Source organism: Mirounga angustirostris, unplaced genomic scaffold (genome assembly GCF_029215605.1).
Source record: "Mirounga angustirostris isolate CCGP_5_RB_7025 unplaced genomic scaffold, mMirAng1.0.hap1 SCAF_3, whole genome shotgun sequence".
NCBI lineage: Eukaryota > Metazoa > Chordata > Mammalia > Carnivora > Phocidae > Mirounga > Mirounga angustirostris.
In genome coordinates, this window is record NW_026991711.1 from 121,688,233 (window position 1) to 121,760,321 (window position 72,089).

At 37.0% G+C, this 72,089-nt stretch overlaps 1 pseudogene; it reads right to left on the minus strand.

Moving 5' to 3' along the window:
• Window positions 1-18,490: 18,490 nt before the first annotated feature.
• On the minus strand, window positions 18,491-53,675 carry LOC123839124 (proteasome subunit alpha type-2-like; annotated as a pseudogene).
• Window positions 53,676-72,089: the final 18,414 nt, after the last annotated feature.

The window sequence follows — 72,089 nt, forward strand, 5'->3', positions numbered from 1 at the left end:
AAATAAAATAAAGTTAAATGAATAGAGTTTAGAAAAGAAGAAATAAGACCACTTCTCTTGGTTGAGAACATGATTATCTATGTAGAAATCTCAGGGAATAAAAAAATAAATTCATTGAACTAATATGTAATTTTAGCAAGTTTAGAGAAGGATGGAACATCAACATTAAAAAAATGAAAACTTACACTCACACAAAAACTTGCACCTGAATATGTACAGCAACTCTATTACTATTACCTCCAAACTAGTAAAAGAGTTCCAGTGTCTTCAGTGGCTGAATGAAAAACAAACTAGGGTACAGCCATACAAGGAATACTATTCAGCACTAAAAAAGACCAAAGCATAGTTGCACACAATATGGGTGAATCACAAAGACAGTGTGCTGAGTGAAAGAAGCCGGTCTCAAAAGGTTACAAGCTGTATGATTTTATTTGTATGACATTCTGTTAAAGGTAAAACCATGAAGATGGAGAACACATCTGTTATTGCCAGGGTTAGAGGAGGAAGAAGTGTTTGATAACAAATAGGCAACACAAAGGGGTTTTTAGAACAATGGAACCATTTTCTATCCTGAGTATTATGGTGATTACACAAATCTATATATGTGAGGAAAGTCACAGAACTGTACACCAAAGGAATAAAACAGAAATGTATGTATGTAAATTTTCAAGCAATTTTTAAAAACAAAACAGAAATGTATGTATGTAAAATTTCAAGCAATTTTTAAAAACAAAACATACATGTAACCTATGACCCAACAATTCTACTCATAGGTATTCTCAAGATAACTGAAAACAGATGTTTATAAAAGGTTGGTACTTAACTGCCTTATTCATGGTCACCAGAAATGAAACATCCCAAACACTCTACAATAGAATGAATAAATAAACTGTGGTGTTTTTACAAAATGAAATATTACTCAGAAATAAGAAGGACCAACATAAATGAATCACAAGAACATTATTTTGAGTAAAAAGAGACAGATGCAAAACAGAACTTATGCTTAATATATGATTTCATTTATAAGAAGTCCAGAAATAAGGAAAGAAAAAAGCTGTGTGTGTGTGTGTGTATGTGTGTGGTGTATGATATTAGAAATCAAAACATTGATAGCCTATGGACATGGTTGAGGAGGAGTCTGGAATTAAATTTAAAAGAACATAGTGGAACTTCACTAAGTGATAGATATATTTTATGTCTTGTTATAATCATAATGTGGGGGTATATAATTGTCAAAACTCATCAAATGGAATATTGAAGTATACTTCAATTTAAAATAAAATAAAACTAAAGTAAAAAAATCTATACAAAGTTTGAAATTAAACTGGGGGTTCTATAATTGCTTCATTCCCACAATGACCACAGACATAAAATGGAGCATATGTGGGAGAATGTGGATTAAAAAGTCAGCATTAGGCATGATTTCCTTGACAAGTTAATCATTCCCTAAATGTAGTTTATTAAAATAAAATTAACCTTAATTATTTTCAACATCTTACACAACTAGGAGCTGAATTATTAGATGAAGGAGATCTAATAGTACCTTCTAAATTGTATCTCAGACAAAGTCACTATATTGGCTCTAAAAGGGCAATCCCATATGGATTCTAAACAAAATATTTCCTTTTCTTTTTTTCTCTCTCTCCTAAACTTAACAGTATAAAAAGCTTACATCCTTAGGCATACGATTTTAATTTCCTTTATATTAACCACGCTTTCCAAGGTACTTCCAATTCCTTGGGTCATAAAGGAAATGAAAAGTATTTGAAAATAATCAATCTTTGTAATGTCAGTGCCTCCAGTAAATGGGCACCTGCCTGACTAGTACCACCAAACTGTTCCCCTTCCAATAGTTTTAACTCGCCAACACACCATTGTTGTGTCAGTGGAGTGAATACAGACCTTAGCAATCCAAGTAATCACACGGTCTCAATACCGCTTCCCTTACCTATCAGAAATCCCTCCTACCTGTGGAAAGTTCTGGTGAGAGAAATATGTGTGGAAAAGAAAAGTCAGAGAAGAACCAAGATAAGAGTTAAAGGAAAAAAAAAAAAACTAATTTCACAAATAAATATGACATACCTCTTTGGGAAAAAAAAAAAAAGTAGTTAAAAAGTAGCAGCCCATGTGCCATGACTTCCCCATTCTGCATTTAAGGCAGTTCTCACCAATGCTTCCTTCTTTTGTTCTGGCTGAGCCTGGAGAGAACCTTAGAATTATCCACATCTCATAATGTCAGGAAAACACTACCAACTGGTCAAAATTAGTATGCAAGGAAAAATCTATTTGTTATTCCTTGCAAGTTTTATGTTAGCTTTATAAGAAGTATTTCTGAAAATCATTTATTGAGGAGAATTCTGGAAGAGTTGGGGCTCACATATCTGGGCTACATCAGAAATGATTTCTTTCTACAAAGACCAGGCCAGATTCATATAAAACCTAAGAGTTCTGCCATGAAAGGAATTCCCAATATGTTCCTTATGATAGTGAAACCACTCCTCATCTTCCACCCCAAAACCACATCAAATATCTTACCTCCCCTTCTCCAGGATTTCCAACCGCATATTATTCCAGTCAGTACAATAAATAATGTGGTCTCTAAAACTCCAAAATGTGAGCATTAATGAATCTGTTAATTTAAAAGCAAACTTCTATTCACACACATTGCTCCCAGTTGCCCATGGAGATATTCTCACTATCATTAATGAAAGCCTTATATGTAATCAAAGAACAATGAGCATCCTTAGGTCTGAAGAGCTTAAAATAAAAACTCTGTTTCCATTAAGTCAACATTTAAAATGATAAGACTCTTATTCCAGTTCTACAAATAAAATATCCACAAGGACTTGTGTGTTTAGGTGTCTTAGGAAAATTCAAATTGATGTTATTTGTAAATGTTTAAAGACTCACATGTTAAGAAATCATAAAAGATATCAACTGGATACAGTGTGAGAAAGCAAAGGTTCAATGAAAGATGCACAAATTATAGTTTTAGTTTCCAAACTACCTCAAATCCATCATGCAGTGTTTCCATCTCAAATATACCAAGAAATTAAAGATTATTTGACTTGCTGCAATTAAACAAAAGCACAGCCATTATGGAGACATTGCTTTTCATGCACGTAGTCTGGTTTTAAAGATGTGTTTATTTTGTTTTGTTTTTAAAGCAAAGGCATTATCTGCTCCAATTGCCCAGCAAGGAGGTTTTATAAATTTCTCTCAAGTTTCCATAGAAATGCATTGATTAGAGCATAATTTCTGTTAATATTTTCTTCTTCTTCAGACTCCTCTGCTCGCTTAAACTAACAGTGCACCTGCCCCTTGCAGTTGTTTTCATCTTTTGTTCGGCTCAGTAGGTTACCTAACTGGTGGATTTTATTGAGTTAAATCAAGCTGTCACTTCATCTGCCTGAAGGATGACTCAAATACTACACATAATAATAAAAGAAAAGTAGGATAAAATAATCTTGTCAAGCCAGAAAAACTGATTGCTTGAAGTTGTAGCCTTCAATCAATACACTAATTCCACAATTTATACCTTTTTCAATTGAAGAGGAAAGAAATCCTGATATGGTATTTCTTGGCTCACTGACCAACTTTGACCTTCTATCTATGTGAATGTAGGATTAACAAGGGCTTCTGCTTAGTGAAATCATCTATGAAAATAAGAAAACAAATGTGGGCATTTGCGGCTCCGAGTAACTATTAATTTCAGAAATGCAAGGAGCACACAGTATTTATTCAGTATGACTACAAAAAGGAGATTTTATTTAGCTTGAGGTAGATGGTCTTTCCTATTAGAAATAATTTGAAGCTAGAGTTTGTGGCACAAAACACTATAGAATTTGGCATGGTGTAATCCCCCAAAGATTTTTTCTTCCTATTTGATCTATTCACTAATAGCTTATACAAAAGAATAGGTAACTAAGCAATATAACCACGCTTTCTTTCAAATTGCGTACTTATTTGGCTTCTTAGAAAACCTGTTAGCTATGGTAAAATAGAGGGACACCCTTCTATTGAGCTAGAGCTATGATTTCTTGTAGGGTTTAATGAACTATTTTTTTCCACCGGTTACTATTTTTTTTTAAATAATCTATCATTTTCAAAAGCTTAGGTTTGTTTGTAAATTGTGATTAATTTGCATACCTTTTAAAATCAATAAAAACACTTCATTTCAAAATTCTGGACTCTCTTTGGCTGTCAGGTTTCTGCCTTCCTTTCATAATTCCTTCCCTGCAGGCACCAACCAGAAAATAAAATTCTTTGTTTAGCAAGCCTTTTATATTGCACTAGGCCACCTGCTTACCTTGAATTGTGGCATGCAATTAAACAAGGTCCCCAAAACTAGAACTTTTTCTCCTAGCCCATATCTTAAATGTGTGTGTGAGTGTGTGTCTATGTATGTCTTGTATACTACAAAAGCAACCTATAAATTGGGTCACTAAAATGTCGGTCAAAAGCATTTTCAGTTACAAAAACTAAAATGTATTTGTCCAAATACATTTGGTTTTAAATTAGTCATCCTCTTACATTATCAAGCCATAATATTTTCATTAATATGAGAGCTATAACTTATATACATATAATATGCATATTACATATATATAAACTTTATATGCATATAAGTTTCTGGAATAAACTCCTTTAAACCCTGGCTGTCGTGGAAACACAAGACTATCTTTGTCCTTCTGATATGCTTAATCACATCTTGCTGCCAACTTCAGCTTCTTAAGCCCAGATTTAAACTCTTGAAAGAACTGCATGTGACCATTCTGTCATGTAAACCATCTGAATGGTCTAAGTCCATTGAATGAAGTAGAACACAGATCTCCAAATGCTGCTAGCCCTGAAGAGCAGTAAATTACAGTTTGAGATGGGTGAACAAAAAACTGGGGTTGTTTTCTTCACAGCAAACATGAAAATACTTGCCTGACCCAGAGTAAATCCCTCAAACCACACCATTGCTTCCTAATTCTGTGCCATTTGATTTCAGGAAGAAGAAGGAAAAAGAAAACAAAGGGGAAAAAAATTAAATTCTAAGTGCTTATCCTCTCTATAGCCACCCAGACACACACACACACACACACACACACACACTACTCCGTCTTACCTCCAGTAAGGATTAAGCCAAATTATCTCTTCAAAACGCTTACATTTACACTTACAGAAACATATGTTCATTTCTAAATGGTGAAGAAGCACATTCAAACCAGTAGCAAAATTATCTAGCAAGTAAATTTCAGGATGCAATTAAAGGTCACCAATGACTTCCTGTTTGCACAGTCCAATGGACTTGACTCACTCTATTTTCTATGGTATTTCATTCAGTTGACTAATCTTTTCTTCATGAAAATATTTTCTCTCTTTTTAAAACTCTCTTTTATGCTCTCCCACCTTTTCTGGGTTTTTTTATTCCCTCTTTATTCCCTTCTTACTTTCCCCTACTTTGAACATTTCACAAGGTTTGACCCAGGGACCTATTTTTATATTAATATATATTCTCCTCCCTTTGAGGATCCATTTATTCTAAAGGTTTCCATCTTCTGACTCAACTGTGGACAGCAGTCCGTCTAGGGTTCAAGCTTTGGTTCCTAAGAGTCATGGAGAGGTCAGGAATTAAGCACAGGGTCAGCCAAGCAGACAGTCTGGAACCAAGTAAAGTACAGAAGTCAGCAGTCAAAGGCCAATTGGAAGATCAAGGCTGAGTGAAAAGAAAAGAAAGGGATCATGCCTCAGTCAGATGTCAAGCTAGTAGTGTGGGCTTTAAACCAGGACAAGTACGAGAGTTGCATAGTCTCACATACCAAACACCTCAAAGGGGGAAATCCTGCCTTCTCCACTCTCTATGCCATGCAGAAACCAATGACTGGCTTTCCCAGAGAATCAACACCCAGAATCTGAATATCCTTGCTATTGTCTTTAAGTCATCTGAAACAATGAAAAGACCCCAAGAATTTTCTACTCTATACGAATATCTCCCAGATGTCTATCTCTTATCTGTCTCATATTTTCAAAAGCCAGCTATCCCTAGAGGTTCTGCTGTCACATCAATTTGACAAAAGCTAATCATCTCTTCACTTGAGTTCTCTATTCATTTATTTATTTAACAAAATACCAAGTAACTACATTGTAATAAGCAGTATTCTGGGAAAAAGCAGAGAAGAAAAGTGACAAAAATCTCCCTTGTGTAGCTTGCTTCCTAGGGGTTGGGGAAAACAGATGATAAACTAAATAAATGGGGAAATAATACAGTTTGTTCCATTAGAATATGATGCATAAACAAGACAGTTGGATATGTTATCAAGATAGATACATCAGTGAAATAGAATAGAGATTCTAGAAATAGATCCACTCATAAACAGACAACTAATTGCTTACAAAGATGAGAAAGTAATTTATTGGAAAGATAATTGTGTTTTCAACAAATGGAACTTGAATAATTAATATTCGTATGCCAAAACAAGAAACTTCAATCTGTACTTCATGCCATGCATAAAAGTTAACTTAAAAAGGATTGTGGAACCTAAATGTAAGCATTAAAACTATAAAATTTCTGAAAGAATATATAGGAAAAAATCTTTATGACTTTGACTTAGGCAAAGACTTCTTAAACACCTAAGGTAGGACTCTTAAAAGAGAAATAGATAAATTGGATCGTCAAAATTTAACACTTCTGCTTTTCAAAAAATACTGTTAAAATAATGAAAATACAAGCCACAACTTGGATATAATATTTGCAAATGATATATCTGATAAAAAATACTTTTATTTAAAATAGTTTTTTAAAAACTCTCAAAACTCAATAATAAGAAAATAACCCAATAAAAAAACAGGCAAAAGATTTTAAAGACACTTCACCAAAGATATAGGGGTGATAAATAAGCACATGAAAAGATGTTATTAGTTATTAGTCATCAGTAAAATGCCAATTAAAATCACACTGATATACTACCACACACATATTAGAATGACTGAAATCAAATGACTGACCACACCAAATGTTAGTGAGAATGTGGAGGAACTGGACTGGAACTCTCATACGCTGCTGGTGGACAGGTAAATTAGTAAAACAATTTGGAAAACAGGTTAGAGGTTTTTCAAAGAGTAAAATAGCCATCTATCATATGCCTGGATATTTACCCAAAAGAAACGGACAACTATGTCAATACAAAGACTTGCACAAGTATCTTCACAGCAGCTCTTGTATCAGTACCAAAAATTGGAAACAACTCAAATGTCCATCAATGGATAATGGAAAAACCATGGTATAGTCATGTAAGAGATTAGTACTCAACAACAAAAAGGACTAGGCAATTGATACACAGAACAACATGGACGAATCTCAGTTATACTGGATAAAAGAATTAGGACAAAAATAGACTATATACCATATCATTCCATATATAAAATTCTAGAAAATTCAAACAAGCTATAGTGACAGCAGATCAGTGGATGCCAGGAAAATGGGAGTGGAAGATGGAAGGGCAGAAAGGATGGAATACAAGAAGGAGCAAAAAGAAACTTTAGGGGTAATGAATGTCTTATCTGGATTGTAGTGATTGTTTCATGGGTGTACACATATGTCAAAAGTTATCAAATTGGACACTTTAAATACATACAGATTCCATATAAATTATAATACCTATACATATCAAGAACACAAAGCTGCCCTAGACCTCAAATCAGTACTGATGCTAGAAATAAATATGATAAGAGAACTGGAGAACAATTAAAACATATTATTTATGTAAAATGAAAGAAAAGTGACATGATATTACTGATTTTTTAAATGACTTTTGAGAATAAAGAACAGAGAGAAGGAATATAAGTAAACATTTAATTCAGGTTAATGCAATAATCTAAGCATAATATAATTGTTGCTTGCATTGTAGATGTGTGGATATATTTTGGAGATAGAGTCAATAGAGTTTGCTCAAGGATTAGATATGTGATCTAAAAGAGAAAGAAAGGACTCAAGAATAACTCCAACATTTTTGGCCTTATCAACTGAAAGAATTGATAAGCTTGTCAAGTGAGTATAAATAGTAAGTCCAAACACTGAGCACTAGGACACTTACATCAACAGTCTGAAAAGAAGAGGAGAACAAGCAAGGGAGACTGAGGAGGACTTGTAAGAAGGGTAGGAGGAAAATCAGGAGAGAATGGGTTCCTGGAAGAAAAATGAAAAACGTGTTTTAAGAAAGAAATAACAAGAAAGGGGTGGCAAGTAATAGGAAAATAAGGAAAGGTGAGGACTAAGAATTGGCCAACCTGCATACGCAAGCAGCACTTACAGTTCTACCAGGTTGGAATGCACGGAGGCACTCAGTATGATCCATCTTAAACCTGTATTTAGCACTTCCATGTCAGACACTGTGCCATGTCCTGGAGAATACAAAAAGTATATAGCAGCAAAAGTCCTAGAAACTGGGTATTTGAGCTTTCGATGAGTGGGAAAAGAAAAGGGTAAAGAGCAAAGACAAAGAACAATACAAAACTGCCCTAGATCTCAAGTTGTTCAAAAATGCTTAAAAATAATAAAGAAAAGAGAAAGACTCAAATGCAGGGTCCAAATCCAAGAAGTAAAAGCACACACACACAAATTGGCAGATTCAGAGAAAGCACATTTCTTAGAACTGGGGAACATGACAGGGATGTCCTGGAAAGGGAGGCAGAATCCTGCTCACTCATTCACTCATAAAATACTTGCTAAGTACATGGTAAACCAGGTGCTGTGAACTAGGGACACAAATATATAGTGGCTGGGTTCTGTCATACCATATCCACGTACTAGCTGACCTATATTTTCTTCTTTTGTTCTTCAAAATAACTCACTTTAAAATAATAGATTTTTTAAAACTTTTTGTCATTGACATAAATTAAAACCATTAACACTTGCTGTTATATAAACTACAAATTCAAATACCACATACCAGAAAATAATTTCCTCAGTTGAAAGCATAGAACTATTTATGACCAGTCATTAATTAGAGACTATTAACCATGATGCCACTTATTTTGGCACAATATGAGATAGTCTCTGCCAATAAAATTATTTTCTCTTTTACTCAGTATCAAGAAATCCCAAATCCTGTGGGTATATGGAAGAAAAGGCCAAAAGATACTTACCTTCCTTCCATGAAATGTGAACCGCTGGGGTGCCTGGGTGGCTCGGTCGGTTAAGTGTCTGCCTTCGGCTCAGGTCATGATCCCAGGGTTCCTGGGATGGAGCCCCATGTTGGGCTCCCTGCTCAGCAGGGAGTCTGCTCCTGCCTCTCCCCACACCCCCTGCCACCCCGCTCATGCTTTCATGCTCTCTCTCTCCCTTAAACAAATACATTTTTAAAAACCTTAAAAAAAGGAAATGTGAAATGTTGAGAATTAATTTCTAACCAAATTGGCATTGCTCAATAGATTGAAAAGCTATCTAAAGTGACCTCCAGATTTTATTCTTCTTTGAAAACAATTTATATTTTAGAACTGCCGACAATGTGATGGGAAAGGGCTTCTTATCCATTCACAGCTGTCATTTCATTTGAAAAAAATATTACAATGAGCTTTTGTCAATTCTTTCAAAATATTTCCAGTGAGTATTCCAGATGGCTATATAGTCAGGATGTTAAGATGATCAAAAAGTTTCAACCTTTGTTGTCTGGCTGAATGGAAAAATAAGGTTTAGGGCCCCATTTCCATTTTGATGCATAATGTCTAAACACAGTAATAAAAATGTCTATCATTTATTTGCTGCTAACTATGTATCAGGCACTATTCTTATTTTAATTTAAGAAAAATAAAGGCTTTGTGACTTTTCAAAATTAAAAGGCACTAAAGAGGCATAATACCTACCTGTAATGTGTGATCAATGTCCTTCTTTGAAGGAGATTATTGCAACATTTGCCACAATTTGAATAAGGTCTGCTGATTAGATAATGGCATTATATCATTGTAAAATACTAAAAATGTGTGTGAATCCACATTTGGATTCTTAGGTAAAGGATTGGAACTTTCCTTGCTGTAGCTGTTGGACCAACATTTGATTGATTGATTTATAACCTTTATTTTTAAAAGGACCATGTTAGTTATCTATTGCTATAAAACAAATTACCTTAAAACTTGGTATCTTAAGACAAGAAACATTTTAAATCTCAGAGTTTCTCAGGGCTAGGAATTAAGGAGCAGCTGAGCTGATGGTTCCGCCTTGCAGCCCTTCATTTTCTAGTGGTCAACATAATGGCTGGGGCTGTGATTTGGGACTTGGGCTGGAGAATCGTTCTCCAAGGTAGTTCATTCACATGAGTTGATAAGTTGGTTCTGGTTGATGGTGGGAGATACAGTCACTCACCAGGAGGGCCTCTCCATAGGACTACTCGATCGCCCCGAGTTTGCTGCCCTCCTCCAAAGTGAATGATCCAAGATGGAAAGAAACTCTATCCTTTCAATGACCTAACCTCAGAAGTCACTTGGCATCCCTTCCACTACAATTTATTCATTAGAAGCAAGTCCCTAAATCCAGCCTTTTTCAATTGAGCAAGAGGCACATGACATTTTATGCAGAGACCCATTAAACAGATTAACTTGACTGGAAACTAATTACTTCACAAATGGGCTCCATCTTTTGAAGTGGGGGGTGCTGGTCAAGGAATCAGTGAACATACTTTAAAATCACCACATTTTCTATTTAGCTTCTAAGCTGAAATACTCTATTTGAACAATCAAAAAATCTTGATACTAAGTATAGTTCCATTCCTCAAAGAATTTATATATAACTCAAATGGCTCTAAGCATACTTATTTGGATTATGGACAAAATGACAAATCTTATGGAAGATGCATAAGAAGGTGTTTGCAGGAATCTAAATATAAAGTGACCAGGATTTTCAGATGGTTTGGGGATGAAAATGAAGCAGAAAAAAATCCTTGCAAAATGCTCTGCACAAAATCACCAAACCTCACTGGCTTTTGAGGTTTTTCCAGCCCAACCCCATCTTTGTATAATTCTTCTAATCATTCCACCACCACATATCACATTTTACAGTTGAATTTTAATTATGTAAATAATTATTTTGTTGTGTATCAATTAGCCTTTGCTGTTGACTTAGTGACTTAAAACAAAAACAATTTATTATTTCTCATGTTTCCGTGGGGGTCTTGGCAATTCTGATCTAGGGTGGTTAAGCCAAGGGCTGGGTGGTCAACCTTGGCTTCACTCAAATGTCTGGGGCTGTGGCCATGATGGCTGAAATGGCTGAGCCTCTCTCTGCATGATGTTTGAATGGAGAGAATGAAGTGCTTGAGCTGCTCTCTCTCTCTCTCTCTGGTCTCTCTCCTAGAATAGCCCATGCTTCTTCACTTGGAGTTCTTGGGGTTCCCAGCAGGGAGAAAGAGTAAGGCCCTAGAATAGGGTTCTCCAGAGAAACTGAATCAATAGGATATATAGAGATACACATATAAGAGGATTTTTGTTATAGGAATTGACTTACGTGGTTACAGAGGTGGAGAAATCCCACAGTGTGCCATCTGCAAAATGGAGAACCATTTTGTTCTCAAAATGTATAGCTCAGTTCGCCTCTGAAGGCCTGAGAACCAAGAACAGGAGAGGATGGCTGTCTTTGCTCAGGAAGACAGCTCAGGAAGAGAGAGAGTGAATTTGCCCACCCTCTTCTTTTTTGTTCAGGTAAGGCCATCAAGGGTTTGGATGATGCCCACCCACATTGAAGAATGCCATGTCTTTCACCAGTTCAAGTGCTAATCTCTTCTGGAAACATCCTCACAGACACACCCAGAAATAAGGTTTAACAAGTTCAGTGGACATCCTTAGCCCAATCAAGTGACACGCAAAACAACCAACCATCGCAGGTCCCAACATACAAAGACTTTTCAAGCCTCTGCTTGAGTTACATTTACTAATGTTCCTTTGGCCAAAGCAAGTTACAAGGGCAAGTCCAGATTCAACTGGTGAAGAAATAAAGTTCACTGGTTGAGAGGATTCAAGGTCATGTCATAAAGCCATCTCCATACAGGAACGGGAGGAGTTTTTAATTATCCACTATAAATTGTTTCTGGCTTAGCGATTGTTGGAATTTTCTGGTTTTCTATTGAACATTTTCCTTACTAAATTTTAGCACTCTGGAGTTGAGAGAATACTACCAGCAATCAACAATGTGCCTGAAACACAACAATGAATGGGCATTCGGGAAATGTTCCCTGACTTGATAACTCACATAATTTTGCTCTGAGTTTTCTATGAGGATGCAAATGTATCCTTTTCTAATAGCACCCTTTAATATATATCTCTTCTAGGGGCACCTGGGTGGCTCAGTCAGGTAAGCATCTGACTCTTGGTTTTGGTTCAGGTCATGAGCTTAGGGTTGTGAGATTGAGCCCTGTGTTGGGCTCCATGCTCATTGGGGAGTCTGAGATTTTCTCTCTCCCTCTCCCTCTACCCCTCCCCTCTCAAATAAATAAATAAAATATTAAATATTAGATATATATATTTAATTCTATATAACAAATACATTTAATACCTATATCTTCTATATCATACACCAAGTGGACAGGTGAGCTAGCAATGGATTTACTTGGTTATTTTCCATCAAGTGATCCATACTTCTTGGCTTCAATTACCTACTTGAATTAATCAGCCCACAAGTTTCCTACCTTTGAGGATTTAATGAATAACGTGTACGTCCATTTTTCACTTTCCTGATGATGTGGTAATACTGGCAAGAACATAGGCACACTAGCTATTTAAATGCTTTGTAGCTCATTAAGGAGATTGTACTGAGTTCCATTTAAGATTTTAATTATGTTATTTTTCCTTTTTGCTTCCAGCTTGTTTTGGCGAATAAAATTACCCACAGCTGCTTCAGATTGGTCATTCCTGCTGGGAGGAAAACCATATGGAATACTTAGAGCAGGTGCTTGGTACTTGACCAGCTTCTTCCATTTAAACAAGCTTGAACTGTGGCACCTGACATTGGGGCACCAGTCTACAGATGTGTTTGCAAGAATTGGAAAATTGCCTCTCTTACATTACAAGAACTGGTGGACGATGGTAAAAAAAACTTTTGCTTCCATATAAGAATTTTCAGTCAACATGAGACCACAGTGCAGTAAATTTGGAAACACTGATAGTATTTAAACTGGCAACTGAGTATGGGGAGAAAACAACTCTGGGGTCCCTTGGCCCTCACATCACCGTAACGTTGGGCACATTATTCTGTCAACCAAAGGGCAAGGACAGAATTGTTATTGTCCAAGAAAGCCTGCAGCAATGGATTTTTACACCCTTGAAAGAAGCACTTGGAAGAACTGGAGATTATCCAGAGAAAGGTATTTAGGAAAAAAAAAAAAAAAAAAAGAATGCTGGGGGTTTTCCGAGGAGTTACGGCTTCTTAACCTAGAGGGGAAAATAAGTCTGAGAGGTTTCTACATGAATAAATTGAAATTATTTAAAAAAAAAAAAAAAGGTGTTAAGCAGCTCTTTTCTGACTTTATGGAGCACTGCCCTAAAAATAATAACAATAATAATAATCTTGACAGGCAACAGTAAATGTATCAGTGAAATGTAATACGAAAAATCTTGACTCTAATTATTGTTAATCAGTGAGCAGTACCAAATCCACTTAGAAAGCCTCAAAGAATAAAACAAAACAGAACAAAACAGAAAACAAATTTTTTATAGCCTATAATTCTGCCTCAAGGACAGTGGCTGGACTCTATTTCTTCATTTACTAATCAAAATAATAGGTTGTGGAGCCTCTACCATGTGTCAGACGCTGTGCCTGTGAGCATAGAAGGAAGGCGAGGTCTCATTCCTCAGGCTTCTCCCTAGAGCACGGACATCTTGCACACCTCAGGTCTGTGCTCTGCACCCGAGGATCTCTAATCTCCTTCTGGGTCAAACGTTTCTCTGACTTCTTGGCTAGAATACAATTTCAGGCATACGTGCATTAATGTTCAAGTGACAAGGAGGCAGTGAATGAGGAGGCAAGGCATGGGCGTGTGAGTATGTTCGAGGGCAATAGATGGTCTTTATTTTCTTCTCCTTGAAATACTAGTGAACCAGAATAGACTACCTTCTTATCTTTGGCTGCTTATTTCAATTAATTTAAAACCCTGAGCTTTGGAGATCAAAACTGCTGATTTCTTGCCGAGGGAGATCATTTGGCTTCTAACTCTAGACAGCAGACCCATAGGTATTGCTGGTCACTAGCAAGAGCGAGAGAGAATTAATGAACTCGGGCACAGCCATAATCTTTCATTTGGCCCAAATTTCATAGGCAGAAATACAGCCCAAAATATGAGAATGTTGATAGCAGACCATTAGGATTACATGAATCTATGAATCCAAAAACACATCATGCTTTCTGTTAAATGAGTAGAACCCCCCCTTTTTCAATCCATGCACACCAAAGAAGCACTCATATCAAGTTACAAACTCAGAGATACTTCAATAATTTTTCTGAGGCTTTTGATAAGGAGCCAAATTTTAGCAAACTTTTTTTGATTTATCCAAAATTCTAACATGATTAATATATTATTATAGAATATAGTATAAAATGTCAGTGAAAATATTTTCAAGAGGTGGAAGCTTATCCTTTCAAGAACACTGAAATGTGGACATACTGAAAACATTTTCTTCAGGAATATCAATACCTTTCTTCAAGATATTATGTAAGAAAATATATCTCTGACTTTCACATGAAGACAGATAATTTTATTTTAATTCAACTAACATTGATCAGATGTTTACCAGGTGACTATAGGAAATCAGTGGGTCAGTGTTATATGAATGTAAAGATGAGTATAAGTCATATAGTCTTTACCCTCAGGCAGCTGACATCTAACAGAGGAGCTAAAAAAATTTCCAGTTCTGTGATACACTATACAAATTGGAGTACAATATAAATGGTATATCATGACTACTGCAGATGACTAAAACTGGCTTAAGGAAAAAAAAAATGTGGGCGAGAAATGAATATATTGCTTCACAAAAGGCAAATTCTTCAAGCGTTAGGAAGTCCACACCCAGCTGGGTTCAGGCATTCAAATCATGTTGACAGAAATCCGTCTTTTGGTTATATCTTGGCCCAGGATTGGCTTCATTCTCAGGCAGGCTCCCCTGTGTGGTGGCAAAATCACCCTCCAAGTTCCATACTTTTTTCTGCCAGATCGTCAAACCCAGAGCTAAGCAAGTCTTTTCCCTAATAGTTCTTGCAGTAAACCTGGTGTCATTAATTTATTCAGTCACCTAGCAAATATTAAACACATAGTAAGTATTAGGCAGTGTTCCAGACTTAGAGGATACAGTAACTATAAACAAAATAGACAAAGCACCTGCCCTCATGGAGCTCATATTCTGGGAGGGGAAACATATATTAGACAAATACAGAAATAAATCTGTAAAATTTTTCATGATGAGGGCTATTAAAAAAAATTAAAGCAGGGTAAAGGATCGAAAGTGACTCACCTGCCCAGCTTGTGTGGCCTGTCCATCCCTGAAGCTTTAGCAGAACTGTTTGGGCAAGCCTAGAATCCATCACTGTCTCTGTACCAAACAGAGTACCCTTGGTACCCCCCAAATCATCCAGGAGAAAAATATGGAATAAATAGCTCCCCCAAGAGAAACTCCCGATGTTGTTACGAGAGGGAGGCCTAGCTTCTCAACTGACAAAACGAACCAAACCTCACTGGGTTATAAGAAGTATCAAGTGTAAACCCTTCTCAGGAGCATGTGGCCTGGGGATAATAAAAGTTATGTGCTCCAGGTTTGAATGCGCATGTGAAATGGGCCTTGAAAGATGGTTAGGATTTAGATAAAGATCAGGGAGGAAGATAGAGTGATAGGAAAGGGACAACAAGCAGAAGAGTTTGGTGTTTGCAGGAGTGTGTCTACAGGGAAAATGAACACAAGATTGTAAATAAAGATGTGGCTGCATTTGGACAGGCCTTGAAATGTTCATCTGGTAGGCAGAGAGGAAACATTAAGGGGTTTGCGAGGAGAATAACATTACTGAGATCTGCTTCAAACTTACAACAGTGCCCAGGACTGATTGGAAGGGAGAGCGAGAGGAAGGAAAGATAGCCTGGAAACCTGTTGTAAAGGTCCAGGTGAGTGTCTAGGTGAGAGTCGGAATTACGATGCGGGATTAGGGAGAATGGGGCATATGTGTTTTTGAGGTCTCAAGCCCAGGTCATTGAGAAAATGGTGCTTCTATTCCCCATGGAATGCACATGAAAAGCAGGAATGAGGACTGAATAGTACAGAGGCGTTGACAGAGAATCAGCAACATAGTATATTGAGTTAGAGGTTCTGCCAGAACCAAGTTACAGTGTCTGAATGACAGCGAAAAATGCAATTCAGGGCTTAGGGAGAGGTTGGAGCTGGTGACTTAGATTTAATAATTACCTGAAGAAAAATGATTGTTAGAGCCATCAGAATGAGATAAAAAAAATCCCAGCTGGCTTCTTCTTAGGCTCCTTTGCAGTCCCTCAGCTCACCTTTAGAGTAAGCTCTAAAGGTGAAAATGTCCCAGCTCTCAGTCTTTGTAACTCTTCTCACATCTGACCACTCTGGTGACTTGATTCAAGTTGTACAGTTTTAAATGTAATCGAGCTCAGACCACTCTCCTGAATACCAGAATAGAATATCCAACTACCTACTCAACACCTCCCCTTGGGCATCAAATAGGTCTTTTGAACTTCTCTCCAAAACCAGGCTCTTCATTTTCCCTCAACCCTCCTCATCTCAACAAATGGCAACTCCATTTTTCCAGTTATTGCAACCAAAGATTTTGGAGTCGTTCTTCACTCTTCTTGCTCTAATATAGCATATATAACCCGTCATCAAATTCTATCACCTATATGCTACAGCCGACTCGGGCAATTTCATATAAATGGAATTATACCAGGTGTGGTCTATTGTGTTTGGTTTCTTTCGCCTAGAGTCATGTTTTCAGAGTTTATCCACATGGTAGCACGTGTCCGTACTTGGTTCCATTTTGTGACTGAACAATACTTCGTTGTTCTGGTATACTGCATTTGCTTTATCCATGTATTCGTTGATGGACATCTGTGTTACTTCCACCTTTTAGCTATTGTGTGTAATGCTGCTATGAACATTCCTGTACAGTTTTGTTTGAACACCTGTTTTCAATTCTTTGAGGTATACACCAAGGCATGGAGTTGCTAGATCAAGTGGTAATTCTACGTTTAACTTTTTGAGGAATGGTCAAACTGCTCTCCACTGTAGCTGCACAATTTTTTAGATTCCCACAAACAATATACAAAGATTATCAATTTCTTCACATCCTGCCAACACTTACTTTGCTTTTTTTTTCTTTTTATAACTATTCTAGTGGGTGTGAGGTGGTGTCTCATTGTGATTTTTATTTCCATTTCCCTAATGAATAATGACACTGAGCATCTTTAGATATAGTTGTTGGCAATCTGTATATCTTCTTTGGAAAAGTGTTTGTGTAAGTCTTTTACCCATTTTTTAACTCTGATGTTCATCTTTTTTGTTGTTGTTGTTAAATGGTAAGAATTTTTTATATATTCTACGTATTAGACTCTTATCAGATATATGATTTGCAAATATTTCTCCAATTCTTCAGATTATCTTTTCACTATTTTGATAATGTCCTCTGATGCATGAAAATTTTCAGCTTTGATGAAATCCAATTTATCTACTTTTCTCTTGTTGCTTGGGCTTCTGGTGTCATATATAAGAATTCTTTGCCCAATCTGAGGTTATAAAAATTTATTCCTATGTCTTCTACTAAGAGTTTTACAGTTTTAACTCTCACATTTTAGTTCTTTGATCCATTTTGAGTTAATTTTTTTACAATGTCAGATAGGAGTAATCATAGTATATCCTGTAATTTACTTGGTTTACTCTGTTTATTTCCCGTATCTCCCACTGGAATCTAAGCTTCACCAGGGCAGGAAAGTGTCTTGTTCACTACTCTAACTCTCTTGCTAGCCTGACCAATAGTGACTTGCACATAGTAGAGGCACATTATTTGTGAAATGAATAAATTAAGTGGCCAAAGAATGGTCCAAAGGGAAGACAGCTAAGATGATCTTATATCAGTGTATTACCATGTAAAAGATTATCCCTAATGGAAAAAGTTCAATACATTTTACCACAGTTCTACTACAATGTGCTATAAACACAATAGCTCATTTGATCTTTGTTCTATAATAAGCTAAGTCACTTGAGATTTTTTTCAAGTTACTTTTTCCTTATAATTTGGAAAAGAGAAAAGAAAAAAGAAAACCTCATACAACATCTGGAGTTCACTTTTATTTATATATATTTTTTATTTAACAGTTAATTATGATTTATAAGTGTCATTTTAAAAACATCAGTCCATCAAACTATGCAGAAAAAAGTGGCAAGAAGTCTGCAAAACAAAATGTATTTTAAACATGTTTAAGTAGAGGGATTATCTGAAATCCCGGATTTTTCAGTCCCTTCGTTATTATGCTATGACAATCAAGTAATGCTTAACTTCAGTGGAAGTAAGCCTCCTGGATCTGGCTTCATTGCAGTCTCCAACCTCTGTGTTGTCTTCTGTCATTTGCCCTTAAAAAATTTTCCTTTAGGGTTAATCTGGCTGTATGAATAACATCTTCAAGTTCCAGGTCTTCATTATATCTTTTCTCCAGGAAAGTCTTCCCATTGACATGATTCTTTCCCATTGCTGTGGCTTTCCAGGCAACGTGAGCTCCAGGTAGATCTGACTAAAATAAATATGGCCACCCCTCATTCCAACCACAAATTACTAAAGAGACTCCAAGTGGATGAACACTACCTGAGTGTATTCTTACATCACGTAAGCTACTCTCTGTACAAGTTGAGCCGTGGGGATGGGGTCTTGGTAAATGAGATAGTATTGCTGAGCTAGTTTTTGAGCTCCGTGCACGAGCACTCTGTAATCTGGGTCAACGCCACTATACACCAAACCTATATGCTTGGTAATTGGTTCCACGTTGTGTACACTTGGCTCATCTTACAGAATGGATTTCTGTTTCTTCTCAGTTGCTAATACCACATCATTTGCAGCTTTAATTCCCACTGAAGGGTCTCCTCCAGCTACACCAGCCAAAACATATTCAATCTGGACAAGTCTACCAGATGGGCTGAATGTACTCAGCGAAAAGCCGAAACTGTGCTCTGCCTTCTTTACCTGGAGTGCCCTGGAGTTTGCTTTTAAAGAGACTCGTATCAAATTGCATCTTGATCACCTTGTATCTTCAAGTGCCCTAGAGGGATCCACTGGCCAATAACTAGATGAAAATTTGATGTTCAGAGTCATAAAGAACAAATATATAATTTTGGAATTTCACTCACTGTAATTTGTTCATTTGCTGAGAATGTGTCAGATACTGTGGTAGGTGCTGATGGGAAAACAGAATTCAAGCAATCCTCAATCTCTGTCACAGAGTTCACCATAGGGAAGACAAACACACACATTATTAAGCTATGCCCTTAATATTAGAAAGAATGAAAATATACAGTCCATTACTAAAAGCACTACTATTAGACAATCAAGCATGAAAAGTGTCCAAGAGCTGGTGCAGAATATAGATGTATGCCTGCCATTCCCTCTCAGTGACAGTGTGTTTCCTGTGGACATTGAGGATCACTTCCCTCTCTGAGCATTCCTCTCCTTGTCCTCTGAAATCTCCTTGTATTTTATTCCCTCTGAGCTCCACCAAGGTTGAGTCTTCCTCCACTATGCTTTGGCCCATGTAGTCTATCTACCAGTGACCTGAGGGAAAGGGAACAGACTAACAGATTCCGATGAAGGACATGAAGGAAAATTGTCCTTCCTCGTCTAGCTTCCATGAAAATAATTTATAATACATATCAAGCCCTTTCCTGCTGAGATTGGTTGTCCCCATTACATAACTTGTCTGTTATTATGCTACAACAATATCTTTCTCTTTTGTCTGCATTACCAAGCTAAACAGAGAATGAACAAATAACTTGATTTTCCTAGTTATATATGGCCCAGGACCTCAGAAATGGATGGGTATGTGCCCTTTCCCCAAAAAGTGAGGAGAGAGTATCAGAAAACCCCATTTTTCATAATAATATCAACTTTTTGGTACTACTAGTGTCAACTCTAATAAACGACAAATCAAGCTGAAGTTATTTAGCCCAAACCAGGGTTAACAATCTGCTAGCCCTAGTGCAGAGAGCCCTATTGGTTCATTTCAGTCTATGGTGGGTCTAATTGGTTGGTAATAAGAAATAATAGTTGATAAACATTTAAAATACTGCTTGTGGCTCACCTTAAAAACACAATTTTTGGAGGAGATTTCTCCAAAGAATTAACAGGAAAGAAGAGATGAAACCAAACCTTACTAGAATAAACCAAATTTTATTGCTAGAAATTTAAATTGAGTTCATTGCAGATACTCATAAAAGATCTCATTTGCCCCATTTTCTATGGAAAACCCTAAAGCAATTTTGTTGGCACTAGGTAACTAACCCACTGAGGCTATGAAAATCTATCTAGGCCTCTACTTTCTTTACACAGTGGAGAAATTTAATGCATTTGGAAAACAAAACGGACTCCAACTCTCAGTAATAAAACTAATCCCTCTTTAACTGTTGAAAGCACTATCTATTCAAAATCAAAATGAACCTTAAAAGTTGATCAATAACGCATAAAAAGCCCCAAGTACATAAATTAACTGAACATCCATCATGGAAATCATTTGTTAAAGTGAAGAAAACAAAAGCTGCCCACAGATTTTAATAAAACTAGATTACTTCCACCTATAAAGAACCTGGTTTTCCTCTGAACTCAAAATCACTTCATTAAAATTTTGTTAGATATTGTGTATTATATTTAGCAACATATGTATATATGGAGGTGGAAGGGAGAAAAAAAGAAACTATTTTTATTGTGAGAGGGATCCAGAGGGAAAAAAGTAATAAAACACTCCATCTTATCAAATAGTATTAATTTCATCTCCTCTGGTTCAGAATCACCCATTTCTGGTAATTATGAAAACAAATCAAAGTTCAACTTCCTTTCAAGGCATCTTTTCCTTCCCAAGATGGTATCTGGGTATGAAGAGAAGCTGGCCACACCTCATGGCATTGTAAAAGGGACTTTGTGCTCTACTTCCCTTTTGGTGTTTCATCCCACTAGCCTGTAAGGAGCAAACAGCCTCTGTCCTCACTGGCTTGTCCTGAAGTGGCTGTAGTTTAATTTACCTGTTCTGTTCCCTCCTAAGGGAAAGGAACTGTAATTTCTCCCAGGAAACTTGTCCACCCACCTGCTCTCCAAGATCCCCTTCTTTTCTCATTGGTGTTACAAATCTCCTGTGTTCTGGCCATGATCCCCATTAAATCCCCAACATTAATATCTTCCTTCTGCATTCCTCAACTGGAGATATGTGGAATTTTTCAAATCCTTTCTATCACATGTGAAAGAAGGAGTTGCATGAGAATTATTTTTGGTCCCTCTTTACCTAAATATCCTATGCAGCCATTTCTGTTCTGGGATGAGCAGGTAGTCAAAGACACCATATTCAGAATTACAGCTGAGCAATGTACAACTCCAGAGGCACAATTGAGATAGACTATAATTTGACTAATATCCCCTAAATTTGTGTTATGTTCACAGGTACATGGTGACCTATAGTGACAGTCTTCTTCCCAGAGTTCCCAAGAGGAAAGGAGGCACAGAACCCCATAGTTTCTATCTCAATTATATATTGTCTTCATTTCCTCCTTCTTTCTATAACTAGGACCAAGGCCAAAGAGAGCCTTTGAGCTGCCTGGGTAATCTCTCTTTCCCCCAGTTCTTTAAGGTTTCTGTGTTTTCATACCACCAGAACAAAAAGAGTTTTCCCCTCCTGCTTGGATAAGAACTTTTGTTACATGTCTTATAATCTCCATACACTATCCTTTATAAGACTATAAGATCTCCAAGCTTTGCTCATTTGATATACATATAAAACTATATTTATAGTTATATATAGACAAACTTCTGAGACTTTGAACCCCATTTTGTTTCTCAACAAAGTTTGTTTTTTTAATATTCTTGTTTCCTTAATTTAAAATCACTTTTAAAACTTAAGCATGAATAACTACTTTCTTTGTTTTCTCTGAATAGTCCACAGTTTCCAAAGATAGTGGAATCACAAGACAAAATGATCGATGGGATATAAAAAATTTAAAAGTAAATATTTTTTAATATTTATTATATTGGACTTTAAACTTCTTAAGGATAGTGTTTATGATGATTTTGTTTTGGTATTAACCTGAGTATATATATTAACTAGATCTTGGATTAGTGTTTAAGTGAATTAAAGAAACACGTTCTTTCTTTTTTTTTAAACATTTCTGGAAGAATTTTTATTTATTTATTTATTTTATTTTATTATGTTATGTTAATCACCATATATTACATCATTAGTTTTTGATGTAGTGTTCCATGATTCATTGTTTGCGAATAACACCCAGTGCTCCATTCAGTATGTGCCCTCTTCAAGACCCATCACCAGGCTAACACATCCCCCCACGCCCCTCCCCTCTAGAACCCTCAGTTTGTTTCTCAGAGTCCATAGTCTCTCATGGTTCGTCTCCCCCTCCAATTTCCCCCCCTTCATTTTTCCATTCCTGCTATCTTCTTCTTCTTTTTTTTTTAACACATAATGTATTATTTGTTTCAGAGGTACAGGTCTGTGATTCAACAGTCTTATACAATTCTTTCTTAACCTAGTCCAGACTCTGATCTTAATAAAGACTCAACACAGAAAGAAGTTGCTCCTCAGCTCAATGCTGTGGAATCTTAGTATGTACACCTATAGGAGAAGGATTTGGATGGGAAAGGCTAGAAAGAGAAATTCCATGTGAAATCCAAAAGGACAGAAGATACTCCAGTACCCAGGACTTGCTGATATGGGGAGAACAAATAAAATTGAACATACCTTAAGAAACAACTACTTGTTCTTCCTCTGATCTTGCTAGATCTCTAAGTAGACCAAGATTTTGTAGGAGAAGCACTATATTTGAGACATGGCTAACAGGGGTTCCCTTTTCTTTTCATCAAACACACAAAGCTTTGACTGTTTTAGGAAGTTTGCGCTAGCGTTTGCATAGCTCATTGTTATTTATCCTACAGGCTTTCTCTAAAATGTCACCTTCTCCCAAATCCTTCTCTAACCACCTGACATATTATAATCTCTACCCTCCTGCACCCAAATCTCATTATTCTGTCACATCACCTATTTTAATTCTTTTTTACATGTACTAGTTTTTCATGTCCTTGTTATTTGTTTGCTGTCTTTCAAACTCCTCAACCCCTACACACATCATTTACTAGCATGTGATGTAGCTAATTTAATGTCTATGCTAGTCATTTTACCCTGTAGAATGGGACAATAATAGTACCTATCTCAAAGTGTTGTTTAGAAGGCTTTAATGAGATAATACATGTAGTACAACTACACATAGTAATTTGACACATAGTAAACTTGAAAAACAACTATTGTTACATAAAAGAATGAACAGATGAATAAGCAAAATATCACTAGAACAACAAACTATATGTTCTAAAACTATATGAATTAAATATTGTGTAAAATCTTTACATCTCAAGCCAATTTCTCTCTTTTATAATATCCCAGCTTAGATTCTAGTCTACACAAAATGGCAAAGAAGACAAAATTGTAAATTAGTTCTTTTTCTGCAATTAAACAGGATCTTCCTCCTCAAACCACAGGGCTTGAGACCCTATCCTTTACCCATGCCCTCTTCAGTGACCATACCTTCCCTGGCTTCAAATGTTAATGGTTCTGTTAATGGCCATATATGTTATCCTCACAGGGCTTTCTAGGAATAATGAGCTAATGATAAGGCACCCCACTTGATGGGAATTACAGTGCTTATTTCAAGAGACGCTGTGATGAAGGAAGTTTTGTAAGTCCAGAGGGCAATTCGGCTGCCCCTCAACTATAGCACATAGGTTCCTGCTCATAAAGTCAGTCCAGACTAAACTGTGAAAACAATTCATGAAAAACTGAAAGGTAGTGCCTTATCTAAAATTCAATACAAACCTTGTAATATCATCTTAATTCTGTATACGAAGTACTCCAAAATCATATAGATTTTGACCTGAGATCACTTAGAAAATGATTAAGAAGTGCAATAGGTTACCCAGTTTGGCACAGTTTAGTAAAACACAATGGCTTGTTGAAGAGAAATACTGCATATTTGTAATAGTAGATCAAGAAGGAATTATGAAAAATCATTTACAAAACAGATTTATAACCCTGAGTCTCTTCAATCATACCAAGATCACAGAGACTTCACTGTCGTTCTAAAGTCTAGAATTTAGAAATTCTGGTAAAATAGTGCTTAGAATTGTGATGGAGGAACATTTTCTTTTGCTAGAAACAATAGAATATAAATATAAACAGTAATTTCTTCTTTCAGTAGTAGTTACCAAAGGACAGAGCAAAGTTTCCAAACTAAAGTAGAACATATAAAAGACTTCATTCACAATTTACATTAAATTTAAGTTAATTTATTCTAGGTCCCAAAACTTTCAGATGCCATCTTTTACTTAACTCATTAAGTCACATTAAGAGTCTAGAATAAAATGCTGCTTAATGTTATTGATGAGATCTTATATCTGAACATTATTTTAGCTGATCTACTGAAACTCATCAAAGCAATCATTTTTCTTCTCTTTCCATTCTCATTCAATAATGTGATTTTATTCCTGACATTAAAAATAATGTCCTCTAGGGGCAGTGGAATTCAGTGTGATGTGAGCAATCAGCATATGCCCCCGGATGAAGAGGCAACTATATGGGGAAAATGAGCCCGTTTTGTTCAACCCTAGCTTTGACTCTCAGTTGCCTTCAAAACCATAGTCCAGGTTAAATTAAAAACAGGGAAGTCTATGCTGGTTCTTTTCTTAGGAACCAAAATAAAAATATAATGTATTGATCACATTTCTCAACTAAAAAAAAATGAATATATTCCAAAATATTTTGGAAGACCTGGATCTTTAGTAATGCTCTATAGTTTGGGGCACAGCAGTAGGATATAGCTGTTCAGAAAACTTCAGTCATTTAGTAGATACGATTTCAGAGCTTCTGAAATCTTCCATTCTCTATAATCATTCTCCTAATTTTTTGACTTCTTCATCTACACTACTTGCAATATCATCTATTGTTCCTGTCACCCCCAAGATCCATTTCCTCTGCAAATGTACCTTTATGTTTCCTAGAGAGTCATATTCCTTCACACTCAGTTCTTGTGGTTCAGTTTATACTAATCCTCTTCTGAATCCAAGCATTAGACATAGGACTCAAGACAGAGCACCACATCCCATTGACAACACAAATTGAATTGGGAAAGGACATGTGATCCAGATGTTACAACTGGGTATTTCACCCGTCTGGCTAGAGTGTTTGGGTCAAGGATGGGCACAGGACCCAAGCAAGCCAATGAAGCTCAACCAGATCTTTTGGTGGCATTATTGAAATGTAGATTATCTTTCCTTTGGATTGAGGTTAGTAATAAAGCAGCCTTGAGTTCCTGAGAGCTATCTAACCTTCCTGTGGGAAAAGATGCCCATATAGAATGCTAATACAGATGAAATCATGGCCAAGAATAAAGACATTATGAATTCTTATGACATTATTTGAACTCCTGTATCTAGCTATTCCTGAAGACCTCCTGCCAAATTTTTGGTTGCATATATAAACTAATATTTCCTTTTTTCTGAAGACTGATTCAGTTGGGTTTTCTATCATCTGGGACTGAAAAAATCTGTCAGTATATTGCTCCATTACTTTTCCAAAATGTCAGGATCTCATGTCATAATATTCAAACAGACAAAAACAATGATCACCAAATTATTTCAACAGAAAGTAGATTGGAAATTTTACCTGTTAATCCAGAGATTAGTGAGGGAACAACTGCATTAACTTAGTGTCCCATGGCTCCAGAGCAAGGCTATTACAATCTTTCTGGGTTAACATGATGTATAGTAGTAACATTAATACAATTAAATAAGTGGCCACATATGATTAAGTCATGTGCCTATTCTTCAAAGATAGACATAAGCCAATCAAAATAAATGCAGCAAATTTTGAGCATTATAATAATTTCAGATTTTAAAAATACATAGTTCAGTCAACTCATAATTCAGTTACATTTTCAGTTCTCTGTTCATTCATTCATTCATTCATTCATTCATTCATTTAAAGAATGTTTGTTGGATACCAACTGTTGGCCAGTCATTTTGTTTCTTGCTGAATGCACAATATCTACATGGATTAATAAGCACTTATTTTACCTCTTATACCCAATGGGTTATTTTAGTATTCATTGGTACTTCCTTTGCAGGATGGATAAGAGAGAAAAAAAGAGATGAAAATCTTTTCAGTTAAATGTCATCACCTGTAAATGATTTTACTGGTGGCTGAATGGAAAAGGACTTTTAAATGAATGAACAATGAGAAATTTGGAGATTATTTGTCATTTCCATTTTCCTCTAATTTCCTTCTCACCCATTTTAATAAATCATTGATAATTGGCCATATTCCAAATGAACAGATTTTTCAGAAAGCTCTGGTTATGATATTCATTATAAGTATTTCAAAAATTGTCATATTTTTGTCTACACAGAAATTGGAAAGTGGGCAACTTTACAAAACTATCTGGATAATTCAAGTCAAGTGTCCTAATTATTGATGCAGAGTAAGGTTTTTGATGATCATAACATCATAACAAATTTAATTTGGGGAAATTCGGTAAGATTAAGCAGTTTGAACACTTTACCATGAACCATGGTTCCAGGAATCCAAAATTTGAATCTTCATAACTTTGCCCCCAACCATTTGAAGAAGGGAGTTATTTAGTGCTAATGGTTGCAATCATTACGTTTAAAGGCAAAGAGAAAATACTGTAAACAAAGCAGGAAAATATTTTTGGTGTATAGCATAAACACACAATTATCTTAAAATGTAATCTTCATGTGACTTATTAAAGTAGATTACATTTTAATGTGCATTGCAATTTGCACATTATAGAGAGCACTCTATATGCAGCGTTAACTGTGTGACCAGCCTGACAACCTGCACAACTGAAGATATAAAAAGAGAAAAAAACCCTCTGCTATCTTTCTCTAAATGGATGTATTTGGTGTTGATAGTCAGATACAGTTTTCACCTTTATCCCAGCTTGTTTCTGACCCAGTGGGTTAGTGTTAATCACCACTGTAGGCACCAATAATTTCCCCATATGTGGAATTTGATAAGTTAGAGCACCCACTTCAATTCAAGAAGATTCCAGCTGACTATCCAGTTATCGCTATGGACAGCTTCAAGCACATCCATGGCTGGCCTTGTATTCTTAGCTTTATCAAGCGCTTTGCACTTTTTGTCTTTTATCTCTTAATTGAGACCTGACTGCAAGAAATGCCTATCTGTTCAACTAGGTTGCATTAAGTATTAACTTTAACTGCTTTGGGTACTTGAGGTACAGAAGAGGGGGAAAAAAAGCCTTAAGAAGCTGTGTAGAGTGGAAAATCTTCCCAAATCTCTATTTATAAATTGTGTAAATGCTACAGTGTTTTTTAAAAAGTAAATAAATCTTTATCTCTTTTCCAGATTTTAAAAAAAAAAGTGTTTATATTACCAACTGGGGGAAAGTTTATGAATCCTCCATCATATTTGGCAGTAATAATAATCTTACAATTCTGGCCAAAAGAGATAATATTTAGGAAGAGTAAATAATTCAGTAATAATAGATGAGAAAGAACTTTGTATTTATGTCTCTAGAATATCTAGGGACTGACTCCTCTCTAAAGGATATGGAAATGGGTTTTATTTGAGCCGAGAGCACACCAATCCAAGGATTCGGGATAGCTTGTATAGGTTCCAAGTCTTGCAATTTCCTTTTCTAAATATTTCCCATTTCTAAATATCACCCAAATTGTACTATTTTGTGAACTCCTTGAGGGCTCTATCTGTGCCCTTTGCAGCTTTTCATCCCATTTTCCTGTATATGGTAGCCCTTCAACTTATGCTTATTGACCTTAATCACATGCACATGGGGTCTCTCTGAGCATTTACAGAACCTCCCTGTGACTCTTCTTTGTGCTTCTCTGTGAGAGATCTCTAACTCTGCCAGCTCTGTGGCCCCTCTGGTAGGTGCTCCTCCATGACAAATACAGAAGTATTACTTGGAAAATATATGTCATGAACAAAAACAGTCGATTTAGACAATAGCCCTGAAAAACCGAAACCCAAGAAAAATGGTAATTTATTTGTGGGACGGGGCCTGTTTGTTGCTAATTGAAGTGGCACTGCTCATTTTTTGTACCAATACCTAAAAACCAAGAATAAATACAAGATATTAGTGTTGAGAAATCCCTTCAGTCAAAATGTCCTCAACTAAATCCAAGTCTAGACAAGAAACATCTCCCTAAGGATCAAAGACAAAGCTCTAAAATTATTTTAGACCTAGGAAGAGGCACAGAAACATAGAATGACAAGACTGTTAACTCATGATAGTTATTACAAAACAAATTAATGTTACTAATTGAAAGTAAATTTCCCATATTGTATGTAATTCCAGGCAAAAGCTCAGTGATAGACCATACGTTAAAGGCTGTGTGGTAAAAGACATCTATCTATACGAGGCTGATGTTATGTTTTGAAATTTTCATATATAGCAATTAGTACTCAAGCCCACGTTCCAACTAGAAGTGTTGGTTACCAAAAAGCTGTCTAGATCTGAGAAGGGTATAAAAAGAAAAGAGAATCATAATTCTAAAAATAAATGAATGTTAAGTCCAAATGAGAAGAAATTCTATCCCCCACCGCTTGTGTGGTACCAAAGCACCATAGGATGAAGTAATGTTTCATTCATTCATTCACTCATTCATTCATTTATTAATTTCACAAATCTCTGAGGACTTTCTACGTGGAGGCAACAGAGGAACAAAATGAACAGGCTCTTTGTGCTTTCCTCTAAGCATGGCTGGCAGAGCACACTGATTATTTAAAATTGAATCATTAAAATTTGAATCAGAAGGGCTTTATGAATAGTGTTAACCCACAGCAAATAACACAATCTATCCATCACCTATACTACCTACAAGGGAATACAGATTTTCCTTCAAGATTCCTAATTCATTTGTTGGTCAGACACATTCATCCTCTCTTATACCCACACCAGGTCCCAATCCCTGCAAGAATCACAGTGTATCATCACCAACATTAATTTGTAAAACCTATACTTATTATGAGGAATAATGCTATTAATAAGGGTTTAATATTCTGCTTTTCTGTAGACACGGAGAATATGTAAAAAGAAGCATTTTTTTTCTTTTATGCTTTTAACTTCAACTTCGAAAAATCCCCCTCCCCACTTAAAAGGCAAGACAAAATACTCTCATTTTATTGTTTTCTTACAGGCTCATAAAATTTTAGCTTTGTGTTACTTTTTCAAAGACTCTATTAAACTTGATACATGAGACTGGTAGGCTGCCACAAACTCATAAAAATCTTTTCAAAGAATTGCTGCCTAGCAGTGGAAATTGAATGGCAATTTCTAAGAATCAAGCTAATGGCTTAAACTATAGAAAATGTGAAGCCCACTAATAGATAATTTAGGATTTCCCCTCTCCCCCCCCCACCCACCACTGGAGAGAACAGAACATGAGCTTGAATAAAATTGCACCAAGATCTTATTAATCTTCAGTCTGTAAAAGCTCAATTTTCTTAAGCAATGGGCTGTGGTACACATACCACAGTAAGATCTATGCTTAAAACGTTCTCCATATTTTGGAGCTAAAAGTTCTGCACCTTTTGACTATGTGGACACTTGTATTATTGTCAGTTTCAAGAGTTAAATATTCCAGCAGGAATTTGTTACTACACAGCTGTACATAATGCCTGAAAACCCCCTGCACCAATATTGCTCTCAAATTGGCAGCAAGTGAACAAGGGACATGAAGGATGCTTCAGCCCAGTAACCTATCCTTCCTTCTCTCCTGGGAGCCACTTGGCCAGCTTTCATCCTCATAATTATAATAAATTTGACATTTCATAGATAATATTGATTTCTGTATTTTAGCATTTCACCATAGGTGACAGTCTAGCGTCAAGAATGAAATTTCTATTGATCTCCTGCGCATTAATCTCTCATGTGTATGTGATCATTTTTATAAGACCTTTTACTGCACATAAATCAATATTTCATATTTCCAGCTATGCCAGAGGAGATGTCATATTTGTAAACTGTGAGTTGACACCTGCAATTCCTTCCTGTTCAGCTTCAACTGTTCAGTAAGAGTCGATTCAGGGTTGGGAAAGGATCAAGCTCAAGAAACAAGGTAGATGAAAGGCATGAATGTAGACTAGAGTAATTAGCTTAATGAACAAAGAAGCCAGGTAGTGAAATGAAGTGAAATAATGTTTCTTCTACAAAAACTGCTTCTGTGGATATAGCATCTGAAAGAGAGTTTGGCTTTCCATGCTTGCTAGAGAGCTGAGAATAGATTTAAATGCCTGTGTTAATAAGGAACACCAAAATACTTTTAAATAATTGCTTTCAGAGAACTAACAAATGAATCACGGAACACTACATCAAAAACTAATGATGTAATGTATGGTGATTAACAGAACGTAATAAAATAAAATTTAAAAAAAAGAGAACTAACAAATCTTGGTGGATAAGAAAGTCACTACAATTTCATGAACGTTTGACATAGAAATGTATGATCTTCCTACCCACAGCTCCAATAGGTTGCCAATGCTGACGTAGTAGTTTTCAGGACTGTGATCAGTTTCCTAATTTTGCGAGCATTTTAGGAAGTAAGTAAATCATTTCCATAGTTCCATATTTAATGGTTTTCGTATTTCAAAAATAAGAGCTTAGAATTATATATGAAGATTCCGATGAATCAAAACATAATAGTATTATGAACAGAATGTGAGCTCTTCTTTGTATGAATTTTAATGCAGAGTGGGAACTAGCAGGCATTTTTAATAAGTAAATTCTTCACTCTAAGGAGCTACTACTCTTATAACTACTTAGGGATCCACTGAAGTATTTATTTTGCCAATTTCAATGGCAAGTAAAAAATCAGTGTGCATTTGTATATATATAATCTTGTTGGACCTGTCTAAGCTTTATTATTTTCAAAACTATTTCCTACCTATTACATAATTGGAGTTTATCTATGACATATTTTAAGAACTTGGGGAGTAAACCATTGGACACAAGCTGATATATGTGAATGTTTATGCTTCTCCAGATAAATTTTCCCTGCCTATTCTTAACACTTGCCGAGAGGTTATTAAATGCAAAACTCAATTCGGATATGGTCTAATACAAATGAAAAGGTATTGAGAATAGAATGCTATCTTGTGCAACATTTACATTTATTCTTTAAAAACTTGCTATTCCACATATTTAGAGAAGTACAGAACTCCACGCTTTGTGCAATAAACATTTTCAGAATCTGACAAAGATGCTTTTAATTCAATAAAGTGTGTGCTGGTTTAAAAAGAACTCCTTTAAAAAAAATTTTTTTTAAAGAACTACTTTTTCCCAGATAAAAGTGGACTTGGAAATGTCCACTTTCTAGCAATTTCCTATGGTCACTATTGACACACTATTATTTCAAATTATATGTCGTTTCACTAGAAGGAAATGCTACTCTTGCTTATTTTTTAAAGGCCAATCCTTTTTGCTGGTTTCTGAAACATGTTCATGGCCATAAAATATGTCAGCAAATGACTGTTTTAACATGATGACAGACACATTATTGGAGTGTGACTGACTAGTGTATGAGTGACTATATTTTGACAATTGTGTCAGCTTTTGACTGAAGGAGCACAATTAAAAAAAAAAAAAAACCCACCTAGACTGAATGGTAAGGTATTATTGAAGAAGTCAGCAGGTGGAATATATCTTTACAAATACTTTAGTTTCTCAAATGTCAAAAGAATTAGGCGTGAGCTTTAGGCATTATAAAATTTATTTCATTTGAGAACCAATTAACATTGCGAAGAGCCAGCCAGCAGAACTTTGTGTCCTCAAAACTTAAGAACTTTGACTTTTAATGTCCAAGGTGACTGGATCTAATCCTCCTATTTTGCCTTAGTTAACTTTCACTGTACATTTTGGCATTTTATTTCTTTAAGATGAAAATTTCTGAGCCCTGATATCCCAAAGCTGAAATGACCAGCTGCATTCCTTACTAATATTTATTCCTTAAGTAAATTAAATGAAGAACTACAGATTCGTTCTCTTAGGGAAAAATACGGCTTTAATTTTGTGAGCAAAAACTTTTAGCAATAATGGGACGTATGAGGTGATGCTTCCAAAATTATGGAGGGCATTTTTAAAATGTGGTGGGTTTTTTTTGGTTTTGTTTTTAAGATTTTATTTATTTATTTGACAGAGAGAGAGAGTAAGAGAGGGAACGCAAGCAGGCAGAGGGGGAGAGGGAGAAGCAGGCTTCCCGCTGAGCAGAGAGCCCGATGCGGGGCTTGATCCCAGGACCTTGGGATCATGACCTGAGCTGAAGGCAGACGCTTAACGACTGAGCCACCCAGGCGCCCCTAAAATGTGTTTTAACTGGCACTGATGATTTTGCTACTTCTTTTTGTCTCTTTCTCTCCTCACACTTGTCAGTTGCCTTTTGTATTTCAGAATCCGTAGAGATTTCTCCCGGACACAAAATACCATTACCTCTGTTCTCGTGCCTCTCCCCTCCATTGCCTGAATCTAATATTTAGTATTCTTGGTAAGGCTGGATGCACATCTCCTTGGTTTCTGTGACGCTCATGGACACTTTTGTCATTGGCCTCAACTATACTATAATCTTAAGCGTTTATATTTCTTTCTCTTCCACAAGTTGAGAAATCTTTTCTTTTTTCCTGTCAATATTCCCATTGTTTTGTAGATAATATATATTTAGTATATATCACTAGACGAGTAAGCAAATCTTTATGGAACGAATGAATGAATAAATGAGTAATACAATCAGTGGTGCATTTAAAATATGATGTTTTACAATGAGAGGGGTCATTAATTCAATGATCTGGATTACACAGAAGAATCCACTTCCGTATTTTAACAATACTATAAATTTAAGCTCCTTAATACCATTTTTTTTTTAATCAAAAGGCACTTAGCATCTGGTAAAAACTCAGTAAATAATGTGCACAGTGTAGTAAGTTTTTAGCTTTTGGTTCATACAGAAATATTTTTTAATTTGTCAGTGCACAAAAAAGTTGTTCCATAGCTTCAGTATTTTAAAAATATGCATGCTGTTAGTGTTTTAATACAAGAAGAAATGAAGATTCTAACAATTACATTTAGAGTACATTTCTAAGATCTTTATAATAGCAACAATTTTTTCTAAATGCGATATGAAAAATTATCCCTTTTCTCTATGTTAACTTCCTAAATATAGATGTTGACTGAACATTATACATTTTTAGGAAAAATTGGGCTTAATTTTTCAAATTAATTTTCTGTTACTTAAAATGTCATAATTTATAAGTCAAAATTTCAAGTTCTAACTAAAAAATTTAAGAGGAAAAATGCATACAGAAATTATTTGAAGTCATGTAAAACCCGAAATTATGGTGAAATTTAGAAATGTCTAGAAAGTAAACATAGATTACAGAATTTAAAAGCTGGAATAATTTTGATTATTTGGAACCAATTAGTTGCTTCTGCACAAATTATACATTTGGAGTAACTGACAACAGTCCAAAAGATCCAATTTTCAAAATAAATTTGATGTCCTGAAATTATGGGATTGCCAATGACAACATGGACACCAAGAGAAAGAATAGTTTCTAGAATGAAATCAGGAAGGATGAAATTAATATCATGGTAGGCTTCCTAATATATGAAACAACAAAAGTATTTCAATGAAATTCAAGAATTTGATATGGTACAGCAATAAAAATTCCCAGGATTAATATTAAAGGACAGATTCACATAAAAAGGAGTTTATTAAATATATGTGAATTGAAATATATGGATATGTGCTGTATAGGTATTTTTACTAATGGATTCTTATGGGGGCACATTTACCCAAAAATATCTTCACTGTTGAGTAATTAATATCAACTACACATAAAAAATTAAATTCAGATTTCCATGAGTTTTTAAAAATTTTTTTAGAATTAAAATATTGGAACATGTTAGGATTAAAAAGAAGTATTTAAAGAGACAACTATATAAATTAAGGATTCGATGGATATATTTTTGTTGATGTTTTTACCAAGAATAATATGGAAATTTTTATAGTGCATAAAAATGGAAAAAAAAAGGAAATGATTCAGTTGCTTTAGTTGCTTCTTCAGAGCTAAAATTATAAGTAAAAGGAAGAGCATTTATTTTAATTATAATCAGAGCACAGTATGGAATATTTTTGTTCATGTCTTACTCATGGAATCTTTTAAGAAATTCTCACGTTAATTCTGGTTTCCCAAAATTTAGAAGTCAAAAGGAAAGCAAACATGGAGGATTTACCCACAAAAGTCTCAGCTTAAAAAATAATAACAGGTCTAGAGAGAACCTGACAAAGAATGTATTACTTTTTTAAAGGTATGTGCCAAAATGTAATTAAAAGTGGTAGTCAAACCCAAAGAACGGAAGACTACCGAAAATAATTATCATGTAATTAGACCACCTTTCTGTAGTTTAACTTATCCACCTGTTACTTATAGTATTTTCTTGGGAATCTCCAATCTATTGTTTCCCTTATAAAGTCCTCCCTGCTAAACTTTTGAGTGAAGTCAGGGGTCTGTGATGAGGGGAAGGGAAGTTTTCAATTTTATTTTTCCCTTTTTGAATCATTTTAATTTTCTACACGTAACTGCCTCTTTTATAATTTTTTAATAAAAGAATTGATTGTTTAAGCAAGATGATGGTAGCTTTTGTTTTCCCTTCTCTCTCTGAATATCTGCATCTAAAAGTTTTTTTAAAAGGCTAAAATATGTTGGGCACCTAGGTGGCTCAGTGGATTAAGTGTCCGACTCTCAGTTTTGTCTCTGGTCATGATCTCAGGGTCATGGGATGGAGCCCAACGTCAGACTCTGTGCTCAGCAGAGAGTCAGCTTGGGATTTTCTCTCTCCTTCTCCCTCTGCTCCTCCCCCCGCTACACATGCACTCTCCCTCTCTCTCTAAAATAAATAAATAAATTCTTAAAAGTAAAGCTAATATATGCTATACACACACAAAACTAAATGAGAAACAGAAGGTCATATATATAGTCAAACACAAAATAGAAGAAATCTTATATACATGTATGATTTTATATCTGTGGGTGTGTATGTATGTATGCATATACAATGTGTCTGGATCAACATGCATGAAAATGACAAAACAGTCATCACAAAGTTAACCTATTTTTCATACCAAAAAAGTGCCTGTAATGACATATCTTTTTTTATCCTGGGGCTCAAAATATGTCCACTTGTCTTTCATTATTGAAGTTAATATATTACTCAGATTGGAGAGACACAATAGCACTGTGAGTTAAGAAAGCAAATTTTAGAGCCTACTTCTGCCCCTTATTAGAGATGAGACTTCTGGCAAGTCACTTAGTTTCTCGGTGTTTTGGTTTCTCTTCTGTAAAGTGAAGAATATTTCCTACCTCTAGTTTTGGGTGTTGTGAGGATACCACGAGTTAATACAAGTAAAGCCCTTAGAAGAGTAAACTGCTATGCAAACATTAGCTAAGATTAGCATTCTCCCTCCAGATGTTCCCAAAGACTCCCAGGGTGGTTTGTTCAGTCCAGTTCAACCAGATTGTTATTATCTGTGGAAAGTCTGGTCAGTCAGCTAAAGAAATGCATTTTCTCAGCTTTGCTGCTATGACTATCACACGGTATCACCAACAAATACGGGCAGTCTGGGCAAAAGAAGAAAGATTCATTGATTCGATAAATATGTGCTGAGTGCCTTCTATGGGCCAAGCGTTCTCCTAAGCACTGAGAATACAACAGTGACCAAAGCCAAGCCACTACTCTGGTGGGGTTTGTATGTATTTTACTGACCTAGCTTATAGTCAAACCTCCACAATTTAGCAGTCTAAAACTGAGGTCACCAAATAAGTTGATTTCTCCCAAACTATTCTGAATTTTGAATGCTGTTGTAATGGGAAACTAAACAGTTTTCTGACAGTTCTTCCCCAAAAGGAATACCTTAAGTTGCTTTAGTATCTATTGAAAATTCATCATCTTACACAACCAAGAAAAGAATATGACACTTAACAACTGTATATTTGCGTATGTGTGCGTGAGTAAATGTAGGGTTAGCAGTATGTGTTAAGTGAAATCACACCTGCAAGCAACAAAGTCAAAGAGACTTTCATTTAATTTGTCTTTTATTTAGATTTAAACTTAAATCTTCTAATTCCAAATTTCCGCTCACAGAAAACACCTTGAGAAACAAAAACACCTCAATGCATTCAGGGATCAATGGAAAATGTTAATCAAAGTAAATATTTTGTAATCAACACTAAAATCTTAAGCCTAAGTGCAAATGTATACATATATAAGGTCCCCCCTCCCAGGAAATGTAAACATATTTCACTCTTTGTCCATGGCAGCTGTCCTTGAAAAACTGATTCTACATGCCAGTGATGTAATTTCACAGAATTCAAGAAATAATGCTGATCAACAAACCTACCAGTAAAAGTCTAGCCCGACCAAGTTGTTTTATAATTCCATCACCATAGAAAGAGGAAGAATACAGAATATTGGTGCCTAGCTATCCTTAATCAAATTTGCATTCCTTGGTAGGAAAAGATTCAGTTTTATAGGAGAAAATCCCAACCAATGGAAAAAGGGGTATCTACCTAGCAGCTAAATTGAAAATCCCTTATGAGCACAACCAGACGGAGGTTATGCACATGCTTATAGACTCTTGCAGTGTTTTCCCAAGTGAGATTACATTTCCCATTTGAAAAAGGGAGAAACACGAAACTGCATTCACCTGGAAATGGTATGCTGTGATTCGGTACATCTTACTGCCTCAAACGGGAGTTACTTCAACATGCATTTGTTTATTCCACACATCTCAAAACAAGCTTTTTTCAGAATCCATACTCAATATTTTAGAAATCATTTATGGTGATAAATACTAACAACTAGAACTCGAACTCATGCAAGGTTTACTGTTTTTGAACTTCACATTTACATGGCTATATAATATATATTCGTTTACTCAAAATATAGACTGATATACTGGTAGATATGCTATGTAGAGCAGCGTGTAAGACACATGTCAGCCTTACCCTCACGTAGTTTAAAATATTATAGGGTGGAAAGTAAATATACAAATAAATACCTAATTATAAATTCTGATGAGTACTTTGGAAATAAGGAAGAGGAAGGAGACCCACTCCAAACTGTGTGGTCAGGGAAAGTTTCTAGAAAGTTTCTAAGAAGCTTTTTGGTGAACTAGGGGACAAGAGCATGTGAAGGCTTTGCTAGGAAATTATTTGACTAATTTATGGAACTAAAAGAGCTAGAGTTGAAGCTTGGTGAGAAATGGGGAGAATAATTCCAGGAGAAAATGAAGAGAGAAGTAGGAGACATTGGATGCAGGTTCCCAAGGCCAATTGTTTTAATTAGGGGAAAGGCATTTTCAGATTTATGACATGAAATAATCACACTGGAGAGAGTTCTGAGGAGGGCAAGTATAGAAGAGGGAAGACCAATGGAAACAATGCCAGCCATGTATAAAAATGCCATGAAAATCTTGTTTTTTCTGTCAACAACTTTAGACATCTGTCTTGAATTGGTTTCTATGCAATTAGTAGAAACAAAATTCATTTTCTTTGAAAAACTTGTGAATGGTTGTCAACAATAAACAAAAACCATTGTCTATCCATATTTCAATCATGTGATGAGTTTACATGGGTTGTTATGGGATCCTAACTGACATCTGTAACACTTCCATATGGGAGATGTGTCTCATGTGAATGTCGGGGATCTTGGTTAATGGGCATGTGCTCTGTTCCAGAGGGGAATCCATTTCTCATCTCCATCTAATTTTTGTTTTATAGGAACCAGGGTTCAGTGCTGATAAATTTCTAGTTTTCCAAAATAAACTAGAAATCTCAATTTTGATGTGAAATCTCCCAATGTTTTATGTTGGTTCAATTTTTTTAAAAAACATATTTATGTTAATTTCCAGGACTTGTCAGCAATTGAGGCTTTGACCATTATAAGGTTTGTCTGGTTTGTGTGGTGAGGTGAAGAGAGATGATTTCACATATATAAGAAGAGAATTTGATTAAGCAACAAGAGAATCCACAAAGTACCTTTCTAAAACTAAACTAGTCTATGAAATCCTCAATATTTAATAGTTTTCCCAAAATAAAAAAAAATATGCCTTTCCTACAAATGAATTCTATGAAAAACTTTGGCAAGTAAGCATTCTCAAAAATGCCCACTGGACCCAATCCCTTAAAATAGAGATTAAATAATTTAGGAGACTCAAATAATCATATGTTCATTCATTCATTCATTCATTCATTCATTCATTAAACAAATGCAAGCATTCAGCATTGTGTTCGGCACTGGCACAAATAGGATACAAGATAAAATCCTTGTTGTCATAAGGCTCGCAGTCACTGGGTGGGGAGGTAAATAAACAGGTAGGTCAACACACTGCAGTGTGTTGAATGCTTTAAAGTGGGAGAGTGCAGTATGGTACTGAAATATATAGAAGGAACATATAACCCACACTTGGAACTGGGAGGTAGGGGAATGGGCTAGAGAATATTCCTTGTAGAAGTTCCTTATGGCAGAAGGATAAGTATGCATCACCTAGGTAAAGAATGAGCATGTTTAAACACCAAGTAACTGCAAAGAATAAAATGCTTTCAACAAATTATAAAATGGCAAAAAGAAATAGGCCAACTATAAGAAAGAGGAATGCAGAACATTAGTCACACACAAAAGTACTAGCTTCAAACAACAAGGCATTTGGTGAACTTTTGGAACAAGTAGCAGCACTAAGATACTCCAGATAAGTGGCCATAAGAAACAGAGATACTCTTTCCAAACCAGCACTCCAGGCGACCACACATTTTTGAGTTAAGAGAGTGCACAGTAGGCTCTTTGAAGATTCCTGAAACCAAGCATCAGCTTTTCATGCATGCTGTGTAGTAAGGAATACCCGCCTTTTCAGTGACCCCTTGTACAAAAAAAAAGCACAACATTTTCACTAGAAACAAACCATAATTTAAATCAGCATGGAACAGCCATTCGGTAATCCCCACCACCCCAAAGATACTCAGCCCTAATAAACTACCATCCATCTTTTATTGTAACTCTTGAGAACCCAGATCTTCCCCATAGGAACTGCCATAATTACTGTGACCATTTACACGCTTTTATGCAATTTCTGTCTTCAAATGTTCTAGGAAATTCTCTTCTCAGTACTTACACTTGATTTCAGAGGGAGGAAGTGGCAGAAATAAATTTAAAAGCTACTCATCCTTTGCTTATTTCTATTGGAGAGAATGATGTCAGGAAAGTCAAGATGCTGTGGGAATATGGTTAGACAAAGAATGAGGGAGAGGAGGACTAGGATGCCCACTGCAGAACCTTCTGGTGAGGCAGGGAATAAAGGAATGGCTAGCTAGATCCTGGGAAAGACAGTCCAGGGATGCAGTAAGTGGATAAATGAAGAGTAAGTCTAAATAGAGCTGTGACATACAGTTGATATATGCACAGTGATTTCGATAACTACCCAGGATGTATCCATTAAGGGTCTTTTTATTTCTAAAACCCAATTTAAGCTGGCTTACACAAAGATTATTTATTGGTTCATATAACTGAAAGGTCCAAGGAGTATGTTGGGCTTCAGATACAACAGGAGTTCAGAAGTTCAAATGATGTCATTGAAACCAGGTTTTTCTCTTGTCCCTGTCTTCTAGTTTGCTGGCTTCTGTCACTAAGCACAACATGCTGACTTTCAACAGCTTCAGGGTTACCCTGGTGGCAGCAAGGTACTGAATTTGGTGTTCAGTTTTATGCCCTCCTTTCAGTACTTTATCTTATGTTCTCATTTGACCTTTTTTTTTTTTTCTCAATTTTTGTATTGTGTGAAAATACACATTATATAAAGTTTACCATTTTGACTATTTTTAAGGGTACTAAACACATTCACAATGCTAGGCTACTGCCACCACCATCCATCTCCAGAACGCTTTTCATCTTGTAAAACTGGAACTCTCGGCCCCGTGAGTATTAACTTCCCAATCCCTCCTTTCCCCCAGCCCCTGACAACCACCCTTCTACTTTCTGTCTCCACCATTTTAACTACTCGCGTAAGTGGAATCATACAGCAGTTGTCTTCTTGTGACTGGCTGATTTCACTTAGTGTAATGTCCTCAGTGTTCATTCATATTGTAGCAAATGTCAGAATTTCATTCCTTTTAAGGCTAAATAATAACCCATTGTATGCATATACCCCATTTTGCTTATCCATTCATCCATCAGTGGGTACTTGGGCTGTTCCCACATCTTACGTCTTGTGAACAATGATGCTATGAACCTAAGTATACAATTATCTTTTCAAGACCTTGCTTTTCTTCTCTTGGATATATACTCAGAAGTGGAAATGCTGGGTCAGATCGTAATTCTTTTGTGGGTTTTTTTTTGTTGTTGTTTTTTGTCTTTTTTTTTTTTAAGATTTTATTTATTTTATTTATTTGACAGAGAGCAAGAGAGGGAATACAAGCAGTGAGAGTAGGAGAGGGAGAAGCAGGCCTCCCACTGAGCAGGGAGTCTGTGGGGCTCGAGCGCAGGGCATTGGATCATGACCTGAGCCAAAGACAGACTTTTTTTTTTTTTTTTAAAGATTTTATTTATTTATTTGACAGAGAAAGACACAGCGAGAGAGGGAACACAAATGGGGAGTGGGAGAGGGAGAAGCAGACTCCCCGCCGAGCAGGGAGCCCGATGCGGGACTCAATCCTGGGACTCCAGGATCATGACCTGAGCCGAAGGCAGTTGCTTAACCAACTGAGCCACCCAGGCGCCCCCGAAGGCAGACTCTTAACGGCTGAGCCATCCAGGCAGTTTTTTTGTTTCTGTTTCTGTTTGTTTTTGTTTTTGTTTTTGTTTTTAGGAAATGCTCTACTGTTTTCCACAGCAGCTGTACCATTTTACAATTTTACATTCCCATCAACAGAGCACAAGAGTTCCAATCCTTCTGTTTGTTTTTGATCAAAGCCATCCTAAAGGGTGTTTGTTGGTATCTCATTGCAGTTTTGATATGCACTTCCTAATGATGAGTGATGTTGAGCATCTTTTCATGTGCTTGTTGGCCATTTGTATAGCTTCCTTGAGAAACATCTACTGAAGTCCTTTGCTTATTTTTGAATCAGGTTGTTTATTTTTGTTGTTGTTGTTATTAAGTTTTAGGAGATCTCTATATATTCTCAATATTAATCCCTTACCAGTGTGATTTGCAAATATATTTCTCCCATTTTGTAGGTTGCCTTCTTACCCTGTTTATAGCATCTTTTAACGCAATTTTTAAATTTTTCATGAAGTCCAATTTGTCTATTTTTTTTTCATTTGTCATTTGTGCCTTTGGTGTGACAAGATGTTTAATTTTGATTTAAAAAGAAAGGCAAAAGACTCTTTTCCAGGATTTTCAAAAAAATTTTTCATTATCTCCCTGGCTCTGATTAGGTGCATGCAATCACTGTAACTAGACCTATACTTAGAAAGTATACAAAAAATAACAGGCACCTGGGTGGCTCAGTTGGTTAAGCAACTGCCTTCGGCTCAGGTCATGATTCTGGAGTCCCGGGATAGAGTCCCACATCGGGCTCCCTGCTCAGCAGGGAGTCTGCTTCTCCCTCTGACCCTCCCCCTCTCATGCTCTCTGTCTCCCATTCTCTCTCTCAGATAAATAAATAAAATCTTAAAAAAAAAAAGTATACAAAAAATAAGAAGCATTAGGAAGAGTAACATATCTGGGGAAATGTCTCTTAACTGCAACATTGTGGAATGGTAATGCATAATACAACCCACAAAATTTCATAAGTGTATACCAAATCTGGACTCAGTCTTTCTTTTGTACGAGCCCTATACATATTTTAGCAAAAAAGATACCCCAACAATGAAACCTTTCTCTGCAGTCACACCCTGAAACATACTCACTATGCTACATTTTGCTCAACAGATCAGTAGGCATCCAGAGGTCCTGAAATACAGGGCCCTGATTGTCTCAGTCAGTTAAGGGTCTGCCTTTGGCTCAGGTCATGATCCCAGGGTCCTGGGATCAAGCCCTGCATTGGCTCCCAGCTCAGCAGGGAGTCTGCTTCTCCCTTTTTCTTTGCCCCCACTTGTGCTCTCTCTCTCTCTCTCAAATAAAGAAATAAAATCTTTAAAAAAAAAAAAAGAGGTACTGAAATAGAACACAAACACTTAAAAATAAGTTATATTGAATACTCTTCTAGAATACTTTCTTTTCACCTCAAGAATGATGTTGTAGAACCAGAATAATTTTGGAGACCAATTAAAGAACAAATTGAAGTCAGAGAAAGAAATATATCTTAGTCTGTTCAGGCTGCTATAACAGAATACCATAGGTGGGGTGGCTTATATACAAGAGAAATCTATTTTTCACAGTTCTAGAGGCTACAAAGTCCAAGATTAAGGTGCTGGCAGATTAGGTACGTGGAGAGGCCCACTTCCTGGTTCACACATGGCCGTCTTTCTCCCTCTGTCCTCACATCGCAGAAGGTGGGGGGGGGGGGAGCTCTCTGGGGTCTCTTTTAAAAGGGCATTAATCTTGGGCACCTGGGTGGCTCAGTTGGTTAAGTGACTGCCTTCGGCTCAGGTCATGATCCTGGAGTCCCGGGATCAAGTCCCACATCGGGCTCCCTGCTCGGCGGGGGGTCTGCTTCCCCCTCTGCCCTCTTCCCTCTCGTGCTCTCTGTCTCTCATTCTCTCTCTCTCTCAAATAAATAAATAAAATCTTAGAAAGAAAGAAAGAAAGAAAGAAAGAAAGAAAGAAAGAAAGAAAGAAAGAAAGAAAGAAAGAAAGAAAGAAAATAAAAGGGCATTAATCTTATTCACAAGAGTTCCAGCTTTATGAGTTAATCACCTTACAAAGGCCCCACCTCCAAACACCATCACTTTGGGATGGGTTTCAACCAATGAATTTGGGGGGCATACAAACACTCACGCTATACTAAAATCAAAGTAAAATAGTTACACATTTTTTGTGTGAATAACAGGTAACTGAAAGAATGCACTAGTAAAACCTATTAACTCATTAAAAGTATAAAGATATCAATCAAGGAAATATAGGTTTAATAGAAACCATAGGATTTGCTTGAAAAGTATGTGCATATTATAAGAAAGGAGAAATTATGAACAACTCTAATTTGAGAGATTAGTTGATGGCAATGACTTTTGCATAATTCAGAACTAATGGGGCAAGGGATATCCATTGAAAATTAAGCCCATTAAATTTAGAGCAAACTAAAAACAAATTGTACTTACCTCAGTAAATAATAAATATGAGGAGCTCATTAGAAACTCAAAAATTGGTAAACCTGAAAATTTAAATGAGTCTGAAAATATTTTCTTTAATTATGAATTGCAGAACCATTAAGTGAAACTGGTATGAATCGAACTTGAAGGGTTTCATAGACGGTAATTATACGCTCTCTTAATTTCATGTCCACCAATATCTTGGTCATTATTTCACAAGGCAGCATATTCCATTATAGAAAAACTCTGACCATTAGAAAGTCTTTCTTTCATTTAAACTAAAGCTTCTAGTTACTTCCTACCTTAGAATCACTCAGGAGAAAAAAAAAAAGAAAGATTTATACTCAGAATTAAAACCATTGATCTCTATGTGATCCAACAAATACAGACTAGAACAGAAATATGGCCTCCTCTTTTGTTCGGGACACATACCTTCTACTTCCGCCCCAAAATAAAAATTCATTAACTCTATTGACAACTTACTCTTACTGAATTCTGTGCTGGGTATTGATTGTTTTATAGCCATCGTTCATTTTCACTTCCTTGTACGCTCTCCCTTATACTGCTGAATAATCCCCTTCCACCCCTCACCCCCCTCACCTCCAGATATCCAGCTCCTAATCCCTGGAACCTGCGAGCGTTACCTTGTCTGACAATAGGGACCTTGCAGATGTTATTAAATTAAGAATCCTGAGATGGGGAGATAATCCTGGATTATCCAGGTTGACCCGAAACGTAACCGTGCATGTCCTTAGAACAGGGAGGCAGAGGGAGAGTTGAAACACAGGAAGTCAGTGTGATGAAGGGAAACAAGAAGAGGGAAAGAAGTGGTGTGATGCAAGGCCATGAACAAAAGAATAGGGATGCTGTCCAGAGGCTGGAAAAGTCAAGGAAATGGATTTGTCCCTAGAATCTCTGGAGGGAGTATGGACCTGCCAACACCTTGATTTCCACCCCCACGAAACCCAGGCCAGACTTCTGGCCTCCAGAGCTATGAGAGAATAGTATACATTGTTTTAAACCATCAAGTGTTTGATTGTTACAACCACAGAAAACTAAAACACCCTCTCTTTGGGAGGGGGCAATCACATGAAATTTGGGACACGGAAGAGAATCCAAATCATTGTTTTCCTTCTAACAGTAATGTCCAGGTACAGAGGATTTGGCAGTGGCTCCTAGGACCTGTTCTATAGCTCAGCTTTTCATGCTGAAGGCAGCGAGACCCATTGGCAGTGGGCATCTGCAATTCCCACAAATTTCTGATTTCCTGAAATCTAGCAACAGCTTTCCATGACTTCCACCACATCCTCAGCTCTCCCAAATGATCTTAAGCTCCTGAATTTAAACGCTTCCTAAAAATGTAAAACAAAATAAACCCTACCTGGTTTGAAACACCTAGAGTGCTGTTTTCCTGACCAAACCTTGACTAATAACACCCAAGCTCTGAATGTCCTACAGCTTACTTAGAATAAACATAGAATATTTTGCTTCCAAAAATTGTACAAGGTTCTCATTTCTATAAATTAGCAGTCATAGGAAGAATTAAATGTTTTCAAAAGCAATATAAATAAATGTGCATAAAGAGAAAAGTATAACATTTAATATTTACTTACTCCCTCATTCATTCAACAAATATTTATTGAGCACCAGCTCTGTTGGAGATGCCATATACAATATTAGAGATTCAATGATGAGCAAGCTAGGTGTTATTCCTACCAACAAAGTTGATAGTAAGAGGAGAAAAGAGCAAATATATAGGCAATTGAATAGAGAATAACATTCTGTGAAAAGGTAAGTTCACGGTGCTACAGAAGAATATAACCTTAGCAGGATCAAGGAATGCTTCTTGAATGAAGTTATGCCTAAACCAAGACCAAAAGCATAATGGGAATTACTAAGGTGTTATGTAAATGGAAGAAAAAATAATCCTTCTCTCCCCCACTTGCCACATCTGCCCTTTGTCCCTCCTCTTCCATCTATGAATCCCCACAGGACTCAAGCCATCTCTGACTTCCTTCCAACACATAGAAAATTATACCGCAAGTGAAAGCAGATATTATTGACAGGCAATGAGCATATCCTCCAGTTATGAGTTTCCGAAATAAAAATCTAGAAAACAGGGCAGTCATTTGAAGGGAGAGTTTAGCAGAAAGCAGAGGACACCTCGAATGTAGAATATGGCTCCCACAGCCGCTGCTCGCTCACTCGCGCTGCCCATCTGGTGACTACTGCAGTTATTTGGATTTGATTACTGGCCAGCATAGGACTGTCAAAATTTCTGAAACCAAATATCTTTATGCAGAATTCTGCAATTTACTAGGGGTCTCTTGTTTGGATTGAGTGTTTCACACACCTATTTTACTTACCAGGTCTCTCAAAGCATTTACTCATGAATCCTACTTCCAAAAAAAAAAAAAAAAAGCATGTAGATTTAAGTCAGTCAAACCTGAGTTTAGAGCTCAGTTCAGCACTTACTACATGTGTAATCTGGGGCAAACTACTTAAATTACCTAGTCTTTATTATTCTGTAAAATGAATATAATGATATCTAACCTTGCTTAGAAATAATGCCTGTGAGATGCCCAGCTCAATGGCTGACTTGCTCTTCCTGCCCTTCCTCCCTTCCTCCCTTCCTTCCTTCTTTCTTTTAAGATAGTGTAGCATGTAATTATATTGCAATAATTATGTGCCAGCATCTAAGATATAAATTAAAACATTTTTTCCAGCTTGAATATGAGCTTACAATCAGCAAAGTCTCAAGACTTTAGATTTGAAACAATTTGTCAAACGGATCAAATAAGTGGGGACACTCAGGCCCCGACTTGCCCTTCTTCCACCCTCAGAGGAATGTCTTCTCAGTTAACATGGTCCTCTTTTTTGAATTATTAATGCCAACAGGAAAAAATTCTTCCTAGTTAGATCAGTAAATCCAATTTTCTATTGCCCACTTCAAGCATTAAGTCAAGCTCCAAATAATGATAGCATTATATCAAAGTAATGGACAAAATAGTCTATATCATGCAAAATTAAAATGTGCATTAATTTCCAAAGAAAAAAATATTTTCAGTGGTATTAGTTCTTTCATTCTTATTGCCTACTGGGAATGAAGAGAATTGCTCTCAAATCATGTGATGGATTGGTCCCAGAACAAGCAGTAAGAACTAATTCACCAATTAAGTTTTAAAAAATCCAAGGAACTGAGCACATGTCTAATAAAAAGAACATGGATCCCTGAAGGGAAGAAGAAGAAAGAGAAGGAGGAAGAGGAGGAGGAAGAGCAGGATCGAGAAGGCACTGGATCACAAAAAGAAGGCTATGTGGTCTAATGAATGAAACATTGCACTGAGTATAGGAGGAAGTGTTCTCCATTGCCACGTGACATTGAAGGGGACATGTGCTGCTCATGTTCCAGGGTCTGAAAAGGAGAATGGGATATAAGTGACTCATCAAGAACTACTTCAGCATACTCTGATATTTTGTTATGCTATAAAAATGGCGTAATCTGCATTTTCTTAATCTACTTTGTTTTAGGAGGATTTATCATTATTACTCACAGAGTATGAGAACCCAGCAGGCAAGAGCTACCTCTTTTCCAATTTAGTGCCCTGACAGTTTTCCTAGAAAAATGTTTTAAACAAAGCATACGTATGTCACATGGAATAGAATCAAAAGCCAGAGACAACTGCATGACTCTTAGCACGTCATTAAACGATATAAGGTTTTGCCAATTGTCCATATATTTGGACAATTATTTGGACAATATATTTGTCCAGGAAATTTTTTTAAGGTTGGAAGATATTTATTTTCTTTAAACAAGGTCATAAGTAACAAGAAACAGAGTAGGTCCCATAATCCAGACTGTGCAGGAGATCAGGGATGGGCAGTTGTTTCCTGGAAGGTTGGAGGGGGCCGCACATCACCTAAGACAGTCACAGAAAATATGGGCTTCAGGAGACTGCCCTTGCACATGGCATATAAGGGCAGCAGGGGAGGGGAGGGCACAGTGCTGTGATGAGGGAGGAGGGCCGTACTGTTGTTATGAAGAGTGAAATGGAAACCATAAATGGCAAACAACATAATGAACGTGAAATATAAACACTACAGCTATTCAGTATTAGGATCATTTCCTCCAATGTTAGGCTGGGGAAATCAGCAACCTGTTGGATTCCTTAGAAGCAACTATCCTACTCAAGTTACCATGAGATATTCATTTCCCAAAGTCAACTCACAAGCCAGGAAAGAACCATTAACATCTTTCTCTCCACATTAGTATCATTCAGTATTTCAGATTCAGGAAAGGAGGTATATGCACCAGGTTTCAGACAGATTTGACACTTCTGGCTACCAAAAGATAGAAACTCTTTTTAAGATACATGAGAACATAGCTATAGCTGGGAGTGGGGGTTGTTTGGTTGTTCCAGTTTGGTTTAGTTTTTTATGTGACTGTCTCCTTCACTCTAGCAAGAATTCCTCGAAAGTAGCGGCTTTGCTACCTAGGCCTCTGATTTTGCAGCTCTGAACATGGTCCCTGACATATAGAAGAGATTCAATATAGGTGAGATGGAGGGATGGGTAGGAAGATGAATGGATAAGCAAATATTCATGGATGAGTTGTGGCAATGACAGGTACTTAGAAATATCCTTTAATTAAGAGAAATGACTTACATTCTTAGGTTCCCAGACAAACTTTCTTTCTTGAAGCATGGAAATGCCTAAGAGATTTTCCTTATTGGAAGATGGAGAAATTTCTGCTCTCCAGACAAAGCTACAGAATACCTTCGAGCCAGAGTATTAACCTAAATACCAGAACCCTGAAGCACTGAAATGAAGGGACTAGAATATAGTGAGTGTGTAGAATCTGTGAAAATGAACTAAAAAATAGCAGCGCTGTTTTATCAAGGTTAAGTGCAAAGTAATTCAATTACAAATCTGAAGTATAAATAGAAACATTAAGACCTCTGACTTGGGGCCCCTCCCTTCACCAAGAGCCTTCAAGTCCTTTTCCCTCCCATGAGAAAAGCAGGGTGGTTAGGTTTAGTAATTGTCCTTATGTGGAAAATACCTGGTTTAGGTTTCCTACCCTAAAAGATTTAGTCTCATTTCAGCTTGGAAAAATCCTTCCTAGAAAAATAAACAGGAAACTAAATGCTCAATGTCTCTTGTGAAAAGAGAAAATATATAAATACATTTGCTCTTTAACTCTGATTAATTGAAAGGGGAATAACAGAAAACTTTACGTTCTTAAAGCAAAAATCACCAAATTTCACTAAAGGGGAGACTGTTAGGGTCTTCACACACACATTTAAGTATTCACTGTCACATGATCACTACCCCTAACCACACGGCATGTGTCACTTAGATCCATCTTGCTTAACCTTGCCAACTAATTATGGTTACACACCAGAGACAATGAAGGAAGGAAATTATTCTAAAGAGCTTATCAAAATATAAAAGCCACATGTCATTAAAAATGCAAAATTAACACACAAATAGCTATTCTTAGAGTCGGAAAAAAAAAATTGTTCTAAAGATAGTCATTTGCTTCACATTTCAAAGAAATATTACCGTGACCATAGGAATGTCAGTAAAGGGATGTCTGTGACTGTAACACAAAGCAAACCATGCTTTTCTTAGGTGTAATGAATTATGGATTAATCTGTAAGATAACTATTTGAATGGATTTATTTCTTATCAACGAAAGTGGTTTTTCTTCCTTTAGAATCCTGCCATTCCATTCTGAAACTTTTTCAGGAACTCATTGTTGTTTGGGTTTTTACTTGCTTGTTACAGAGACACATTCTTAAGAATTATTTTCTCTTAATAGTGAGCATAATCACTTTTCCTTTTATTCCAATGGTTGAAATATGTTCTCCTGTTGGTAAATGTGGCTCAGGAAAATGACTGACCTTTTCAAAAGAAATTTATAATTTTAGAAATGTAAAACTTAACATTCTTTAGTAATCCAATATTAAAATACATTTAGGTTGATCTATAAAATGCTCTGATTTCAACTATTCTTTTTTGAGTGTGCAATAGAGAAACATTAACAATGCGTGTGGTTTAGAAAAATTCATTTATATAGCTGTTTGCCATGTCATGATGTATTTTAAACAAAAGAGGTACAGACAAAGGTATTGATTTTAGGGACTTAACTAAATAAACAGTATGTAAATTGGGTCTTTTTCTATAAAATTAGATCAGGACACACATATTACACTGCCTTTTTCTATAAGAATGACAGCTATTGAATTTGGCAGACATTGGAATTTGGTTAAAGAGTTACAGACCTTTGATCTTTGGATTACAATTAAATGAAACCATTGTAAAAGGACAGTGGTGGGCCAGCCAATTCCTCAAGCACACCATAGCAGCCAGGAGGCGTTACAGCTTAGTGCTGTCAAGAAATCGACTGCATTCGGCTCTAAGTCCCATGCCTGCTGGTAGATGGTGAGGATGGTGATGATATCCTCATTAGAATACACAGTAACACCTTGAGAACACAAGTCGGTGTTTTTCCTCCCCTTTAGTTTCGACCGTATACCCATGCTGATCTATTATACTTCCAAGTAATGATATAATACCCTGGGCTGGGAGGGGTGGGGGCAGTTGCCTCATTTATATATATTTTTCTTAAGACTCTACATGGGGTTATTTTTAGAGCCAGTAGAGAGAAACACAGAATCTCGGGTTCGAATTCATTGGAGTTTTAAGAAAAACGAATGGAGGGAAGGAACTTAAGGTTAACGTTGCTCATTACTTCCTCATTTGTAGGAATGTTTGTTTTGTTCTGTTTTTTTTCCTTCTTTCTTTTCTTTTCTTCTCTCTCTCTCTCTCTTTTTAATAACACTTTCCTAATCAACCTGGCTGTTAATAAATTAACTTTCACAGTCATCCCCACAGGAGTCATTCCCTTCAAGTCTTTGCTTTTTTTTTTTTTATCTTTTTTTTATTGTTTATTTTTTTTAATTTTTTTTATTCTTATGTTAATCCCCATACATTACATCATTAGTTTTAGATGTAGTGTTCCATGATTCATTGTTTGTGCATAACACCCAGTGCTCCATGCAGAATGTGCCCTCCTCAATACCCATCACCAGGCTAACCCATCCTCCCACCCCCCTCGCCTCTAGAACCCTCAGTTTGTTTTTCAGAGTCCATCATCTCTCATGGTTCATCTACCGCTCCGATTTGCCCCCCTTCATTCTTCCCCTCCTGCTCCTTCTTCTTCTTCTTTTTTTTTTTTTTCTTAACATATATTGCATTATTTGTTTCAGAGGTACAGATCTGAGATTCAACAGTCTTACACAATTCACAGCACTTACCAGAGCACATACCCTCCCCAGGGTCTATTACCCAGTTACCCCCTCCCTCCTACCCCACCCCCCACTCCACCACCATTTTTAAAAAGAGATTTACTGATAACCTTTTGGATAAGAGGAATGCTCCGTCCCCAAGTTCCTTATTAATCCACACTCTTCTTCTATAATTATTCCTAATTCTAGCAAGAAGTGCCCTAATAAATGGACAATAAACAGTGACTTGGCAAGTTTTCTTCATCTAAAATTATATATTCATAGCAACAAATAGGCAGGTTAGCTCTCTCTTAGGTCTTTTTATCCAGCCCACCAGATCTGTGTTCTTTTTTTTTTTTTTAAACCTTCTTTGTTATGTCATTCTGCAGACAGAGCTCAGGCTGTTTCCTGTCACCCACTGGAGCAAACTGCTCAACAGAAAGCACAGTTGGACAGCCCTTAATTAGTGCTACTTGGGATAGTCAGTGTGTGAGCTTGTGTCCGCATCTCACTTAAACAGGAATAGAGCAGTGAGCATCAGCTGACAGTTTGAGACGCAAGACACCGGGTCCACTTCCACCTACAGTCATACATTGCATGCTGCACGCCTGTGAATGGTAGGAAAAATGTTGGAAATAATGTTCTGTATGTAAATTGGAGTCAAATTATTCCATCACATCTTACAGGGTATTTATTTCTTTAAGTGATCCGGTCCATGTTCTCCATCAAAAGCGAATGTGCAAAAAGAAATAAGATAAATTTCGAACTCACTTGCTGGCAACAAGTTCCTAAAAATTAACCAGACAGACCTGCCACAATTTTTTAATATTAAAAAAACACAAAGACTAACACTTTATAATTAGTTAACTGGAGCAATGGAATGCAATTAACTTAAAATCGACTGAACAATAGCCTTGGGATTAGCATTTTATTTTGCATTGGTATCAAACGTGCTAAAATGATCATTGATAATTACGATATCATCTATGTAACTTAAATAGAAATCAAATTGAATCCGGGTAGACTAGGTAACTTCTTAGCCAAAATCTGGGCTTTATCAACTTAAACTTTTCACATCGGTGAACATAAAGAAAGATTTACAGCTTGACAAATCTCTCGCGGGATAAAAACCCGAACACAGAACTCTACCATCTGCTTGCACCCCTCAAGTTCAGATGACTGGCTATTCTGATATTTTATTACAGTTTCATCTCAACGGCCAAACCCAAAATTTGATACAGAATTTGGTTCAGTTCTGTGATGGTGGGGTTTTCTTTGTTGTAGAACAGACACTGTTTAGTCTGGGTGAAAAATGAGATCAATATATTCTAAACCTGTAACTTATTATAAACATAACCTCCCCCAAAAGTGTTTTAAATTAATATTTTTCTAGTGGCTAATAGAGTCCCTTTAGGTTAAACGTGAAAGGAGTCTACCATGCATGTTTTCAGAGGGTAAACAGCCAACACTTCCCTTTTTTTTTTTTAAATCTCTCTGGAAGGTAGCTATTGTACTTTATACAGTAGACATTTTTAGAAACTGTTTTTGCTTTTTGTTGTTGCAGTTCAGAGGTGGGGTGGCGTTTCGGGGCTGCTGGCAACACAGCCTTCTTTATAAGGATGAATGAAGATGAAAAGCAAGACAAATAGAAGCGAATGAGACACTGCTTTATGTGATTCATGATAGCTTGCCGTAAGCCTGTTAGCCTCTGCCTGGCTCTCCTCCCTGAGAAAATAATGGATAGTTACAATGTGTATAGTGACACTGTCAAACCATCAGGAATTGCTGATTATAGTGCTAAATATTGATCTCTGCTTCACATGTGTCAAAATTCTTTCTTCCCTTAATTAGAACTTCCCTAAGCACCATACAAGAACAAACTGAATATATCAGATCTCTGTGAAAGGGAGGGTGATACGAGCATATAATCGTGACCTCTTGTCTCCTCCTTTTCTCTTGAGTTCCGAGATGCCTTCGGCTGTCTCTCCTGCCCTTCCCAGCCCATGTGATCATCATGCTCATTTTTCCCAATCTAACCATAGGAAGATTTCTCCTCGCCTCTGCTTTTCATCATTCTGAACCACTGGGGTAGTAGTCAGATGGCAGGGAGACTTAAAGTGCCAGAAGGTGCCTTTTTCTATTTGTTTGTTTCATGGTACACCGCACCAGGCAATGACCTGCGGCAACAATGTCATACAAAACGGAGACAGGTTCACCCAATCAAAGGGAGCTTTAAAATTAATACAGACCCTTCATTTCTTCATGTGAGATCTGGGAAGGGCAATTTCAGGGTGCCATAGTCTTCCTGATTATCAGTCACATTCACTTCAAAAATATGTTTAAGAAACTTTTGTTATGGAAATAATCCCTTTTTAGCTCCAAAGTCCGCCATCAACTGAAGCAGGGTGAAGCTCCCTACTAATTTGATATTACTATTCAATCAACTTCCATATTCTGTACTCCAGCAGTAATGCAATATAATGAAAGGTGGTGATATATGGTTTCAATTTGCACCGCAAACTGAACACTTAACTCATTTATCTTAGTTTACCTGTAATATATTGTTATTTTTTAATCATGACACCATGGTGCATTTGCCTTTGGTTTGATGCGCTTGATAAAATCAATATTTCATTAAAAGATTTTCAAAAATTGTTTGTTTCAAACGCAGAGCCAAACCGGTTCGGCAGCCGGTTTCTTAGAAGCGAGGTCCGGCCTGACTCTGCGAGCATCACAAACGCCTCGTAAATACCTGGTGTAGAGGATCTTCGTCCGCAATCGCCTCCCTGGTAAATTGGCAAGGTCCTCACTCACCATATGGGCTTTCGAGGGGCAATAAATAGCAAATTCCGTTTTTGACCTTTTCGTGATAAACCTAGAAGAGGATGATGAAGGGAAGATTTTTAAGCCTCCCCATTTTTTTCTAAACAATTCCGACAGGAATCTCTGTCCCGTACAGAGAAACCTCCCAGAGTCCCGTAAGAATGCACGTCCCCTCCCATCGCTGCCCAGGTCACCTGGCTACATCTCACCGCAGGTGCTCTGCGTCACTGGTAGTGATCAGGTTAGCAAAGTGCAGGGAACTAAACTTTAAATTGGGCTGAAGAGCCTCAGACTGCAATGGAGAGGTGCCAGCATTTCAAATATGCTGGTGCCCAATGATGACACTGAATGCTTGTTTGAATGTGGCATGATTTGGAAGTAGAGCTACTTACATGAGACATGTTAACTAATGGCAACCGTGGACTTTTTCTCCCTTGGCTTAGGGATGTGGGAAGAAAAATGATCATTGGGCTGGGCTGTCTGGTTAAAACACACATTACCCATTTTCTTGAAGCTATTCAGCTCACAGAAGTCACACTTTTGCCTGTTTTCCCCTCCATGTTACACATAAAATATAAATTTATCACTATAAATCAATATCCAGCTATCTTCACAGCCTGCTTTTATGCCCTTTGGAGATAAATGTAGAATATGACAACTGAAGCCAATATAACATCTCTGAATAGATATTTGGCTATTATATAAATACAAGGAACGTGGTGAAGTATAAGCTTATATTTGTAGATTTAAACAAGTTTGTCCTGTAAGATCAAGAAAGTAGAAAATGGTCATGGATAAAAGTACATATATTCATTGAATTGTGTTCCTTCTACTGGAAGGTGACAACAATTTTGTAAATACCGAAGACTGAGGAGTCCGTTGACAAGTCCATATAGAGCCCTCCATCAGAAACAATCACGGGTTGAAATGACTAAATCGCCTTCTCCTTCGGTAATAATTGGATGGAACGGGATTTGCAAGGGCAGGTGTGCACAATACCTAATAGCCAATAGCATCTAAGGACGGACCGGCTTTTCTTTAATATCATCACAACTGTGTATCACTCCAAATCTGGAATAAATTAGTCATCCTCCTGTCTGCAAGAAATATTCATGACAATTCACAGCTGAGGCAGAGAAGATATGGTCAATAAAGAGACTACTAGTCTTTAGTACTTATGTCCTTCCCACGAATCTGAACCAGAAGAAGTAATAAATAAGTGGCACATACGGATAGTACCTTTAAATAAGCAAGTGAGCCTTCTTCAGCAACAAGCAACATTCTCTGGATATCAAAAATAATAACTGGTTTTGCAGCAATGCAGCATGGAAACACGAGGGTATAAGATATACTGTACTTTAAGCTCTGTTTGATGAATCTGAGCACAGTTCCTGGGGGATAGATTACTTTAAACCATGCTCTTTTACTTTCTAATCCTGACTTGATTTGATTTGTACTTTAATACAGCTGCCTGGCAATTCAACAGCAAATAGAGACTATTTATGTAATCAGATTGTAAGTAGTGGGACAAGAAGAAACTCTCTAGAACCTTTTTGGAAAATAGTTTGTTGTACTTTTTATTTATTGAACAGCAGGGCTCCAGGCTTTCCAGTGCTCATTATAATTGGTTTTCTGCTTGAACTTTCAAAAACTGTCATGTCAATACTCAAACAGAATTTTTTTGCTTACTATATGGCTGTGGGCTCCATTTTCTCATGTGCAACTTGACAAAGTTTCTTGTAATACCTCAGAGGCAAAGTTCTAGAGTTTCGTTTGCTATTTAAGAAAACTGGGTATTGGAGGGCTTTAGTATTTTGCACACTTGTGTTCTTATTTTGCAATTAAATGCCTTAGTCTAATAACTGTTTCTTTTTGTGCCCACCTCTGCCTATTCACGTGTCTCTATTGTCCTGTGGAAGGAATTCCTTTGCTTTTGTCTTTGCCAGCCAACAATAGGCTCTGAATCCCACTACCTTGAGGCCCCCTCACGTGGAAGTAAGGTTGTTTTTCCGCTGATGTGTTCATAATCACACTTCATATGCTAATTAACATTTGATAAAAAATGTGCCCTTTCCCGTAAGTGTCATTTCCTGTGCCACTACCAAAAGTGCACATGAATTTTATATTCCCCAAACCCTTTTCCTTTGGAAGCTCTAAAAATTCACCCAACCACTTATGTACAACAAGAACCTCAAATGAATCTAAGACAAAGCAAAACATTTGTCCAAACTGAAAATGAATTTTTAAACTCCATCCCTAGAATTAACCCTCTTCATATAAATACGAATATGAATATTTTCAAAGAGGTTAGCCCTATCATATTCTACTTTTTAACTAGCTAGAGGTCACTTGATTATTTATAATAATTTTTACCTGGCCAGGACAGAGATAATTGCAAGACAAAGGATTCGTGCTGGAAATTAGTGCTCTGTATTTCATTTCATTTCCTTTCTTTCGACACTTTCATCCCACTGAAAGAAGTCATCTCTTAGGAAATACGCAATGAGCGCGTATTTTCTCTTCATGTTAAAAATGCAATACTAAAATTAAATAAATGAAGGCCATTGTATAACACCAACAATTTGATAACAACTTTTAAAGTATTAAAACAGTCTTTGCTTGGACTGGACGATAGCATCACAGATAGAAGTTGGCCTGTTTCGATGTTTCTCTCAATTACGTGATGGGCTTCCTTTAAGAACATTTAAAGAGAGACACTATGCTATAAAACTAAAACTTTCCATTCGATTTGGTCGCATTGTACCCTAATTTTGTCCAGGTGGGGGTTAAACGTGTGATTATGGAGCTGAAAATCATTTTTCTTTCAAAAACCAACCCAGGTGCTACCTTTCCAAAATCCAACCCCACACTGACAAAGCAGCCATCCACAAACACAAGCTTGACTTTAAACTCAAAGAGAAATGCATCTGCAGGGAAGAATATGCATCATTGAAATGCTCAGATTTGCAGCCAGATTCTCAAGTGCGATCCTGAGGAAGCTGACAGGGATGCAAGCTGGGGGTCAGCTTTACAACGCACTTGTGCTCCTTTTACCCTGGCACCAGGAAAAGTGGGCCCCGCCAGGGTTAGGTAGATCCTTGTGCACCTTATGGGATACATCGGGACCCTTTAGTACCATGCATTCAGAACTTTTCAGAGTCAGCATCCAGAAAAAGATTTCCACTGCATGGGTGGGAACTAGGCTGGAACTAAGAATAAAAAGATAGTTCAATATAACAAGGGTGTGATGGGGAATGAAAAATGTTTCAGAAGTGTAAGAAATGGAAAAATAGCTGACAATGCTTACTTGAAACAATAATCGACATGGAGGCTCTTACTGGACTCTACTCTTTATTTCAAATATTTAACTGGAGTGGATTTGTGTATTTATACAATCAGATCTGTGAAGGTAGTCATGTTTAACCACAGAGTATGACTTGCAGCTTGATCCTGGAAATATAAGTTTGCCGTGCTAGCATACAGGTTTAAGGTGACTATCAGGATCAAATAAAAATATGAAATCCATTACATTCTTCGGGTAAAACTCATTCTCTGGATCTCAAATAGGAAATTGCTTGTGGATGGCAGTTTTTACTTTCACAGTTTTATGTCCACGTGGTTCCCTATACAAGTGAATATATAATTTTTGTTACATGCAAACTGAAAAAATAATCTATCTTACTTCTTTGAAAAAAATATATTGGAAGATATATACATGTTTATTCATATATATACATATATATATATATATGCATTTGTACGTATCTGTAAAGTAACAAATCCAGTCTGCCAATTATTAGTAAAGAATTCATTTTGTATTTTCCATATAGAATATGCTCATCTCTTTTAAGAAACTGTATGATTGTATTATCTATTCTATTATCTGTTTTAGCATCAGATGGGGGGGATGAACTAGTACGTCTGTTTCATGGCACAGAACAACGGGCTGAGATTTGCTGTCCCTGCACACTAAACTCGGAAGAGGGATCTGATTCTCTGTCTTTAACTCCCAAAACTACATCAAGGCTACTCTTTTAGTCAAGTTGGAAATTTATATACTATACACTAGCCCTCCTTTAATATCCTCTCCCTCTTTCCTCTGGGCATTTATTGCTGTTCTTTCTAGTTCAGTAACCAGTGAGCAGAAGGTTCATTAAAACTAATTGAATTGGAAACTTGTCTGCCCTGGGAAATATTAACTCTTTGTTGTTATCTGTAGGAAATTCCTTTTGTTATGTTCCTTTGAATTGAATTATTGGATCTTCATGTTACAAACGCCCTGTTAAAAATGATTTCCATCTTTTTGATGGTCTAGACAGCAAGTTTCAGGAAAATGTCCTTATACTGGATTGGATTTTACAAAATAAAGCAGCATTTTATTCAGTGATGTAAACAAACAGCAGTATCACTCACTGTTCAGAACTGGAGCGATGTTGCCCTATTAACTCTTGTAGCTCTCCCAGTTGCTGGAAATTAAAAAAGAAAAAAAAAAAAAAAAAGAGGCTTCTCTTATGGCTCATTCTCACTTGGTAAAGCAAATAACACGACCGCAGGTTAGCAAGTCAACGTTAATAGAATATAGATTCTCAAAGAACGTTCATCCCACAATTGCCGCCATTCTATCCATTTGAAAAAAATGTCAAAATGAAAAGATTATAATTATTCTTAATGATATAGGGAAACTCACTTTAACTTGTCATTTGTAATCCTTTGGAAAGGGTGTTGAAAACAATACATTTGAAATAAGGGTTTAGGAGGCCATGTGTGTTCTGGAATTGTTTAGAGCAGAAAAATATTGACAAAATTGGGAACATTTGATAATAGTCACAGTGGTAGGTTTTTGCCCGCTTTAAAAATCAATTGAAAATAACAGGCAAACCACTGTTGCTAATAAAAGTAAATATTTATGACTGATTTGCCCGTGCTTCAATACCAGTCAATCCCTTTCTAAAGAATCTTTGCAATTCATTAACCTCTTTTTACTGGCCTTGTCCCTGTTGGTATTAGCCATTAAAAAAGAATAAGGGAGGGGGTTTTGATTTTTCTGTTCTCATCATTCATAGCTTATTTGCTACTTCCCTTCATTCCCATACATTGCGGCTAAATTGATTGTCTGTTTAGTCATATGAATGATAAAGAGCAGTGCCAGCAAGATTGAAAGCCTCCATTAATTTCTGAGGAAGGTGAGTTCCTCTGCTTCAACCACAACCAAAAACAAACCTGCTTTTCTTAGCGTCTTCTATCACTAGCAATTCCTGTGGTGATAGAGTCCGTGTAACTGTCAGAATTCCTTTTTGGACTTCTCGCTGGGCAAACTTTAAAAAAGAAAACAAAACCAGGTATTTATTAATATCATCTCAACATTATCTGTCCTTCTATGTTTTCAGCCTGGCTATGATCTTCATGTACAAAAAGCTAACATCTGCAAATTTTTATTGAAACATTAAAAACAATTCTTGAGATGTATTTTTTTAAGATGTTACCAAATTCCATTCATCCAGCAATCCGTGTACTCAAAGGTAAATCTTTCATGCAGTGAGACATCTTCCTTTATTAAAAGTGCTTTTTAGAGCTCTTCCTTGATACAGTTTTAGATTTCTGAAATCTGTGTTTAAAAATAATAATACTACACCTTACTGGTGTTTTTTTTTTTACTTCTTAAAATGTTCATAAAATCATAACCATCTAAAATTATCTATAGCAACTGTTTCCTTACAGAGGTATTCTATGATGTATTACAGTGCTACTTTAAGTTGCTTTAATTGCCTTTGTAAGTGCATATTTTGTCACTGAATTAACAGACTGAGCAGACATGTAAAACCTGCATAACTTACCAGTATGTGTAAGTTAAAGCTACCTCTAGGTAGCCTTAAATTATAATCCTCTATGGAGATAGGTTTTTTTTTTAACTCTTTCAATATGTGGGTTTTATCTCCCCCCTTATTTCCATGGAACTTTGTTTATAATGACAGCTCACATTTACTGAGCTATAAGGCTTATGTGGCAGGTACTGGGTTTTAAAAAGGGAACTTCAGTGTAATTTCTCCTACTTAATCCTCCCAATGACTCCATGAGGAAGATCCCATTTTAACTGCAGTTTCTCAGATGAGAAAACTAAGGCTGCTAGAGAGTAAATAATCTTTCCAAAATCACATGCATGTTAAGCAACAAAACTGAATTTACGGGATGCCTGGGTAGCTCAGTCAGTTAAAGCGTCTGCCTTCAGCTCGGGTGATGATCTCGGGATCCTGGGATGGGGGTGCTGGGATGGAGGCCTGAGTTGGGCTCCCTGCTCAGCATGGAGTCTGCTTCTGCCTCTGCCCCTCCCAACCCCACCCCACTTCCCACCCCTGCTCCTGCTCGCTCTCTCGCTCTCTCTCTCTCAAATAAGTAAATAAATCTTTAAAAAACAACAACAACAACAACAACTGGATTTGCACAACATTCTGAAGCTAGAGCCCATGTTCTAAATGCTATCCCTACCTCTATTGGACCTGTCAGCATGGTCTGCCCTGCACGAGAAATACTTGTAGATCTGCCTGTTTCCCCATCTCAGATGATAATATCCCCCAAACACTGGGCTATCTTATTCCCCCATGACCCCTAACTCTGCCTCAGCTTGGCATTTTGCATGTGGTGGGTGCTACTGAATCGCCAGAAGGTACATACTACATAGGAAGAAGTTCAAATTATTCAGAATTCTTGGTTTCCTTCCTTTGTAAAGGCTCCAAGCACTATATGAAAAACAATGCTACAGGGGCTAGTTTCAGAGGAAGAAGTAGAAATACACACACACACACACACACACACACACACACGATGGATGCAAAGAGTGTGGCACAGCCAGCAATACAGAAAGCAGAATTTGGAAGCCCTGTCCCCAAGCCTACCCAGCTACCTTCATATTTAGAGTTCTGAGTGTGGCCCGGGGCTTAAGATCTGATAAGGTATCATTGTCCCTGAAAAAGCTTCAGTTATTAATTTCGTCCTCACTGGCACTTTGGTGTCCCACATGAGCCAAGGTTTCTGAAAGCCTCTTCATTAGCCTTTCGATGGAGAGTCAGCACCATTGAAGTCAATTATTAATGGAACATGTCCCGATTTTCTGGTCTTAGATGGTAGCATTTGGTCCCTGGCAGTCCCAAGTTTGGAAACCTCCTGTCCATGGATTGACGTTTAAGTCCCCTTCAGTAGAGAAGACTAACCTTCTATTGTTCTCAATCCTGGATGCACACAGGACATTGTCTTCTCGTGCTTCGGCGAGAATACAGCAAGGTCTTTTGTGCAGCAGTGAATCCGTAGCATCAGACCCAGCATGGGAACCACATGCATTCTAGGAAACTGGATGAGAAGATGACTTCAAGGAAAGTAATACAACTACCTGTAACACAAGCGCATCCCATTCGTGGCAAGAATAGAAAAAAGGGAGAGTAACTTCCTCACAGATATGGACGAAAAGCAGAAAGTCCATGGTTTTATTTGGTAGGCTTTACTTATCTTTTCAAATTTTATCTATTCCATAAAAAAAGAAATATGATTTCCTCAAAGGTGACTTCTGAAAATGGGTACAGGATTCCCCAGAGGATGTAAATAGCAGACAGGGGGCAAAGCAACTAGGAAAAGGTTCTACTGTGAAGCCACATCTTCTAGCCCACTGTGCTTGAGGAAAGAAAAGTGCCCTAAGAGCAGATGTGGTAAAAGCAAGAGGCCTGAGTGTTCTGGTATTGCATTCAGGATCAGAATGTTAACCAACAATTTCTATGCTGGCTTTTTCAAAAGGGCTATTAAAAATGAGTATAAAATAATCATTAAATTAGAAGAATCACATACTGTGTTGAAGTTTAATATTTTCTTTAGTGTTAAATTATTATCTCTCATTATTTTAAGAACATGTTTTTAGTAACTTATAGATGTTTCAATGTTTATATTAAGAAATTAATAGTATTTGACATCTGGGAAATGTAATAAGTTCACAAAAGTTATACAATTTTGTTTATTTTTATTATTTTATTATTTCCACACTAAAAATCTATCATAACTCTCTTTGACAATGTTGACAAAATACCCTTGAGAAGAGCAACGCAGCAGGTGGGTAAATTTTTACATTGAGAATAAGGATGGGGGGTGGAGCCCAAAGCAGTGAAGCCAATCTGTTGATGACAAAAGGTTTTCATAAGATGTTCGATGTTAGCGATTCTACAAAGAAGTTGACCTTCATTTGGCAAGTGCAAATCTCCAGGGAACCATTTTGCATCAAGCAGGATTACAAAAGTGTTGAGGTCCTGGTAATAGCTATCTTGAGCAAGATTTATAGCACTTTAGAAATCCTAGGTCAGATGCCTCCACCTTCCAGTCTATTCATCCTTGCATACTAGTCCCAAGAAGACTACCTACACGCTTACTCTGAGAAGCAAATAACCATGAGTTTCACAGGGTTCCATCCGATGCGAGTCTTCCTACTCTACTGTGTTGGGATCACTAAATCACTGGAATCACTAAAGTCACTCATTAATGTGGGGTCACAAACTGCTCTTGTATTTGCCCCTTCTCTTTTAGATACGATGCTCTTTAAGTGGAAACCAGTTTTTACTTCATAGTTTACAATTGTTTTCAAAATAGTAGCAAAGAACACTTATATTCCAAAAGCGTTTTTGCTAAGAAGCTGTAAAAATGAGTGACAGGAGATGATTTAAACATTTAAAGATATTTAAATTATTTTGAAACATGCCTGCATTGGCACTTGAGTATCTAGAAATGATAGGTAATACCAAGTTAAAATTTTTGTGACCTACATGTCAAACCAATTAATAATGATTCCCCCAACATCAGTCACTAACTCAGACACTTTATATTGAAACCCTGAAGAGGATTTAAAAACATATCTTTAGGGAAGTCACCTAACAAATTCAGATCTTAGTTTTCTCTTCCGAAAATGAAATGACTGAATGACTTGATCTCTTTAAATCCCTAACAATCCCGAACACTTTGACATAAATTTCCACAGAGGAGGAAGGAGGACGACTTGAGCTACCAAGTGGGCAGGTAAAAAGGGAAGACTGGAAAGGTCACTGATGACAAAATTCATAATTTGGTGCTAAGACTTGGCCTGGTGAGCAGTGCTGAAAACTGGTAAATGTTCTGAGCTTATCTTCAAGATTAGAAGCCAGAGTCAATCAAAAGGATTAATTTTTGTAAGTTTGAAGGCCCCTAAAAAGAGGCTAGAAATTCAACCCACTGATCTTGAGACCCCCTGTTGCCCTGTGATGGTATCTGTCTCAGAGGAAGGGCCAATGCCCGACCTTTTGTGGAGGAATCTTCCCTGTGAGCCTCTCTCCTATAGCGAAAGTATAACCTTTGAATTTCAGGAGAAACGGGACCTCTGGCCTTAGATGAGACATCTTGAGAACCCAGCCACAGATTTCTGCAGCATGCGGCAACTTCTCAAAGAGAGTAAGCCCCTCTCTAATACCTCTTTGTACATGGCGGGGGCAAACTTGGTTTGAAATGTTTACAAAAGGGTAACTTTTTCTTAATCCCTTTTATCCCTTTCAACTCCTAATATGGAAGTAAAGAACTTGGAGTTTGTGAGGTTCACTCAAGAAGTAATAGAAATACGGTAACACATCAATCCATTCATAGATCTATTGGAGAAATTTGTATGACCTTTAACTCCTGGGAAGATTTTTGCCAAAGCCAAAGTCATCTAGAATTTCTCTCTTAAATGTGTTTCATAAAGGTAATCTTGTTTTTCCCTCTCCTTCTCTTAACCTGCCAGAGACTTTGCTGTTTGGATCATCTTTCTCAAATGTTGGGTGCTGCCTTTGATTTCCTTGAGAGGAAAGCTGGACATTGTAATAAAAAATCATGTTTGGGAGATTTCTTCTTTAAATCACTTTGGTGGGTTCTAGATAAATTTCTCTCTTCCTTTTTAAAACATATTTAATACCAATTGCCCATGCTTTTAATGAATAGATGGAATAATTGCATTATTATAAGACAATTTTCAAAGTTCATTACTTTATATCCTGTTATTGGGAATAATTATCAACATTTATTAAATGATGAGGTTGGAAAAGTCCTGAGACATCATAAATTACAACCCTTAATTTTCAGAGGAATAAACTGTACCTCAGAGAAATTAACAGACATCCAAGATTGGATTTTTTTAAGTTTTTTTTTTTTTTTTTTTTTTTTTTAGAGAGAGAGAGAGAGAAAGAAAGCACAAGCAGGAGGGAAAGAGGGAGAGGGAGAGAGAATCCTGAGTATACTCCACGCTGAGCACGGAACCTGATGCAGGGCTCGATCTCACAACCCTGAGATCACAACCTGAGCCGAAATCAAGAGTCAGATGCTTAACCATCTGAACCACCCAGACACTCCCCAAGGTTGTTAATGACAAAAGACTAGATCTTTTGACCCATTTTAGGTGAAATCATGGATTGCCAAAGTTAATGAGGACCTTGGAGATGAACCCAAGAAAGAAGCTAAAAGTCCCCAGTGTCCTTCAGGACCCCTTTGCTCACCATTCAGGAAAGACCTATCAAACTAGATGAGGAGATTCAGACCTTGAGGAGAAATGGCACATGAACACAAGATGACCAAAGGAAACCTGCTTCATAATCCATATTAACCCCAACACTCCCACAACGCATCTCTTCCTAGTACCTTCACTTTAAAGGAGTATTTAATTGAGTTGTGGATTCCTAGCACAATGAGGACTAAGGAGGTAAAGATCTTTAAGGTAAGTGATGCTTCAAGATGCTTCAGCGCATGTCATGTAAACCAACCACAGCTCACGTCATCTCTGTGAAAGACCTACTTGGGTGTAATCATAACTTCCTTCCCAACCATGTGCCATGCCAATAGGTAGGTAGGCAGGTAGGTAGGTAGATAGATAGATAGATAGATAGATAGATAGATAGATAGATAGATAGATAGATAGATAGAACAATCAAAGTCAGTATTGTTAATGCTGACATAGGAATTGTGATTGCCTACAGGTAAATGGCTGGAGACAAAAACAACGGACTTTTTATCAGGCCATTATAATGTTCCCAAAGTGCAAGTGGTTTAGAGTATACAACTGATTTCTATTCATAGTATGAATTCTGTTTTCTCATTCTTCCTTTTGTGACTATAGTTACTTTCTTTCATTTTTTGAGACGAAGAATGTACATTAATTACCCATACGCCACTAAGTTCAGTAGTGGATCCTAGAGTGCAGTTTTGAATAAGACAGGCATGATCCTTGACATATTTGTTAAAAAGTGGAATTTCAGGGTGGTAAGAAAGCATAACTTATGGAGGGCAAAACTACTAGAGATTTAAGGATGACCTCCCTAAAGAAACAACATTTAAACTAAACTTTGAATTAATAAGAGTTGGTGAGTCACTGAACAGGAGGAGGTATTCTGAGCAAATGGAACAGCATACATAGAAGCCCAGAAACAAATAGAGGTGTGGTATATTTAAAGAACTTGAAAAGATCAATACAATTGGAAAGGCAGGAATGACAATGAAACACCTCTGGACTATGATTGCCTAGAAGAAACTAGAGGAAAGACCCTAGATGTGCAGTTGGAATCAGCTCTGCTGATTTGGGTACCTGAAGACTTGCCAGTGGCCTGCGCACGAGTGCTGGAGCTCCATGTGGGCACAGGTGCAGCTGATCCCCCCTTCCACTGACACCCGATATGGGAGATGTCCCTGTATCAACCTCTTCTAACCTAGTGGGTAGGCTTCCTCCCTGCTTCTTGCAGGAGGATCATTCCTCCAGTTCTCTTAGGTGTGTCTTCAGCCAATCAGATCAGGTCTAGACACTTAGTATAGACTGCAGGGGCCCGGAGGAGCAGACCACCGCTGTGCCGCACCACATGGGGCTATTCATCTTTTCTCTTGGCCTGACATTTCTCTCTGTCTTTTCCTCCTGCCCAAGTAGTCACAGAGATCACATTAACAGAAGTCTAAAGAGGGCCAGGAGGCCGATCTTTGTTTCTCTTAGGCACCTCCAATTTCTACGAGTATATTCAAGGTCCCTCACTTTTTTTTTTATTATGTTAGGTTAATCACCATACATTACATCATCAGTTTTTGATGTAGTGTTCCATGATTCATTGTTTGCGTCAAGGTCTTTCACTTAACTTGGATGAAGAATACTTCCCTTCCTTCACCTATGAGAAGAGAAAAAGAATAAAAACCTCAGTTCTCTCTCCTGCTCAGATTAATGAATGACTTCACTTCCCCAGGTTTCAGCCATCAGCCCTGTCCCCTCTCTTCTCTATCTTCCCATTCTCCCTAGTCCTCTGCTTAGAAATTAGGAAAGGGGAGAAGTTATGCCAAATAATCCATGAAGTGTGAGGAAAATTCTGATTATAGAAATAGATTTCTTTCTTATCACCATCTCCCACTGGTCTATTATCAGAAGGTAAATTTATCAAATGTGTATCTTTAAATCCTTAAACTCTGCAGGAGACAGCACTCGACAATAGGCTGTTCCTTTAAGATCTCCTGCCTCAAGGACCACAGAGATCCATGCTCAGCCATTTTAAAGCAATCTTGATTCCAGAAGATGTTGACCCCTGGAATTAGTTTCTTTTTTAACTCCCCTTCTGCCCCCTCATTTGCCTCTGATGTTTCCTGACTTTGATGTGTCTTCAGGATTCCAATTCTGGTGTCCACGTCATTCTGCTCCTGGAGCCTTCTGTCCTGACACCCTGTAATTGAACTTGGCTTAACCCTCCAACTTTTCCCTGCCGGGGTATCATGTAACTCTTCTCTTTCCCTGGTACTGGCCCCTAGGATATCTCGTTTATATCTTAGTGGTATAAATTCTTGATATTAATCTTCAATACTAGGACACAAAAAGTTCCCTGGGGTTCCCCAAATCATAGCATTATGTATTTTTCATAACATTTTATGTTTTTAATTAAAAAAGAGTGACCATAATAATAAAAAGCAAATCATTTTTCTGACTGAGGTCTTCTATTAAACTTTGGGAGGTTTTTCTGTTAACGAAACATGCTGTAACAAAGGCATGACTTGTTAACATTATAAAACAATATGTATTATAAAATTCAGTAACATAAAAATGATCTCTATCTGATATAAACATCTGATAGTTGGAAACATTAAAAGAAATCAGTAGTTCAAAAATACCAATAAAAATTCCTTTTAAAAAATTAAAAGCATTACTATAAAGATTTAATATTTAAGAGCTGCTACTCTTAAAATGAAATTTTAAACATACAAAGCATTAATTACCTTATCCAATAGTCTTGACCTTTGTTCCATGACAAATATTAAAGATGTAGAAAAGCTTTCATTTTGCAATGCTAAGTAAGAGTACATCCAAAAGTACATTCAAGCTGGGTGTTAGGGTGCAAATTACTTCATATGAACTGATTCTTTTTTGAATGATGAAAATATTTTGTCTGCTTGCTCTGATTTTGGTTTTGCTGTTGAAATTGATATTGCTTTTGCTAATTTAGATTTAGATTGGTTTTTGCCTTCGTATGTGAGTACTGAATTCACTTCTTTTCCTTGTATTTTTTCTTCTAAAGTACTTACAAGGAACTGTAGCCTCCAGCAAATATTCAGATGCTGGAAAACTACAGAGTACATTATTGGGTAGTATTCAAAGAAGGAAACATTTGGATCACCTAGCAAAGTTAACAGCACTACACAGTCTCACATGTCAAAATTTCCAATTTAAAGAGTTATTTTCTTCCAAAACTTGTTATCTCGTGGAAGACCACTCATAGGACTTGTATAAAACATATTATGTGCATGGACTTATTAATAATTGTCTCATCTGCAAGACTGGCTGTGTCAGCAGCAGACAAGGCCACAAACACACACTTACAATCAGGCAACAACTCCAAGCACGACTGGCTGATTAGATGGTGACCACTTCTCTCCCCCTTCCTCCCATTCCAGTTTCTAGACACTCCAACTCCCTTGTCACTGTTTTCTGCTCTTGCTTTTGATTTAACATCAGTGGATTCCTTCAAACCAATAACTTCTTGATTATTAAGCTTTAATTTTCACAGGAGAATCATAATGCCTCTTCCCATTTTCCTGAATTCTCAACCGATTTTTCTGAAGATTGAGGATTCAAAAAAGACAATTTTCCTGAGAAATGTCTGGAAGAAATTCTTTCATGGAAATTAGGTCTCATTATGGCCCAACACATAATCAATACATGTCAAGGTTTAAGTGATATAATAAAATACAGAGTTTTATTTTCTAGTAAATGGAATTTACTAAGTAGATACAATATTTTATCTATGCCTATATATATATTCTCAAATCAAAAAAATAATTCAGTTTTGGACATGAAAACATATACCTCCCAAACTCTTTCATGTCGTGGGACACATAGAAAGTGATCGTATTTGCAGAACATACTGAAGTACCAGGAGGAGGCTGCCCTGTGGCATCTGCCACCCCGAGGCCATCCAGCCTCCTTGGAGGTCGAGGAGATCAAAATCTCAACAGACCACTCAGCCACCCCTACCATGTGACCTGGGTGTTTGCCCATGTGGGGAGAGACAAGACAGTGACGGGTCCCTGTGACCAGACTAAGGTAGGCAGGCCCCCCACGCTCAGAACCAAGATGGAGGCACCGAGAAAGAAATCAACAGCATGGGAAGGGGGAAAGATGGTGATTTCACAGGGGCTGATCTGACAGAAACTATCCATTGCTTACTCACCCAAATGTATGTTACTCAGGTGTTAATGGATTGCAGGGTTGGGTTTTTTTATGGTTTTGGTTTTTTGCATGTAAACACATTATACTGTCATTAATGCTTTATGATGTTGGCAAACCATACTTGTATCTTCAATTGGCCAATAGATGTTGATCAGACCTAACTGCCAAAGGGAGTTGAGAAATAAATGAGGGGCCTGGACCCTGGGGTTATAGAGAGAGGTGTCTGCAAGTATGTGAATGAAGCAGGGAGCTGACCCACAAATTCTTTTCTCTTAACTTTATTCAGACATTAAAGCCTGTGGGAGTCCAAACTGATTTCTCTCCATCCTGGGAACCTAAAGCTCAGAGAACATTTCCCATGGGGTAATCGCAGGCTCTGTTTGCCCATGGATTGGCTTTTACCCAGCTGGTCATGTCAGCTCTTTGGCAGCAAACACAGAGGTCATCTCATACCCCAAGGTGTGCCTTGGGAAATTTAAGTCCCGGGAGTCCACAACAATTCCTCAGATGACCCTTAAGCAGAAAAATCCAACTCTTTGGCACCAACTTTCATAAAGAAAATCATCGGAAATGAGTTGATATTTCACCAACAAATGGCTCACTAACTAACCAGTGGCTGTACATTAGAATTTCTGGGGAGTTCTAATGCTGGTGCCTGCGCCCCATATCCTCCTGCTCCTCAAAGATTCTGATTTAACTAGTTTGGGATGGGACCAGGGCATCACAAGTTTTTTTGTTGTTGTTTTGTTTTTTGTTTTTGTTTTTGATATTATTTTATTCAAAGGGGAAAAACCACCTGGGTACAAAAACCTCAGCTCTCACTGTGATGTCTCCTGAGGTAAGAACCTGAAGGTTTAGCCAGAATTAAAATCCCCACAAAATCTTTTTCTTTTTCCAGACTTTATTTAAATTCAAGTTAGTTAACATATAGTGTAGTATTGGTTTTAGGAGTAGAATTTAGTGATTTATAACTTACATGTAACACCCAATGCTCATCCCAACAAGTGCTCTCCTTAATGCCGATCACCCATTTAGCCATCCCCCCACCCAGCACCCTCCAGCAAACCTCAGTTTGTTCTCTGTCGTTAAGAGTCTATTATGGTGTGTCTCCCTCTCTGTTTTTAGCTTTTATTTCCTTCCCTTCCCCTGTGTTCATCTGTTTTGTTTCTTAATTTCTACATGAGAGAAATCATAGGGTATTTGTATTTTTCTGACTTAACTAATTCACTTAGCATAATACACTCTAGTTCCATCCATGCCATTGCAAATGGCAAGATTTCATTCTTTTTTATGGCTGAATAATATTCCATTATATATATATACACCACCGCTTCTTTATCTATTCATCAGTCAATGGACGTCTGGGTTCTTTCCATAATTTGGCTACTGTTAAAAGTGCTGCTATAAATACTGGGGTACATGTGTCCCTTTGAATCAGATTTTTATACCCTTTGAATAAATACCTAGTAGGGCAATTGCTGGGTCCTAGGGCAATTCTATTTTTTTTTTAAGATTTTATTTATTTATTTGACAGAGAGAGACACAGCGAGAGAGGGAACACAAGCAGGGGGAGTGGGAGAGGGAGAAGCAGTTTTCCCGCAGAGCAGGACCCTGGGATCACGACCTGAGCAGAAGGCAGATGCTTAATGACTGAGCCATCCAGGCGCCCATAGGGTAATTCTATTTTTAACTTTTGAGGAACCTCCATACTGTTTTCCAGAGTGGCTGCACCAGCTTGCATTCCCACCCACAGTGTAAGAGGGTTCCCCTTTTTCTGCATCCTCACCAACATCTGTTGTTTCCTGTGTTGTTAATTTTAGCCATTCTGAGAGTTGTGAGGTGGTATCTCATTGTGGTTTTGATTTATATTTCCCTGATGATGAGTGATGTTAAGCATCTTCTCATGTGTCTATTAGCCATTTGTATGTCTTCTTTGGAGAAATGTCCGTTCAGGTCTTCTGCCCATTTCTTAGCTGGATTATTTGGGTTTTGGGTGTTGAGTTTGATAAGTTCTTTTTCTTTTTTTTAAGGTTTTATTTATTTATTTGAGAGGGAGCAAAAGCGAGAGAGATCACAGAGAGAGAGGGAGAAGCAGACTCATCACTAAGTGGAGAGCCCGATGCGGGGCTCGATCCCAGGACCCTGAAATCGTGACCTGAGCCAAAAGCAGACTCTAAATGGACTGAGCCACCCAGGTGCCTCAAATTTGATAAATTCTTTCTAGATTTTGGATACTAGCCCTTTATCTGATATGTCATTTACAAATATCTTCTCCCATTCTGTAGGTTGTCTTTTAGTTTTGTTGTTTCCTTCCCTGTGCAAAAGCTTTTTATCTTGATGAAGTCCCAATAGTTCATTTTTGCTTTTGTTTCCCTTGCCTCCAGAGATGTGTCTAGGCCGAGGTCAAAGAGGTTGCTGCCTGTGTTCTCCTCTAGGATTTTGATAGATTCCTGTCTCACATTTAGGCCTTTCATTCATTTTGAATTTATTTTTGTATATGGTCAAGAAAGTTGTCTGGTTTCATTCTTTTGCATGTTGCTGTCCAGTTTTCCCGACACCATCTGTTGAATAGACTGTATTTTTTCCATTGGATATTCTTTCCTGCTTTGTCAAAGATCAGTTGACAATATAATTGTGGGGCATCACAAGTTTTAAAATCACTTCAAGTAATTCTATTATACAGCCAGGATTAAGAATTCCCATGTTAAGGGGTGCCTGGGTGGCTCAGTCAGTTTAGCGTGTGACTCTTGATTTTCACTCAGGTCATGATCTCACGGTTGTGATATAGAGCCCTGAGTCAGGCTCTGCACTCAGTGAGAAGTCTGCTTGAGATTCTCTCTCTCCCTGTCCCTCTGACCCTCCCCCTGCCTGCGCTCTCTCTCTCTCTCTCAAAATAATTAAATAAAATCTTTATAAAAAAATTCTCATGTTAAGGCTTAGGGTCTTTAGAAAGAGATGATGGCCTTTCCCATTACCCAGGTAGCTACATATACAACAAGAGTATTCTACTTTTTATTTGGTTCACACCAATGTATTTGATAGAGGTACTAATTTTACTCACATATTTAATGTATGTCAACATGTCACAGACGTCATGTAAAGATATTCCCTCTTCCTTCAAGAAATTAACAATCTAAATAACAGCATTTAATCGATGGCAAATTGGAGTCAACAATAGGTCCAAAACAGGGGCTGCTTAGATTAAATATTAGAATTTCTGGTCAGTAAATTTTCTAAGATGCTGAACTACATTACAAAAGGAGCCCATGGGAACTTCTCTCCCCAAATGGTGGGAAATAGGCTGTGGACAATTTTTTTTTTTTTTCTAATCAAAGTTTGAGGGCAGGTCCATCTAAAAAACGAAGGCCTGAAGAGTTCAAATATGGAATAATTCCTACAAGATTTGGCCATGGAAGCTTTTCCCCCCTGAAATATCCCAAGAGCTGACCTATAGATATTCAAAGAAAGGTGTCAAGTCTGTGACTGTGGATAAATTGGGAGGCACACTTCTCCAAATAAGAGGTCCTCACCCTTCAGATAACAGATGCTCCAGAGTTATCGCTCTATGTGGAACACCAGAAATTATTGAGATGCTAAACTTCAAATAACTAGTGCAGTTTTGTGCAAAATCAGACCTTGTCTCACACAAATTTAAGCAAAAGCAGCTGATATAAGTTTAAGTAATATTTATAGAAAAA